General features: G+C 38.0%; 1 long non-coding RNA gene and 1 pseudogene across 1 annotated transcript; one reads left to right on the forward strand and one right to left on the reverse strand.

Annotated features, from left to right (window-relative positions):
• The first annotated feature begins 34,137 nt into the window (after window positions 1-34,137).
• LOC141493801 (uncharacterized) lies at window positions 34,138-35,188 on the forward strand. The gene is made up of 3 exons (XR_012470317.1): window positions 34,138-34,254; window positions 34,432-34,543; window positions 34,897-35,188. It is a non-coding gene; the product is annotated as an uncharacterized LOC141493801 (long non-coding RNA).
• A 7,694-nt stretch (window positions 35,189-42,882) lies between these two features.
• On the reverse strand, window positions 42,883-43,638 carry LOC141493802 (calcineurin B homologous protein 1-like; annotated as a pseudogene).
• Window positions 43,639-72,089: the final 28,451 nt, after the last annotated feature.

The following is a 72,089-nucleotide window of genomic DNA, read 5'->3' on the forward strand; positions in this document are numbered from 1 at the left end:
GAGCGAGCCAGGTAACTGCCTGGGAGAAATAATAGGTACAAAAAAGCAAAATGTTTACACGGTGACTTGCTGTAGTGTTTACAAATCAGCTAACTCACAAATTCTCTTCTATAGTGTTTTGTTTTGTAATTGAGAGCCAAGAACTTGGCACATCCCAGTCTGCCAGTCTTGTAGCTGGCAGAGAAATACAGCACTGGAGAAACAGACATTTAAAGCTGGTTAATTCTCTGAAAATGGAAGAGTCATCTGTCAAAGCAGCACACTCTCATTGCCAGTTTTATTAATTCACCACTCTGACGAACATGATGGGTGGCAGGGGAAAGGAATGGATCCCTTCTGCCAGAATTTTTATAGTGTAGTGAGACAATGCTTTGCTTTTTTTACCTTTGTGAGGTCTTTCCTCACTTAATTCCTAGATCTTTAGACTTCTTCCACAAGAATTTCAAGTTTTTTAAGATTTATTTACTAGACCTGGGGAACTGGTTAAATGATCTGAAGTTCTCTAGTACCAAAGGAACAGGAATGTCTAGCCCTCAACATGATATCCAGGCCCTTAGGCTATTTTGATACTGGGAAAAGGAGAACAATTTCCCATTTGAGGAGGCTTCTGTTAAACTAATGAAAGTTTAAGGATCAGAGGTATGAATGGCTAATTTTGCTTTCAAAGATGACAAGAATATGATAGCTAGTGGGTTTCTTTAACTAGGCCTACTCCTTGTCATATCTTAGCAATGCTCCTTTAGAAGGAACCCCTACTGAAGTACAAATACTGTCCAGAACCACTCAGTTTCTGCTTAAAGAATTTTAGGCACCTCATTCTGTTTTTAAATTGCTGCGTATTAGAAAGTTTTTTTATTTATACACTATATCAAAAATTTGTCTCCCTGTAACTTTCACCATTACTCAGAATCTGTTCTGAATAACATAAAACAGCTAATCTCACTTCTACAAACTAGTTTTTCAGACAGCTATCCATATCTTACAGTTTTCTCTTCTCTGGATTAGTATAACCTTGTTTCTTCAACTAATCATCAAATGGGGTCTGTCCAGTTTCATCATCCTTGTCAAATGTGACTCCTGGCTAAGGTCACAATACTGCAGGTAAAGCAAAGAATATGACCAGAGTTTAGTAGGACTCTTCTCCAATACTTTGTTTGTATTAGTACAACTTCACTTACTGTATCATGTTGCAGACTGAAATGAACTATTGGGTATTTACTATGGTCTGATCTGGGTGATATTTGCAGTTTAGATAAGGCAATGTCCCCACTTTTGTAGGGCCTGTGCCCTGGTGGTGGATATGTCATATATAATTATAATGCAAAGTATGTATTATGTGTACATAAGAGGTGTAAGGCTAAGTTCAAAGAGGGTACAAATTACTGATCCTGAGAATCAGGAAAAGTTTCTGAGTTGAATTTTAAAGAAAGGATTGGAGCTTATAGTTTATAGAAAATAAAAACCCAATTCTTTTTTTTTTTCTAGATCAACTGCTTTCTAGGTACAGCTCACCCTGGATATGACTTTACATTCCCTATTCCATCTTGTTAACTTTAAGTCTATTATTTTCCAATTCTGCCCAATTTTTTCTGGATTTTGATTCTATCATCCAACATATTAGCTATCCGGTTCAGCTTTCTGAACCACACACTTGCTAAGATGGTCTCTATATATTTGGTAATACCATTGATAAAAATGTTGAAGTGATTTTCTCCAAATACAAGTCTGTATGACCTCCTTGCCCTTCCTTGATAAATTCTAATCTTTCCCCATTGTTTCTAGGATCATATATAAGTTTTGCTTGCATGTAAAGTTCTTCACAGTGTAACACCATTCCTGTCTTTCTAGTCTTTATATGTGTGTGTGTGTGTGTGTGTGTGTGTGTGTGTATAAAACTTCCCTTCTTGAACTCAGTGATTGAACCATACTGACCAACTCACTGTTTGGCACCCAGGTCACATTCATCTCATCTAGATGCCATCTAGGCTAGAAAGGACTCTTCAGTTCCTTAAAGATACTAGTTGTTCAGCAATTGAATAAATGTTTTCCAGTCCAAATGACTGGGATAATGTGAGAGCAGTTAAACCCTTTCTAATTTTCTCAATAATTTGAATTTCAATTTCATTGTTACCCCCTGACAGTCTCTCATTTCTAGTCTAAATATTATTCCTTGATAGAAAAAAAAACAAAATAGAAGTGAGTAGGACTACCATTTCCTCAGCTGTCTTACCTTCCCATCTATTCTGGACAATGGTCCTCTCCCTGGATCTTCCTTTTGACCCCCATATAGCTTTTTAAAGACTTAATTTTTATTTTATTTTTTAACATTTGTCTACCTATTTCTTCCTCTCCTAGTCTCTTCCTCTTACCTATTTTCTAAAAATATCTTTTAAAAATTATTCATTCATAGATTTAGAGCTGGAAAATTTGTTAGACTATATAATCCATTCCTCTCCCCTTCCCCCTTTATTTTGTATTTGAGCAAAGATCCAGAAATATTAAATGATTTGCCCAAAGTCAAACAGAAGCAAAATTTGAGGCCAGATCCACTGACCTTAGAATCAGTGCTCTTTTCCACTATGCCATGATACCATAGTGTTGTCTATGCCATGATACCATAGTGTTGTTCTTGGTAACCTTAAATTCCTAAATGTGTTATTTCTTCATATTTTAAAAGAAATTGAATGTTTTATCTTAAGACTCAAACTAGAGGCAGGTAGGTGACAGTGATGGAGCACCAGCCCTATTGTCAGGAGGATCTGAGTTCAAATCCAGCCTCAGACCATACTCACCTACCTTAGACAAGTCACTTAACTCCATTGCCTTGCCAAAAAAAAAAAGACTCAAAGACTTTTTTATTCCTTCCATGGGTAAATAAAAAATACATAAACAGAGATGCATATATTTCTTACCAATGACCTAGAGAATGCTCATCCTCTAAAAATGTGGCCTAGAGCACTGACCAAGTTTGAATCCTTCAATCATATTTTCCAAAAAACTAGAAAAGTGTAAGTAAATATATGTATGCATGTATGCGTGTATGTATCAGTTTTCTATGTTTTTATACTTCTGTACCTATCACTTGCTGCATCTGTTCTTTGAAGGAAGAGGAAAGTTTGAGGGGGAACAGGACTTCTTTTTTCCTACTATTCAAGTCCAACCTCCCATCTCCCACTGCACCATTTTCTTTCCTAATCTCCACTGTTCAGAGGGATGAAAAGTCAAATTAAGTCCTATCTGAATAATGTATCTGACCCTCCCATCTCATACTATCCTGGCCTCAGCCCAGTTTTCAGTTTCCATTGGGAAGAGTGGTTTCCCTCTATTCAGTGATGAATATTAATCACACCTAGTCATCCTCTCCACATCCCAATGATTCTGAATTCCCTATAGATTATCTTCCAGAACCTATTTCCCTCATCACCCAATTTTTTATTCTCATTTTCCTTCAACTCTCCCATCCCATAATTTCAACTAAATACAATCTAACCCTTCCACTGCCCTCTAGAATGTGTTCCATAGGCAACAAATTCCCCTTCATGCTTAATCTTTTCCTTCCCTCTTTCCATCTACTAGTTCTTACTGAAACCTGCCTTCCCCAAGAGGAGAGTGGCCTTGGTCACATTTTGCAGTATTGTCTTATTCTCTTTGACTCACTGGTCAAAGTGGGTGGTTGGAATACTCCTTGTACTGGAATCTACTTACTTCAGATAAACTACTTCACCCCATCTCAGACACAAAGTCATGTCTGATCTTACCATCACCACAAATATACCATCTTCACTTTCAAAAATCCCTTTATCTAACCATAAACTATTGACTTTTCACCTCTCCCTTTGCCTTTTCTTACAAAATCCTGCTCTTTATCTATATGGGGGCAGGAGTGTAGAGGGGGTTTCCTTTTTCTGCTAGAGATCATTTGGATAGTTAGAACATCATTCATGGGCCATAAGAATTAAGAACTTAAAAATTAGCCTAAAAAAAATTAGCCTGCTATGTTTGGTAAAACTAATTTATCTCTAAAATGCTCTTAGATTTAATGAGTGCTGCCTGTGTGGTTGCCTTGCCAGCATCAGACCAAATCTGATCTGTATTATAATCTCCAATCTTTTGATCCTTTTTATTCTGTCCCTGGTCATCTCCTGTACTCTAGCCACTGTCTTTTGACCTTGTTGACTCTTTGGTGAACCAATTAAACTTTACATTGTCCACCTCTCTTGAATTCCTAAGCCCCTTATCACATCATTGATTATTCCCTACTAAATTTCAGCCTTGAATCATTGTCATCACTTATTGCCTTCACTCACTCCTACACACATGCTGCTGAATAAAGGAGAAAATCACAAATGTTCTGACTTGGTCCAGTATAAATTTGTGTTATTGGGCCCTAATGGCTGCTAGGCAGTCCTGCTTATAGTTCCCTTATCAACTCTATCCCATCTCCACAGTGGCTTTTCCGATCTTTTCATCCCTCATCAAGCTATTCATGATTTCTCTTCCTCCCATCCTCTCAGCTTAGAAAAAATCGTGGCTATTTGCCATGAGCTCCCACTTCCCCATTTTATGTCAACCATATGACTTCTGCCACTCTTCCTTCAATACTATTTCACATTAGGAAAAGGCAAAACTAAACCCTCTCCTTACTCTAGTGTTTTCATTCTGCCCTGTCTCCTCCGGTAGACTGGTCCTCTCTCATTCTCACTTTGTCATTTATTTTCTATCTCCTTGTCTACTTGCTCATTCCCTATTACCCACAAATATGCCCATGTCTCCCCTATCCACCAAAACCCTTTATCTTTCCATCCCTACTACCGTACATCTCTTTTCTCCTTTGTAGCTAAATTCCTTGAAAGCATCATCTACAAATGGTACTTCCACTTTCTCTGCTCTAATTTTTCTCACCTCTCTTCTTACTATATGCAAAGTACTTCAACTTCCGACCTTATCATTCCCCTGAAACTGCTCTCTCCAAACTTGTCATTCATTTCTTAGTTGTCAGTTCCCATGGCCTTTTCTCAATCTTCATTCTTCTTGATCTCTATAACTTTTGACACTTGATCACCCTTTCTTCTGTGATATACTGTCTTCTCTCCAGGTTTTTGGGATAACTCCTCTCTCTGCTTCTCTGATCTCTCCCTAAGCTCTGATCATGCCCTCTAATAAGATGTCCCTTAGGGTTCTGTGCTGGCTTCTCTTCTCCCTCTCTACTACTTTCACCTACAGATCTCATCAGCTCCCATGAATTTAATTAACACTTCTAGGATGGTTCTCAAATCTACTTCGCTCTCTCTTAACTCCTTGCTGACCTCCAGTTTCACATCTCCAACTACCTTTGAGATATCATTGGATGTACAATAGACATCCTAAACCAATTATGTCTAAAACAAAATTCATTCTTCCCTAAAACTCTCCCCTTTTCCTACCTTCCCTTTTATTTTTCAAGGCAACACTATACTCTCTGTCCCTCAGACTCACAGTCAAGGAGTCATCCTGGATTCCCATCTCTCACTTGTCATATCTAAACTGGCAAAGGTCTGTCACTTCTGCCTCTTCACCATCTCTCAGATATGCCCCCTTCTCTGCTCTGACATTGCCACCACTCTGGTGCAGGTCCACATCACTTCATGCCCACCTGCTGTGGGTCTACCCCCCTCAAGACTTTCACCATACCGATCCATCCTTCATTCATCAGAGTGATTTTTCTAAAGTGCAGGTATGACCATGTCATTGCCCTATTCTAGAAACTCCAGTGGCTAATCCTATAACCTCTAGGACCAGGTGCAAAGGTGTCATTCAAAACCCTTCATAACCCACCCACATTTTATCTTTCCAGTCTTCTAACCCCTGCTAAGTATTTTGATTCAGTGACATTGGCTTCTAGACTGTAATTCAAACACCACATTCCATTTCTTGATACTAGACCTTTTTTTCACTGTCTATCCCTCTTGTCTGAAATGCTCTCCTTCCTTAATTCCACCTACTGATATTCCTGGCTTCCTCTAAGTACCAACTAAAATCCTATCTTTCACAGAAGGTCTTTCCCAACTCCTCTTAACTCTAGTGCCTCTGGAAATTATTTTCTATTGCAAACATTTAATAGTGGGAACTTTATAAATGATAAATGTTTACTGATTGATTGATTGGTTCTAGTTGATGACCTGTGGGTTTAGAATACTCTCTTCAACCCCAGAACTGCATGTTCAATGGTCTTTATGAGATTTGAGAGGGGAGGGGTGTGGGAGAACCATCACCTGGTGGCCAACTTTCTGGCCTCTTCTCTAAATTTAGCTAAATTGGAACTCAGATTACACTATCCATGGGATAATACCCAGATCCTTCCTTGTTTTGTAATTTTCTGCTTTGCTCAAATATGCTTTGAGAGCCTAAAAGGATCTTCAAACTTTGATATGAAAAATTAAAAGAGGAAGGAAAATACACACCCACACACAAACTTCCCCCCTTATCCCCACAGAGTAAATTTTTTTACTTTTCCCCAAACAACAAAAATCTATTTTGTCTGCTTATTTCCTCTCATTAGAAAAAGAAAGAAAAGACAACCCTTGTCAAAAATATGCCTTGTCAAACAAAACAAATTTATGCATTTCCTCAGATGACTTCTCAAACTTTGTTAACATCTCTTTTGCCTTTCATCAAATGTATAGGTGTACAGAACTGGATGGATTTGAATTTACCTCCCTAAAAGGGAAACCTTGGGAAAGTTGGGAGGTAAATGGTGGGGGGGTGTGTGGGGGGGAGACTGACAATTCACAAACTTTAAGATCTGATTCTAAAAATCCACAAACTGTAAGATCATCAAAACATGCATAGAAGTAGAATAGCTACAATAAAGGCAATTTTCCCTTTCCAGTTTCTGTCAATTACTGAAGTTACCAGAAGTAAAACCAAATTTTAAGTAGTCTGCCTTCATTTTTATTCCAATAGTCCTTTTTCTTTTCAAAGACAAGCTGCATTTTAGAAAAACTAATATACTTACTATCCTTCCTGATCTATTTTTGAATTAGGGAAAGGGGTGAAACAAGTAATGCTAACAAGAAAGTTCAATTACAAAATGGAATATCTTTAAAACAAGAGAAATTGCTTCCTTGCAACTAATGAAGGACCAGTTAGAATGATGTAGCATTGCAGAGGAGAGCCCAGTAGCATTTGCTTGCACTTCTGAGGATAAGGGAGAATTTCATTTGGTGGTGACCATAGTAAAAAGAGAAGCAGCAGGTTACTTCTTTCTGGAACCACAGATCTGGAGTTATTTCATCACTTAGCAAGCTTTTCCCTGGAACCCTGTGCCCCTATCCCTCACCCAGCATCATTGATTCAATTCTATTCTCCTAGGAAGTCCCAGTTCATAGAATCCTAAAATTGTGAGGAAATGGTGATGACAGCTATCCCATCCCCCAATCTCCAAGTCAATATCCCAATTAAAGTGATGAAGCTTTCTGTTTTTGCTGTTTTGTCACCACCTAGTGCCTTCAGTCTCTATGTAATGGGCACAGTCCTTAACTATAGACTGAAAGAATCCAAAGGGAACATAGAGAATCTGTTGTCCATATTTTAATTGGTTGATGGAGAAAAATAGGGGAGGTATCCTCAACTTTCCCAATGTGAATCTTGAGTCCTTTTATATTGATCCCTATTGTACACTGTACTACTCAGATGAGGGAGCAAGAAACAAATTGAAATTATATCTTTAAGAAAAAGTCTGGTGTCTGAAACTCCCTCAGACCAAGTTGAGTTGAATAGAAAATGGTCATGTTTCAGCTTAATGAAGTGTTTCAAACCTTTATGATCTTTTGAAGAAAATTTGATTAGGCAAGGTCTCCCTAGACTTCAAAGATTTTCCCATGCAGAAAGACTTGACTTGCCTCACCTCTACCTTCTCCCACTTGATACCTTCTCCTTTGGAGGAGTTATGCTTGGTGTTGGTCGCCCACCTTGTGGAAAGGATAACTTGCTTTAAATATAACCCTGCCTCCCAAGGAAATGAATTCATTTACATAATTACTTTAATATGCAAATGAGAAAGTGAGGCAGGTCAGTTCCCATGGTCACCCGGGTCCCCTCTCAGCTCTGTTAGTTTCTTTGCTTTCAATATTTGGCTGAATTCCATCCAGTCCACGCAAATGCGCTATCAGAAGGTGAGCTGGAGGTACACCAGGCCAGGGGTGGCCAGTAGCCGCAGCTTCCTGCTTGCCAGTCTAGAGAGGTACCACTGCATCATTTCTAACTATGCTCCTAAGCATCCCAAGTAGAAAGGAACACAACTCTTTCACTTCCTTTGTGAAATATTTAAAAATAGAGATGGAGGATAGATTAGTGGTGGGCAGCTGTTTATTATTTGATGTCCCTGCAGCCAGAGAGATAAGGGGAAAAACACTGTCTGTTTTATATATAGCCTGAGGCTACAATCTGGCCAGAACCAGATTTGGAAGTGGGGGTGGGGCGGAGAGGAGAGGAGTTTGGTGCTCTGCAAAATTTTCCCTTTGCCTGGTATTTCCCTAGGCTAACGTTCACTCAAGTCCCAAAGGCATGACCAGAAAATCATTGAACAGATCATAAAAAATCAAGATGACGCCTCATTTGCAAGAGCAGACCAGTATACTACTTCAGCCGCCAGGGAGAGGGTACTCCCATCAACAACCTCCAATCCTTCAGTTGATTTTCTATCCTTTTTTTTATTCTTTGAATAACACCAGCCCAGCCATGCGACCCTAAAGTCAAAAGAGCTCCAACTCCTACTCAGTGCACCCAAGCTCCAAATTCATAATTATGAAAAAGTGGCTAAAAGCAGGAGGCGTTCTCCTTCAGTAGTAAAAGCATCAGCATGCTTAGAATGACATCACTGTCTAGACATGGTGAGGGAGGAGTGAAAACCCATCAAGTTATGATGATGTCTGGGAGGAATCTGACGTCACTGTAGTTGCTTTTAAAAATATAATCAATCTCTCTTTACAGGGGTGACTGAAAGGGATGCAGATCTATTTATCAATCACTTGTGGGATGAACTGTTTATTCCTTAGCAGTTTTCACTGTTCCCCCTCTCCTAGTCTCTAAACTATTTCAACACTTAGGATTTCATCACAGCCAAACCCAGACTCTGTTGTCTGGTACCCAATTAACACTCCTCTAAAATTAAGACTCTTTTTATAATACCTATTTCCTATCCTGCTCACTATCTAGTAACCATTTCCTACCTGTGTGACCTTAGGCAAGACACAATCTCCCTGAGCTTTTCTCATCTATAAAAGGAGGGGAGTTAAACTGGGTAGCTAGGTGATGCAGTGAATAGAGCACCAGCCCTGGAAATGGGAGGACCAGAGTTCAAATTTGACCTTAGACACTGCACACTTCACTAGCTGGTGAACTTGGGCAAGACACTTAACCCTGATTGCCTCAAATCCAGGGCCACTGGACCCAGTAATCCCAGTGATTTAACACAGCTCCCCACTCCCCACTCAAATGCCTTACCATGACATCACCTCCCTGATGTCATGGTCTTCTCTCATCTATGATTCTCTCACCTTTAGTTATTTTATCAGTCTTGTCTTTCATCCCATCTTTTTCTGTCATTTTTTTTAGTGACTTCAGCATCCATCTTGATGACCTTTCTAATTCCCTGGCCTCAATTACTCCATTTTTAAAATCCATTTCTGCACCACTGAAACCACTCCTTTGCATGTGGCTATGCTATATTGTAAACCTCATTACTGGAAATCATACCTTAGATATCTTGCCTGGGGATATGACACCTGGGAGATCAAAGGTTCTTGGGAAGGAATCTACATATACCTCTCAGGGTTAGCAATAGGATAGGTTTATTGCAAGGACAAATAGAACAATCACTCAGCAACTCGCACCAAAGTGATCGAAGAAGCCCTCCCTCAGGATTATGTGATTATGTAGTTACAACAGCTGCAAATGATCTGCCCTCTTGGTGCTTAGTTTTGAATACCTAGGGAGTCTAAGATGGAAAAGTGAGGGAGAGGTCCCCCAAGACCTTATTATTCCTATCCTATGGCAGGAGAAGGACCTGAGAGAGACAGACATTGATCCAATCTGATGCAAAGTACATGGAGAAGCAAGGATTGGGGGGGGGGGCACAAATCTTAACTCTAAGCAGGCCTTGGGAAAGCCATAAGGACTCATACCTATCACCATGAGAATACAGGACTATTGTCCTCCACATTTACTCATGTAGGAGATTTTTTTTTTTATAAATTTGTTTGGTTAACATGTTGAGTTTTAATTCTATGAGGATAATCATGACCCAGAAAAATAAGTGCTTCCACTTCTGTACATTGACCTTTGCAAGTGAAGAATAGGAAGTATTTCTTAAATTAGTATATTGATCCAAATCCAGAAACTTTGATTTATTAAGCATTAACATCTAATAATAATCACTAGCACTAATTTAGTGCTTCAAGGGTTGAAAATGTCTTTATAATGCTGAAAAGTAATTATTATTGTTATTCAATTTTACAGGCAAGGAAATGAGTGGACAGAAGTTAAGTGACTTGCCTAGGGTCACACATCTAATAAGTGTCTGTTTAGTGTCTTCATGAAGATAATAACACCTACCTCCCAGGGTTGTTGTGAAGAAAAAAATAAGATAGTGTTTATAAAATATTTTGCAAAGCTTAAAGGTGATATATAAATGCTAGCTATTTTCATTTGAGGAGGCCTGTATGACCTTGACAGAACTGCTTAGCCCATATAAAATGGTACCCTTTGAACAATATTGCCAATTTTAGTTTATAGATATATTTCACCTTTGTGTGGATCGTGAGGAGAGAAAAGAATGTTAGCATAAATAAATCTCTCCAAAAGGGAATCCTGCTTTTGTTGTTGGTACTAGAAACAACAAACTTTCTTAAATTTCAGGGTAAAGCAGGGTTTTCCTATATGCAATTGTTTTAAGGAATAGTAAAGGGATTTTCTTGAAAAGTTGTACTCACCAAGAGTAGGCAGGTCAAACCTTTCCACTCTTAGGGCCAAGCAATCGATCACCTTTTGGTACTTAACCAGTTATCCAAATTTACCATATCCTTAATTCTTAACAGGAGCTACCCTGATTTCTCTTCTAAAACCTTGCTCCATCAATCACTCATCCCTCTTGCAGTTTTTCTCTGCATTATCACCCTTGGTTCTCTTCTCCTTTGTGTTCCATCAATTTTTTCCATTCTCTGTGTGAATTACTTTCCAATATTAATTTCCCACCCTAATCTCATAAATTTAGACTTTTAATCTAGTTCCAACCTCAAATTTTAGAAAATTGAGGATAATAGAATGAGACTTGCTCAAGGTCAGACAAATCACCATTTGAGTGGTAGAGCCTCAAATCTAGGTCTTCTGTCCCAAGACTGGTGCTATTTCTTTTTTTTTTTTTTTAGTTTTAGTTTTTTGCAAGGCAATGGGGTTAAGTGGCTTGCCCAAGGCCACACAGCTATGTCATTATTAAGTGTCTGAGGTCACATTTGAACTCAGGTCCTCCTGACTCCAGGGCTGGTGCTCTATTCACTACACCACCTAGTCCCCTCTTTTTTTTTAAAGATTTTATTTATTTTGAGTTTTACAATTTTCCCCCTAATCTTACTTCCCTCTCCTCACCCCCCCCACAGAAGGCAATTTGCCAGTCTTTACATTGTTGCCATGCTATACATTGATCCAAATTGAATGTGATGAGAGAGAAATCATATCCGTAAGGAAGAAACATAAAGTATAAGAGATAGCAAGATCAGACAATAAGATAACAGTTTTTTTTCTAATTTAAAGGTAATAATCCCTAGTCTTTGTTCAAACTCCACATTTCTTTCTCTGAATACAGATAATATTCTTCATCGCAGACAGCCCTAAGTTGTGCCTGGTTGTTGCACTGATGGAATGAGCAAGTCCATCAAGGTTGATCATCACCCCCATGTTGCTGTTAGGGTGTGCAGTGTTTTTCTGGTTCTGCTTATTTCACTCAACATCAATTCATGCAAATCCCTCCAGGCTTCCCTGAATTCCCGTCCCTCCTGATTTCTAATAGAATAATAGTGTTCCATGATATACATATACCAGTTTGTTAAACCATCCCCCAATTGAAGGACATTCACTTGATTTCCAATTCTTTGCCACCACAAACAGGGCTGCTATGAATATTTTTGTACAAGTGATGTCTTTACCTTTTTCATCATCTCTTCAGGGTACAGACCCAGTAGTGGTATTGCTGGATTAAAGGGTATGTACATTTTTGTTGCCCTTTTGTGGTGCTCTTTCTTATTACTCTCATTAAACCTGCATTCTCAGCTCTCTGTTGGACATAAGCATTTCGAATTCACCATGTTGCAGTTAATGTTTCATTCTCTTCTGCAAACCAGCTCCTCCTACTGTCTCTTCAGTTCTTATTAATGAACTCATTCACCATTCTCCTATTCATTAACTACAATCTTTTGCCTCAGTCCACTCTTTATCTGCTCACTGCCATTTTCCTAGTTTAAGCTTCTCATCCCCTCTCATCTGAACTTTTGCAAAAACTTCTTTCTCTGAGGTCTCATCCCAAGGTCTGACTTTCTGACCTTCACCAGCTACATTCTGTCTTCGCCCTAAGTCATAGATCTGGTCACAGGATCATAGATTTGGAATTAAAAGGACTAAGGTAAGGTACAACCTCCCTTGATGTTTAACAAATGAGACTCAGAAAGGATGAGTGACTTGCCCAGTGTTACAAGGTAATATCTGAAATGAGATTAGAACATTAATCCAAGGACCTAGAAGCCAATATTCTTTCCACTTTGATATCAGCCTTCTTCCCATTCAGATTTTTTAATTCCTTAGTCCATGAATTCATTTTTAATATTTTGAGAACTTTTTCAATATAATCCATTCCTTTATAATCTAATACATTTTCTTTTTATGCATTTAAAGATATTATTATGAAAGGAAGTCTCTAGGCTTCATTAGACTTTCAAGGGATGCATCACACAAAACAAGGTTAAGAACCCTTTCCTTCAATATTTAAGCATTGCTAACTGAATTATACTTAGAATTCTAATCCCAAATCCAGGGTGGTCTATGGTCTATCTTCAATCTACTTTTCTACCATTATCTCTTACTATTTCCCCACACATACCCTCTACTGTAGCCAAGCTAGATGTTGCTCCATTCCCCATCATAGCTTCTCTTCACTTCATAATTATGCCTCCAGATCTTTATTCATACCATTCCCTCTGCTTAAAATGCCCTCCTTGGACCACCCTTAAAGGATTTGTTCATCTGAAGCCTCTTCTATGAAGTCTTCCTTGATTGCTCCAAGTGGAAGAGACATTTCTCTCCTTTAAAGTTCCATAGTTTTTTGTGCCCTTCATATTTTACTTATATTATGCCATCCCATATTGTTGCATCTCTCCTATTAAAGTACAAGCTCCTGGAGCACATCCCTTATTTTTCTTGAAAGGCAATGAGACACAGAAAAAAAGGACTGGATTTAGAATTAAAGTATCTGAGTTTAAATACTAGCACTTCACTTGCTATTCATGTGACCTTGGGCAAGTCACTTCTAATCTATGAACCTCAGTTTCCTTATCTATAAAATGAGGTAGAATAAAGTAGAATATAGAGGTAGAATAAAATAAAGAACCTTCCAGTTCAAAATCTATGATGTTGTGGGGTTTTTTTTATCTTCCAGGATATTGCATATTGTAGATATTCATTAATTTGTTGAATGGACTAATTAAAAATGAAAATTCCTTTCTCTTCTAAGTCCCTGTCTTAACCTCAATATTACCATAGTGATGAGAACAGGGGTGGCAGACAGGAAATTGTTGGCTATGGTCTAATGCTAGTTCTCTAGACTCAGTTCCACCAAACATACTCCTTTTCCTGTATTTCCTTTTCCACTCATCTAGAGCACCCTGAAATCCTCACTTAGTCACATTTGTCTCCCCCAACCTTCTGAGAGGAAGAGAATGGTACATAGTCTGGTTCTAAAGACAGATGCATCTCCCATAAGAATGATCCCTTTGTGGAATTGCTTTGAAGGACCAATGTTACTCCAAATTCCCCTCCCTACTCTTTTCTAGTTCAATCACTGCTGTGTTCCCTCTTCAGAAGAAAAGTAATTGTTGGCTAAGACCTTTCAGGCCCCATTCCTTGGCAATCTGTCACTGACACCTTCACTTTGAAGCTCAAGCTGCATGGGGTACAGAGAAGTACCACCTGTCTCAGCCTCCATCACTATCTCTGCTGTGTACCCTTTCCCCTAGCTAGAATCAGATGATTAAAAATAAACAATGGAAATAAAAAAGAGAAAATCAAAGTTTCCTGAAAGCACTCTCTAAGTGACACCATTTCAGAAAGAATTCTGAAGCTTTAGAGGCATCAAATATTTCAAATTGGACTCTTGAAACCATCTATGCCCAAGTTCATGGCAAAATAATCATAGAAACAGTGAGAGGTCATGCCTAATACTTCCCATCAAAAAATTATACTGTTGCCCTCAGATAAGGTCATGAATTCAGATTTTTATAGCTGCTTATGACTTTAGAAATCATCCATTTCCAACGTTCTAATTTTGCAAATGAGTAAACTGGGACTCAAAACAGTGAAATGACTTGAGCTACCTCAGTCAAATAAGTATCAAACTGGGACCCAAAGGACCTGACTCCAGAACCAGTCTATTCATTTCCCCAAACTGCCCACCATCTCACTAACATTGGCATTCTTTCCTGCTCTAGATGTTGTTATTTAAACTTTAACTCATGGCTCTCTTTAGTAAATCTCCTCTCAGCAGAGCCAGGATTTAACAGTCAAGTCCAAACTCTACTGCAACCACCACCACCATTTTATAGATGAGAGACTGTAAGACATATAAGGAAAATCTTCATAGTGAAGACACTGAAATGGTGACAGAAAGATATCCTGCAATACCTTTCCCTATAGATATCCAAAATCTTGTGAAGATAGTTATTAATCGTCTTGTCTGGTAGTGAAGAGTCAACGAGTGAAATTTCCATCTGTCAATATTGAGTTTCTAGTCCCTGTCCTAATAGAAGTTCATATTTACATGATGCTTCATAGCTGACAAAGTATTTATGTAGATAGTGCAAGTACTCATCCCTATTTTTAAATAGGGAAACTGAGTCTTTAGGAGGTTATTTGAATTATAACTTTGTGGCCTCAGACAAGTAAATGGCACAGATAGAACTCATACTTTGATATGGGTCTCATACTCCCCATTCTGGTTCCACTATATCCCACACTTCTCTATCTAGACTGTAATGAATAATGTATTATCCCTCCTAGAAAACAGACATCTACCATCATGTCCTTGTACTTTGCTCTTTGAGTTATGGGAGGGCGTATGTACCAGTGGAAAGGGCCCTGGATTTAAAGTAAAAGGATCTGAGTTTGAATCTTGGCTCTGCTACCTCCCATTTATATTGCTTTGGGTAAATCAACTAACCTTTTGAAGGCTCACTTGCCTGATGTGTAAAAAGGAAGACATTAGATTAGTTTGTTTCTAAAGACTCTTACAACTCCAAATCTATGATCCCATGAGGTACCCTGGTAGTAAGGGTGATTTTCTATAGAATAATCCAGTCTAACCAGTGTCACCTGTTTGCAAGATGGAGATTGCCCAGGATAAAAATTGTTATCTGTATCTATAGAACACAGAATTTTAATAATTACTTCTTTACAAAGAGTCTTTAAAGTTTACAAAGTGGTTTCACAAATTATCTCATTTGATAATCAAAATAATCAGATGAAGTAGGGTCATTATTGGGTAACTAGGTGGTACAGTGATTGCTAAGCCTAAAGTCAGGAAGACTCATCTTTCTGGGTTGAAATCTGGTCTCAGACACTTACTAGCTGTTTCTCTTAACCGTAAAATGAGCTAATGAAGGAAAAAGTAAATCCCTCCAGTCATTTTTCCCAGGAAAGCTTCATATGAGGTCATGAAGAATGGAACACAAGTAAACAACCAAATATATTTTGTATTAAATTTTTGTATTTTAATTTTAGCTTAATGATAAGAATTTAACATTCTTAACATTAAGTTAACTTTTTCCTTTTAGATAGTCAGAATTTTTTCCCTACATTGTATTGAAATCTGGTTCCCTAAAACTTCCATATCATAGATTTAGATTCATAAGGGACCTTAGTCATTTAATTCAACCCCCACTACAGATGAGTAAACTGAGGAGTAGAATGGTGGCGTAACCTCCTGAAAAGGTGAAACCATCTCAGAAAGAATTCTGAAACCCTAGAAGTATCAAATATGAGAACTGAATCTCAGAAATCATTTCTATCCAAAAATGACAGCAACAGGTTTAGTGAATCAAATAGAGATTATAGCAATCCTCTTCTAAACCCATTATCCTTTCCACAACACCAAGCTGCTGGGTCTTAATGTAGACCCTGTTGCCCTGCAAGAAAGTGGCATAAGTTCTTCCAGGTAATAATGCTCAAACTATTTGAAGGGAATGAGTACTGCATACACTCGGTATGTTTCTCTCACTTAAATGAAAAATTCTTGGTCCCTTCATCTTCCTGGTAACTGCCCTCTGACCAACCTGTCAGAGCTAAATACTAGCTTCTGACCAAATGATCTAGGTACCTCAGACCCTCCAGAGTGACCCCAAATCTCATTCATTGTCTCTGGGCCAACATCTAACTTGGTGTCCAGTCTCAACCCTGAGCCACCTTCAGGAGCTGTCTCTGGTACTCACTTTGCTCTGCATGCTCATTTCTTTAGCTGGCATTGTTTTTCCAACAAGCCTCATTTGGTTATCACGCCTGGTTTTCTAACTTCTCCCCTCCAGCTCCTCTGACTCCTCTCTTCTCACTAGTGTTTCCAGCACCTCCCAAATTAGTATCATCTGTGAGTTTCATTACCGAGCTGTTTACCCCTTTTCTCCTGGCTCATTAGTGGAGGTGGAAGTGTAAGAGGCACTCTGCTATGGGCTGGAGACAGAGACAGAGCCTGTAATGGCCTCGAGCTTAATGGAAACTATCAGACAAAGGCTATAGTTCTTCTTCAGAGACAGTAATGACCTTCTGCTCAATAAAAGTTGAGGGGGACTGACTTTAAAAAAAAAGAGAATTCTGGAGCATTTCCCAAAGGTGGACTAGAATAGCTCAGAGATAACCCCATACTAGACAAGTAAAGCTGAGGCAACTTCCCTAGGTCAGTTTCTTCCTCTTTTATTAAGGCAAAACTGGATTTGTGTCTTTGGGAAGAACTATGAGAGGGCCCTGGAAAGTAGTCTTGTGTTTGTATAAATGCACTCAAATAGTAACTATCCCTGTCACAAGAAGTCATGTCTCTTCTAGATATTGTCTAATTGGATTGTGAAAGGTTTAGTCTCAATTCTGCTTCTTCCTGGACTTTGAGTCAAAAATGAAAGCATTAATGAATATCTCAATTTATTAATAAATCATTGCTAAATAAGCATTTATTAATTGCCAAGTGTGGTCCAGGCAATGTGTTAAGCACTGGTTTGATTGGAGAGAGATCTGTAAAGTGCTTGGATCTCATAGACTCAAAAAGTAAATTCTTTTCCTGGTTTTGCCATTTATTAGTTGTGTCACCATAGGTAAAATCACTTAATATCTCAACCTCTCTTCTCATCTGGTAAAATGGGTGTGATGATAATAATGAAGTACATCATTCATTTCTTTCAGAGTTGTTATGAGGGTGAATCAATCAACAAGAATGTAAAGCATCTCCTATGTGTCAAACTCTATGTTAAGAGCTACAGAGGCAGAGATAAGGACAAACTAATCCATGCCTTGAAGATGGCATTCTGTTTGGGAAGAACTTATGGTAAACATATACCCCAAATACATATGAAGTAAATACAAGATAATGAGGCTAGAAGGGGAGGGATAGTTAACAGCAATAGGAGGGAATCCGAAAGACTCCATGTGGAAGATGGAATTTAAGCTCTGTTATGAAGAAAACTAGTATTCCAAGAGATAGAGGTAAGGAAGAGGTATATTACAATCATGGAAGAATAGCCAGTGCAAAGACATGGAGACATGGAGACTGTCATGGATGAGATCAGTTTAGATAGACCAAAGAGTGCATAGAGTTGTTGTTCATCCTTCATTCTCGAGGAGGACCAGGTGATGTCTGTTTATAAGCCTGGAAAAAAAAATACATTAGAGGCAAGTTGTGAAAGGCTTTAAATGCCAAATGGAGAAGTTTGTAGTTGATCCTAGAGGGAGTGAGAGAATTCACATGAAGCATGTGTCACTGTAAAATCCTATATAAATGTCAGTTGTGATGATTATTATGTTTTTGTCATTAATATTACAGGTGCACTGGTTTGGTAAGGAACTTGAAAAGCACAGAATGGCTAAGAATAAATAAACTTTGCTATAGGGAATCTAACCACGATCTTAAAATGAATATCTCCTCTTAGGTTCTCTGGTTGTCTGATGGACCTTGAAATGGGAGGCCAGCAGAGACTCTTAGGTCTTTTGTTACTAATTCACTTACAATCAACTGCCCCTTAATAGATCTTTTTCCATCATGGCATTCACATATGGGTTCTTGTCAATACCAGACAACAGATCCTAGGCAGTATTCATTTCAAAATCAGCTGGAGCTTGATGGGCCTCCTGGGTAAGCTGAGCTCTGTAAGAAAAGAGAATAAAATGGCGAGGGGGCAGGGTAAGATGGTGAATAAGGGAATGACAAAGGCAGGAGATACCAGGGGTGCAGAAAAACAAGGTAATGGAAATGGAAGAGAGAAGAAAAAAGATGGGAGTAGGAATAGTTCCTCCAGAGTCACCTCCATCAGAAAGCAGCCATCTTTCCATGATACATTGTCCTTCTACACCAACCCAGATATCTACTGAATCACTTTAATACAGGACCATATTGAGTAGAAAGCCAGTTGTATTCTTGGCCCTACAACTATTTGGGATTTCTTGGAGTCCTCATTCTATCCTCTATCAGCCTCAATAGAGACCCTTTTTGCTTAGACCTTTCCAATAGGCTCAACAACAGATCCTGGATTTGGAATCAGAGCTCAAGTTTGAATCCTGGATCTACCCATTATAACTTCTGTGACCCTAGGTAAATCACTTAAACTTTCTCTGGGCCTCAATTTTCTCTTCTTCTAAATGAAGTCATTGAATCAGATGACCTCTTAGTTCCCTAAATCTGGGGACATTGCTAACAGCTGGTATATGAGAGGATCCACACTACCCTTATCTCTGCTATCATCCTAACCTCAGCATTGGCTTACCAGGGAGTGGCAGGCATTTTCACAGGAGAATGGAACAAGATTTGGACTTGGAACTGGACTGTGACCTTAAGCCAGTTGTTCAATATCTTATTTTCCTCATCTATAAAATGAGTACTATACTTATGCTACTGATCTCATAGTTTTGCTAGGAGAGCACATTCCTTGATTGAATCTTGCCTTCAACACTGTGTGAACTTGGACAAAGCTGAAAGGGACCTTAGAATTCATGGAGCCCAACTTTTTCATTTTTCAAATGAAGAAATTGAAGTCCAGAGGTTGTGACTTATCCGATGTCACTTAGGTGGCTTTTAATTAGTGGCAGAGTCAGGATTTAAACTCACCTTCTCTCACTACAACTCTAGACCTCTTTCTATGGTATCCCATTGAGTGCCCTGAGTCTCAGTTTCCTCATTTAGAAAATGGAGATTATAATATCTGTAGTAACTGATTTCAGAGACGTATTATAAGGTTCAAAAGAAAGAATGCATATAAAATCCTTTGCTAATTTTAAGGGACCATACGCAACTACTGTTGTGTAGTAGTAGGAGGAGGAGGAGTAGTAGTAATAGTAGTAGTAGTAGTAGTAGTAGTAATAGTAGTAGTAGTAGTAGTAGTAGTAGTAAATGTTATTGGTTGGTTAGTTGATTGATTGCTACCTTTCATTCTTGAAGAGTAACAAAATGACATCACTGTGTTCATCTCTGTGGCTAAATAGACCAATATGAACTTGGAAAAGTCTATCACATGTCAGGCACAAATAGTCCATAAGAGAATTTGCACATCTCACATTTCTTTTGAGCTACTACAATTCTACTTCACTTAGAGAGCACAGTGTCTTCTTTGATGAGTACACCATGCTGGGTGGTGTTTTGCCATTGTCTCCCATGTCACTCAACTGATACCAAAGTTCTTCAGAGAAAACTTGAAAGAGACCTTGTGTCACTTCTTCTAACCACCAGGTGAGTGCTTTTCTTGTGTAAGTTCCCTGTAAAATATTTTTAGGCAAATGTATATATGTGACATTTGAACAAAGTGGCCAGCCTGTCAGAGTTGTGCTTTCTGTGGTAGAGTCTGAATATTTGGCAGTTCAACTTAAGAAAGGACCTCAGCTCTTATCTTTCCAGGTGATCTTTAGAATCTTCCTAAAACAATTAAATGGAAGCAATTTAGTTTCCTGGGATGATGCTGGAAGACTGTTCAGGTTTCACAGACATACAGTAATGAGGTCAGCACAAAGGCTCTGTGGACTTTCAGTTCTATTAGGCAGCCTAATACCTCTTCTCTTTCAAAAATTGAGATAGCCTGGCAATACTTAGGTCAACTACATCATCTATGTGTACATTCCTAGAAAATATACTAGCAAGATAAGTGAATTCAATATTTATCTATTCAATATTTCTCCATTTGTTGCAACTTATGATTCTATGTATGGATGGTGCTGACTGATAGAGAACTTGTGTCTTCTAGCTGTTAAATATTAGGTCAAAATTAACACAAGTAGCAGTAAATCAATCAATAAAGGGGTTACATGTATATATATATATATATATATATATATATATATATATATGCATCTATCTTTCTAGAAAGAGAGATAGATAGGGTGGCTAGGTGGCGTAGTGGATAAAGAACCGGCCCTGGAGTCAGGAGTACCTGGGTTCAAATCTGGTCTCAGACACTTAATAATGACCTAGCTGTATGGCCTTGGGCAAGCCACTTAACCCCATTTGCCTTGCAAAAACCTAAAAAGAAAAGCCCCTTTGAAAGAGAGATAGTGATATATGATAGATAGATAAAGATAGATAAATAGATAGGATATTAGTCTTAGTGAAGTTTTAAATTGTGTACTTTATTTTTATAAAGCATATATACTTTATTTTTTTAAGATGTAGAACAGTTTGCACCAAGACCTTTGGGAATCTGTTATATGCTATTATCAAATCAAATCAACAATATTTATTAAAAGCTTCCTATGTTCCAGGCATTATGTTAAATCCTTAGGATTACAAAAAGGTGAAAATATGGGGTGGCTATGTGGCACAGTGGATAGAGTACCAGCCCTGGAGTCAGGAGTATCTGAGTTCAAATCCAGCCTCAGACACTTGTGGCCTTGGGCAAGCCCTTAACCTCTTTGTCTTACAAAAACCTAAAAAAGAAAAAGGTGAAAATAGTGCCCCGCCCCCAGCCTTTAATTCCTCTTTCAAGTTAACACTGGAACAGACCTAATGGTTGCTAATAGTGACACTGCCACAAAATGGATACCTACCAACTGACCACTGTCTCCAGGCATCAGGAGAGTCAAGTTTTTCTTTGGGATTAGAACCAGACCTGGAAATGTTATATTTAGGAAAGGGTGGGCCAGGATTGTTTCTACAGGGTTTGGAACTGGTCATTGGATGACGTCTACTCATGAGATCATTATAGAACATGATGTTCTCTCTCCCAGAGATCTTGAGGCAGCCCTTGATTCCCATGGGGACTAAAACCTCTCACCATTCATGAGATTCTGATTCTTTTCCTCTCAGTAGATTGTAAATTCATCCAGATCAAGGCCTGTGTTGTTTTTGATGGTATCTATTATAGGATTGCCGAAGCTCAGATTTAGAGAAGCCTTCCTGTCTGACCTGTATACCATCACACCTGCACACCATCTAACAACAAACCATCCATCAAGCCTTCTCTTGAGGATCATCCACCAAGGCAACAACTTCTTCTCTAATTCAGAGATTCAAAATATCAAGCTGGAAGAATCCATCTAGCCCAGCCCCATCATTTTATAGACCTGCTTAGACTCACTCAAGGATTAAGTGATACTCAGGATAGTTCTAATCATCACAACATTTTCCCTTCACATTAGATTGAAATCTGCTCCCCTGAATCTTTCATTTGTCTTGATTCTGCCTTTGGAGACAAGTGGAACAAATCAATGTCTTCCACACTACAGTCCTTCAAATACTTGAATATGGTTCTCATGTTCCCCATTCTCCCTTTGCTTCTTCAGACTGAACATCCCCAAGTCTTTCAACTGATTTCCCTTCAGCATGATCTCAAGGACCTTCACCATTCAGGATATCCTTACTTGAATGCTACTCCACTACAAGTTTCCCTAACTTCCTAGCACAAAACCTTGATCATGCAAGGTATCATAAAAGTCGTAGTATAGTTTTGAACTTCACTTTGAAAAATAAAATATACACTTTATAAAAATTTATAAAAGTAAAGTACATGAGCCTAAGCTACATTTAGATTTTGGGAAATCATTATTTAGGTGTCAATAAATGTTTAATTGAATAGGATTAATTTTTTGAATGTAGTTTTTAATCCTCTCACCCAAAGGAGATAATACTGTGGGAATATGAAGGACTACTATGAATTCAAATCTGGTCTCAGATACTTACTTGCTATGTGACTCACAGGAAGTTATTTAATTTCAGCCTACCTCAATTTCCTCATCTATAAAATGGGGATAATAATAGTCCCTGCCCTTCAAGGTAATTGTGAGAATCAAATGAACTAATATTTGTAAAGTTCTTTGCAAATCTTAAAAGTGCTACATAAATGGAGCGGCTAGGTGGCGCAGTGGATTAAAGCACTGGCCCTGAAGTCAGGAATACCTGGGTTCAAATCCAGTCTCAGACACTTAATAATTACCTAGCTGTGTGGCCTTGGGCAAGCCACTTAACCCCGTTTGCCTTGAAAAAAAAGACACCTAAAAAAAGTGCTACATAAATGCTATTATCTATTCCTCCTACATAAAATTCAAATTTATCATGCCAATATTCAAAACCCTCCCCAATCAGAATCCAACACAAATTTCCAATTTCATTTCATTCTAATCCCTTTCATAGATTCTTCCCATTTTAATTTGCCCCTTTTGTTCACCTATCCCTCAACCTTAGCATTGGAACAGGCTCCCACTCATTTCTAACTCTTGGAAGAGAGGGCAGGAGGGAACAGAGGAGCTAAGTGTAGGCAGGATAACTTGGAAAACGGAGAGTTGGGAGGCTCTTATAGAGATCCTAAGGAGAAGTATTGAAACTCTAAACTAGAATGATGACCTTGTGAGTGCTGAGAAAGGGACAGTTAAGAAAAATATGCAATAGTAGACTGTTCTGAACTGTCCAATTGATTCTCTTTAGAAAGTAAAGAGAATGATTAGAGAGAGTCATCCCTAGATGATTGGAAGGGATGTTTGAGAATAAGATGTTTGAGAAGAGAGGTAGATTTGTGGGGAAAGTTAGAGAATTCAGATTTAGCTGTATTGAGTTTAAGGCTCTAGTTCAGGAGTGCTTAGCTTGGGATCCAAGAACTTGTTTTAAAATATTTAGATAATTTATTTAATGTTAAATAATTATTAAATAATAATAAAATTAAAATAATATAAATAATATAAAATAATTATATTAATGTCAAAATTAATATTGCTATAATATATAATTTATTGAATAAGTATTAATATTCTGAGTTTATAAAAGATTCTCAGATCTCTTTGTAATATTACACATTTTTATGTTATTTATCTATAAATATTATTCTGAGAAGAGGTCCAAATGATTCAACAAACTTCCAAAGGCGTCTATGACACTAAAAACATTAAAAACCCCTGGTCTAGTGGAATATCCAACAGTCAGTTGAAAAATATAGACTTGGAGTTCAGGTAAGAGATTGAAGCAGGTGACAAGAAGAAAAAGGATACCTAGTCCTGAGAAAGAGGGATATATTCTTTCACAAATGAGAGTAAGATGTGAAGCCATTGGTCTCATCAGGAGCTGGCAATGGGATGCATGTCAAAAGCAAATGAGAGACAAATGATGCAGTGAAGACATGTCTGGGTTAGCTTATAGACATGAATATTAATTCACTTTTGCTCTTATTACATATGTATACATATTACAATTATCCTTTCCACATTGTGACTTTCTCCTTAGAGGTTTTGATATACTGTGGATCAGTATTAGGAATTAAATGAGAATTTTTGAGGGAGTTTTGCAGAAGCCACAAATGATACACAAAAGTCAAGCAGATGACGTAGAAAATGTTTAGAAACCCAGAAGTGCCTGAAATATTTATAGAATATTGTAAAAAAAAATCAACATATTTTATCTTTTAAAATCATAATAATTCAGTTTTTCTCCCTTGGTACAAAGGGAGGGCCAAAAAATTTTACACATATTTTCCAGATTGTGGGGAAGCTGCACCCCCATGATGTGGAAGGAATAAACTGTACCCCTTCATGTAAGTTCCTTTTAGCCTGTTTCCTATTTGCAGTTTCCATCACCAGCCTTCTTTCCATTGCACAAATTGTTTCCTCACTGTCCTTAGAATCCTTAGTTTCCTTCAAAGGCCAGTTCTGGTATCTTCAGACCTGACCCTCCCAGGCCCCACCTGCTCATGGACCTTGAATTTTCTGTTTCATTTGCTTATGTATACAGATATTACTTCCCCTGAAGACAAGACTAATTTTTTTGTCTGGGACCCTAGAACATAGTAGGAACTTCATAAAAGCTTGCTGATCAAGTAATTGTTCGAGTGACCTTGAACAAGTGAATTAATCTTTCTCATTTCTCTCCCTCCTTGGACTTTCTTCTCCATCTGTAAAATGAAGGGGTGGAGTTTGATGACCTCTGAGGTCCTGTCCAGCTCTAGAGATACAGGATAATTGTATGAGAACTGCATGCTTACAGGGATGATTGATTACAAATACATCTATGGGGAATGGACCAGAACAAGTGTTGGCTGAGATTGAAGGGACAAGATGAAGGAAGGGAAGACTACTTTGTAAGCATGGTAATAGGATGAGGGATAGGAAGTGTCAGAGGACCTTCTAAAGTGGGTTATAGGTGAATATCTGTTAGATGCAAAGGAGAAAAGGAAATAGACTTTTTCAGGAATAAGCTGGAGGAACTCCAATGGACTTATAAGAGCAAATTGTTAAATATTCATTATGAGCATTTACACCTGGGAAATTAGTAGACATGCAAATCAGGGCTTGATTTTTTTGTTTGGTTGATTGCCTAGACTTAAGAAAATGATGAAGAAAATGTTACTAATGGAAATTAAATTTAAAAATGAAGCTCTCCCTCTCAGGGAGCTGATTGTTAAACACTAGCCGAGAGTCAAGGAATATCTAGTGTTTGTGTATGTTTAATGTTATAAAGGTATCTGTAAGAAATCACAGAACAAGGGCAGCTAGATGGTGCAGTGAATAGAGCACCAGTCTTGGAGTCAGGGGAGCCTGAGTTCAAATTTGGCCTCAAACACAATAATATTCACCTAGATGCATGACCTTGGGCAAGTCACTTAAGCCTCACTGCTTTGCAAAAAAAAAAAAAAAAAACCAAAGAAATCACAGAACCAAGTGAGGTTCTGAACTTTTCAAATGATTCTACCACAGTAGAAGGGGTAGAGATGGTTACAGTTAAGAGGGGATTAATAGAGGTCACTACAATTTAGCTCTTTTAATCAAGCATGAAAATTCAAAATGGAAATCTCCTTAAATCTTAAAGGGGCAAAGAAAAAGGAAAAAATAAGCTATTCTAACAAGAGTTTATTAGTCAATATTTACAATTAGTTCTTCCCCTCTCAAAAAAAATTCAAGTTTGACATACTTTAAATTTAATATGGGTTATTAGCATTTTCTCCAACACTTTTTCAGTGATTGCTGATCTCTGAGATACAAATACCAATACTGAAAATTTAACAATGGGCTTTAGCTGAGCTTACTAATTTGTGGTCATTCAATGTCATGCAGTAGAAGGAGGCTGAATTTTGGATGCAGATCTGGGTTTGAATCCTGATCCTATTATTTACTACCCATGTGACTTTAGACAATCTCTTCACTTCTCTTCTTCAGTTTCCTCTTCTGTAAAATTGCCTAGGTGACCTCTAAGGTTTCTTCCAGCTCTAAGTTCCACTGTATGATTCAGAAAAGGTATTTTTGCCAATGCAGCCTTTCTAACTGACACTCAAAATAATCAGAGATTTTAACATCACATTTGCCACAGAAACCAGTCCTTTAACTTGGGCATATCTGCCCCACCTTTGGCTGAAACAACAAGATATATTTTGACTTTTGTGAAACTTCCTATCAAATATAAGAGATGTGGTAAGAAAGCAAACAGTTTGTAGCAATAATAAAAAAGTGCTGACATTTATCTAGGGCTTGAGGGTTTATGAAGCACTTTCCATACATTATCCTGTTTGTTTTTCATGAGATCCTGGGATATGGGCACTCCCTTTCACAGTGCAGAAGAGCAACACTTCTTTGCCTCCCCATCCTATGGAATCCATGCCTGGGTCCCTTCCAGGAATCCATCATAGGCAATCTTCACAAATTGAGGTCATTTTCTCTCTAGGTCTTAATACAATTTCATGGATATTAGTTCAATACCTGATCCATATCTGGAGGTAGGTGTGCAGTTCTCCACAGCATCTCTCAACTCTGTCCCCTTCTCTCCATTCAATTCAGTTGAAGCCCTCATCTGATTGATTTTCTTCTTCCTGATTGATCAGCTCTCTCCCCCCCCCTTCCAATTCATCCTCCACAAGGCTGAATGAGTGACATTCTGAAAGTCTGACTCTGACCCTGTCACTATCCCTACCCATTCTATCCCCCAAGAAATTTCAATGGCTTCCTTTTACTTTTAGGATTAAATATAATCTCCCAAAGGCATTTAAAACTCCCCAAACTGGGTTTCTTCCATCTTTCTAATCTTCTTTCACATCACACTCATCCATGTATTCTAGGGCCCAAGGTATACTGTCCTCTTCACCATGACTACCTCACATCTAGGGACATCTCTAGATGTCCTGATTCATATATGACCACTGGACACAGATTATCCAGAGGAGAAAATGAAACTGATGCCTTAGCACAGCACCCCCTCACTCAAATCCACTTCACTTTATGTCTCCCTCCTGATATCATGATCTTTCTTGAGAATGAAGGACAAACATCATCATCACTGGTTTACTGGTTGTTCCTCATGTTCTGCTCCACCTCCCACCTTTATGCCTTTGTACTAACTGTCCTTCTTTTCTCTTTCCTCCTCCTCTCCCCTCTCACTGGCTATTATTATTTTTACTGGAAGATGAGAAATTGATGTAATTATTTTATAAGTAACATAATAATAACTATTTTATTAATAGTTAATGATAAAAAATTAATAATATGAGTAACAATAAAAATTATACAAATATAAGTAAGCAATTCATCTGAAAAGATATGAAACTTAAAAAATCTAAATAGTTCTTTATTTTTTCCAATTACATGTTCACATAGTTTTCAACATTTATTTTTGTCAAATTTTTTTCTCTCCCTCCTTTTCCCTCTCCCCTCTCCAAGAGAGCAAGAAATCTAAACTAGGTTACACATGCACAATCGTGTTAAACATTTTTTCATATTAATAATTTTATAAAATTATAAAAAGAACAAAAGGGAAAACCACAAGAAAGAAAAAACAAAAAACAAATTAATGAAAATAGTATGCTTGATCTGCATTCAATTTTTTCTCTTGATGTGGATGGAATTTTCCAGCACAAGTCTTATGGAACTGTCTTTGATCACTATATTGCTAAGAAGTTCCAAATCTGTCATAGTTGATTTCACACAATTCTGCTATTACTGTGTACAGTGTTCTGCTGGTTCTGCTCACTTCACTCAGCACCAGTTCATCTAAGTCTTTCCCAGTTTATCTGAAATCTGCCTGTTCATCATTTCTCATAGAACATATTCCATTATATTCATATACCACAACTTGTTCAGTCATTCCCCAATTTCTGGGCATTGCCTCAGTTTTTAATTCTGCTACCACAAAGAGAGCTGCTATAAATATTTTTGTTTATGTGCGTCTTTCCCCATTTTTACGATCTCTTTGCACCGCTGCCTCTTAAACATCCTTGCTTCCTTCAAGTTTTAGCTCAAATGCCACATTTTTTTTGCAGGAGTCCTTTCCAGGTCCTCAACCTGTTCATGCTTTCCCTTCCATCTACTCTGTACGTATATCTTAATTGTACCTATTTATATACCTCTCTATTCCTAACAGGAATGAAGGCTCCTTTATGGGAAGAGACTATTTTTACTTTTTCTTTGCACCCTCAGCTGGTAGCACAGAGATAGAGCCCTGGACTTGGAGTCAGGAAGACTTGAGTTCAAATCTAGTCTCAGACACTTACTAATAAATTGTGCTTTCCTGGGTAGATCATTTAAACTCTGCCTCAGTTTTCTCATCTAAAAAAAGATGATAATAGTGTCTATCTCCTGGATTGGGGTTGGCGGTTATGAGGCTTAAACCAGATAAAAATGTAAAGTGCAGTATAAGTGCTGGCTATCATTATTGTTATGATTACCAAGATTCCTGACACAGAATAAATACTTAATGAATGCTTAGTTATTGTTTTTTTTTCAGATGAGAAGCTGAGACTCATATAGAAAAAGTGACTGAGCCAAGGAGAACTGGTTATAGAATCTAGGTCTTATAGCTCCAAATCCTGCCTTCTGCCTACTGCAGTAGGGGGTGCCAAATTCAAATAGAAATAGGGTCACTCATCCACTTGGAAGGATTCCAGATGGTTACTTAATTTAGTTGCAAAATTATTTTAAAAAATATTCATCTTTAGATTATATAATAAAGCTATTTGTTAACTTAGTTTTTTTAATATAAAATTATCTATGTTTTACTATATTTTTATTTTGTAAACTGTTCCAAATTGCATTTGGTTAAGGTTTTGAACTAGGAACACTTTAGACTTCATGAGTCCCAAGGACCTTGCTTTTGACACCTCTGCCTTAAGCCATTTTGTATCCTGTAGGATTCGGTCTAGAGGGAGGATCTAGAAAACAATGATGACAATAGTAATAACTAGCATTTATAAAGCACTATGTGACAAACATATTTCATGTCATTTGATCATTTGAAACCTTTGAGGTAGATGCCATTATTACCTTTATTTCATAGTTGAACAAACTGAAGCAAGTAGAGGTTAAGTGACTTGCCCAGAATCAGATCTAATAAGTATCTGTTTGGAAGTATGATCTTTTTGACTTTGAACCCAGCATTTCATTGGCTACACCACTTATTATAACAAATATTGTCAGTATTTATACAGCAATTTAAAATTTTCAAAGCTCTTTATATGTATTGTAACATAGAATCTTCATAAAACCCCTTTGAGAGGTAAAGTTTTTACCATTTCTATTTTGCAAATAAAGAAGCAGAGGCTGAGAACAGTTCATGAGTTACCCATGACCACACAGGTAATAGGTATTGAAATCAGAATTTGAACCCAGGTCTCTCCTCACTCTAAGTTCAGTGTTCTTTCCTCTATTTCACATAGCCTGGTAGTGCTTGATGGGAAAATAAATAAGTTCTGTATTAAACAATATAAACATGGAGATTATAAGAACTTTCTCCCTTCGTTTTTTATTATTTTTTTAGAAAGATTTTATTTGTTTTGAGTTTTACAATTTTCCCTCCATTCTTGCTTCCCTCCACCAACCCCCAAAGAAGGCATTCTGTTAGTCTCTACATTGTTTCCATGGTATACATTGATCTCAGTTGAATGTGATGACAGAGAAATCATATCCTTAAGGAAGAAAAATAAAGTATGAGATAGCAGAATTACATAATAAGATAATGAGTTTTTTTCCTAATTTGAAAGTAATAGACTTCAGTCTTTGTTCAAAATCCACAATTCTTTCTCTAGATACAGATGATATTCTCCATTGCAGATAGTCCAAAATTGTCCTTGGTTGTTGCACTGATGGAATGAGCAAGTCAATTAAAGGTTGGTCATCACCCTCATGTTGCTGTTAGGGTGTACGCTGTTCTTCTGGTTCTGCTCATCTCACTCAGCATCAGTTTATGCAAATTCGTCCAAGCTTCCCTGAATTCTCATCCCTCCTGGTTTCTAATAGAACAATAGTGTTCCATGATATACATATACCACAGTTTGTTAAACCATTCCCCCAATTGAAGGACATTCATTTAATTTCCAATTCTTTGCCACCATAAACAAGGCTGCTATGAATATTTTTGTACAAGTGATGTTTTTACCCTTTTTCATAATCTCTTCAGGGTATATGATAATAGCAATTTGTTTTTCTTTCTTTTTTTTAATCAAATTGACCAGAGGTTTATTAATTTTATTGTTTTTTTTTATGAAACCAGCTCTTGATTTTATTTATTAGTTCAATAATTTTCTTGCTTTCGATTTTATTAATTTCTCCTTTGCCCCTAGCCAAAGACTCCACAGCTAAAGTTGGATCCATCATTCACCACACACCAAAGTCTACCCACGGTATAGACCTTCTTGGTAGGTGTCCTTCTCCTTACTTCTCTTTCTGGGTTTTGTTGATCGAAATTCTGTTAAGAGGTTCCTTTCCATGCAGGCTTTAGACTTCTGGCCAAAATGGCAGAAAGAAGAAAGGCACTGTGATAAGTGTTCCTGTTTACCCATAAGAGAAATCTCTTAACAGAAGGGGCCAGACTCAGTTGTAGAGACTTCAGTGAGTGGTGAGTCTTTTAGTCTTTGGCCAGGGGGAGAGGAGCTGAATTCCAGCACAGAGTGTCAGAGTGCCTGGAGAACAACCAGCTGGGCCTAGGACCTCTGCTTCAGCAGAGACCTTTGCCCACAACAAACAATAAACAATAAACAACCCCCCCCCCCAGCCCCAGGGCAACAGAGTTTACTCAATGGAAAGATATTAACTCCCTGGTCCAGGTCCCAGCCCAGTGTTCAAGGTCAATTTAGACCCTGCTGCTGAGGACCTCAACCACTCCAGAGAAAGCAACCAGTGCCCCCTATTGGCTGGCCTTTGGAATTACTAAGACAAGTGAACAAAGCCTCTAGGATCTTCAAAAGCAAACCTCTGAGAGCCAGCTTCCCCATGCGTCACCCCAACACAAGATAATAGAAAGATGAAAAAAGGCCAAAGAAAAGGCAGACCCAAGGAGAAATACTTAGAAGAAATAGGTTCTAACCCAGAGAGATCTAGCACTGCTGAGGACATGATGAATTGGTGTCCAACCCAGAAAGACTTCCTTGAAGAAATCAGGAAGGAGATTAAAAATCAATTGAAAAAAATTGGGCAAAGAAACTCAAGAGAAAATTAACACATTGCAAGAGAAAATTAACATCTTGCAACAAGAAAATAAATCCTTGGAAAATACAATTGGACAAATACAAAATGAGAACTCTCAGATCTTCAATTGGGAAAATGCAAAAAAAAATGATTCTCTCAAAACTATACTTGGACAAATGGAAAACTTCTTCAAAAATAGAATTGACCAACTGGAAAAGGAGTTGAAAAAGATAAATGGAGAAAAATCTTCTTTAAAAAAATGGCACCAGTGGAAATTAATGACTTTATGAGACAACAAGATTGTGTTAAACAAAACCAAAAGATTGAATAAGCAGAACCAGAAAAACATTGTACACCCCAACAGCAACATGGGGGTGATGATCAAACTTGGTGGACTTGAGTGCAACAACCAAGGACAATTTTGGTCTGTCTGCAATGGAGAATACCATTTGTATCTAGAGAAAGAATTGTGGACTTTAAACAAAGACCGAAGTATATTACCTTCAAATTAGAAAAAAACCGTTATCTTATTATGTAATTTTACTAATTCATACTTTATTTTTCTTCCTTAAGGATATGATTTCTCTGTCATCACATTCAACTGAGATAAATATATAATATGGAAACAATGTAAAGACTAACAGAATGCCTTCTGTGAGGTGTGGGGGGGAGGGAAGCAAGAATGGGGGAAAAATTGTAAAACTCAAAATGAATAAAAATCTTTCTAATTAAAAAAAGTGATTTCTTTCATATTGTTTCTGAGGAGAAAGAAGAGCACATAACACAGTGTCTGTCTTCTCTCTGCCATCTTGCCTGGAAGTCTCTCCCTTTGTTTTTTATACTATTTTTTAGATGATTCATGCTAAAACAAATATGCATTTTCTGTTTATAGGTGACAATACTTTTATGGTTCACTTTTGGATATATTATCCTTTGGTAATCAATACATCTCTTTGGAGTGGTTCTGAGGGATTTAAGCTCACCTCAACTTTAAATACCCAATGGAACTTTAGCAAGTTTGCACAGGATCTTGGGGTTCCAGAGAATATAGTCTGAAAAAAAAACCTGCTTAATCCAAAGGAGTGACATTAATTTTAGAAATTAATTCCAGGGCTTTAGTGAGGAGGATCAGACCAGGTCATTGGGAGTTATTTTGAGACAGATCACCATAACTGGCTTCCTGGGAGAAAAGTCCTTTTAAATGCTCTTCAGAAATTCATCTGTCCCCTAGGGGAATTTGACTTTTTTTAGAAATGATCCCATGCTATGTGTATGGCTAGTCATCTAGTAGGGGAAAGTGAGAGGAAACTGCTCCCAGAAAGGGAGCTAGGGGTTGAGGAAGTGCGAGAGGAGGTCATAGGTTAGGATGGGGGAGGACAGGGAGGAAAAAATAGCAGATGCCAGGGCTAGAGTAGACAAGAGCAGTGACTAAAATTAAATCTAACTGCATAACTGCACAGTGCCTTGGGGAAGAGAGAGAAGGGAAAGAGATGAAGCATATCCCAGATGAAGAGTTTGAAGGGACTCTAGAATTCATCTAGTTCCTCCCCTGTCTCCCCTTCCCTCTCTCCCATGTATAAATTCCTTCTGCCACATCAGTGGAAAGCCATCACTGCCTTTCCTTGGGCACCTCTGGGGATAGAAGACTCACTCCCTCTGAAGGCAGTCTATTCCATGGTTGGATTGTGACTGAGAGGTTCATCCTTACATTGTGTTGAAATCTCCCTTCCTGAAACTTCTATTCATTGGTGAAACCTCTAGCATAGCATAAAGTAAATCTAATCCTTCTGGAGAGAGGGAGGAAAACAATGGAAAACTAATTGATCTACAACCTGTAATAGGGTAAGAGCAAACTGTCCATCTCTAGTATAATCTGTATCTGTCACATGCTTTGAGATATGGCTACTCATTTTGGACTGATCTCAAATGGTAGATAGTGTGTGAGTTCCTTGAAGGCAAGAACTGTTATTTGTCTCAGTAGGTGCTTTAGGGGAATGGGAACTAAGGGTTTGTATAGCCCACAACTACCTGTCAGGTTTTGAGTTATGTACTTTACAAATAGAATCTTGTTGAATTGATTAAATGTACTATAAGGCAGCTAACCAAGAGGGACCCCAGATTATAACTACAATCTTAAATGAGAGTTGTTATTCCAGAATATGAAATGGAAGATCCATCTTGGCTAGGGGAGCCCTCCCCCACCTGCAAATATTTTGTGGTTCACTTTTGCTCTACTTGCTTATTCATTATACTTAGATATTGACTGCACCAAAACATATCAACCAAGTCTAATAGTCCTTCAGTAGCCAATTTCCATTCAAATGCTAAGTATACAGCAATTGGGGCAACCTTCACTTTTTAGATAGGGTCTAATAATGGGGTTCAAAGTATTTTATGCCTTTACTTTCACTCAAAACTGTAACTTGTAAGCCCCTACGTGTGTGTATGTGTTGGTAATCAGTTAGAGGATGCAATTAGCTCAAGGTAAAAGGATTTAATGAAATAGCTTGTAAAAAAAAAGTCACAAGAGAATAATACTCCCACATCCACAGAAACCTGGAGTACACTTATCCACAATTAAGACAGAGTAGAAGGTATATTGTGGATCTAGGTGTATGGATAGTCATAGGTGTGAAAGAGCAAAGTCAATACCTTTGTTGCTCTGTGACCATCAATGTCTTCTCGTGATGTCACAATGAACTCAATAGACCTGCTCCTTCACAGTTTATTGTTTCTCTGTTCTTCTGGCAGTTCTGGGGTAAAGTTGCTTGAGGGTCATCTCACCTCCAGTCTCCTTGTAAAGTGGCTAGAACATCTTTGTCTTAAGAGCAGGTTGATAGCTCTTTTTGTTTGTTTGTTTGTTTTTAGATTTTTTCAAGGCAATGGGGTTAAGTGACTTGCCCAAAGCCACATGACTAGGTAATTATTAAGTGTCTGAGGTCAGATTTGAACCCAGGTACTCCTGACTCCAAGGCCAGTGCTCTATGCACTTTGACACCTAGCCATCCCCATAACTCTTTAGAGCCACCTTACTCTTCTTACAAAAGCCTAGTACATGTCCCTAGACTAAGATAGTCTTTTCTTTCTGACTCTTAGTTCTAGAAGGAGACCCTTCATTCCAGAAAACCATCTGCATCAGGATTAAACATTGCCAGGATCTTTCCTGTTTCAGCACAGAGATGAATTTGAACCAGAATAAAAGTGAAAGGTAGGTTGAGGAGGCAAAATTCTTGAGTTCTCAATCCACAGCTATCTGCTTTATCAGACCTCAGTAATGTATGTCTCAGCATATGCTTTTGTTCCATATTTTGAAACGAACAGGAAAATTTCACAGTTAAATACAACAAATGTGGTTGTGTTGAACAATAACTAGTGTGGACCTCCTTCCTTTGTCCAAGTCAATCACAGCCCTACCTCCTCAGGTGCAGAGTATGTAAGTCCCTGGTGCTAACTAACTAATCTTTCCATGGCATTGCAACTTCCTTGAGGTCAATGGAAAGGATCTATCCAAACCTGAAGAGAGTGTTACCTCTTACTGGATTAATCTCTTTACTTTACAAGGAGACTGGAGGTGAGATGACCCTCAAGCAACTTTACCCCAGAACTGCCAGAAGAACAGAGAAACAAACTGTGAAGGAGCAGGTCTATTGAGTTCATTGTGACATCAAGAGAAGACATTGATGGTCACAGAGTAACAAAGGTATTGACTTTGCTCTTTCACACCTATGACTATCCATACACCTAGATCCACAATATACCTTCTACTCTGTCTTAATTGTGGATAAGTGTACTCCAGGTTTCTGTGGATGTGGGAGTATTATTCTCTTGTGACTTTTTTTTACAAGCTATTTCATTAAATCCTTTTACCTTGAGCTAATTGCATCCTCTGATTACCAACACATACACACACGTAGGGGCTTACAAGTTACAGTTTTGAGTGAAAGTAAAGGCATAAAATACTTTGAACCTCCTCAGGTGCAGAGTATGCAAGTCCCTGGGGCTAACTAACTAATCTTTCAGTGGCATTGCAACTTCCTTGAGGTCAATGGAAAGGATTTATCCAAACCTGATGAGAGTGTTACCTCTTACTGGATTAATCTCGAAAGTCTCATGCACATTCCTATAGGTAGAGCATATCTGGGGGGGGGATCTACAACCCAACAGGTGCAAACAGGCAATCTCACTAATTATCACCATCTGGATAAATAAATAGACTTTTTATTTTTTTTTTGAAAAAAGAATGTGACAGAAATTATTTTCCTTTTCTTTGTTGTGTTTTTATTTCTGGTGATTTAAATATTGTATTTGGATTGGGTTAAATACAGACGTGCTCTGACTACAAACATTATGGGTGGTAAAACTGGCATGATGGGATTTATGGGTGAAGACTGCTGCTTCCAGGTAGGAATAATGTGCTTGTTAGTTATGTAGTAGCATTTTATTACTTCAGAGAACAGTTAATTCCCCCTCTCTTCCTATTTAATAAAAGGAAAAACAGAGCAAAAGAAGTTTGATGACTTGCCTAAGGTCATGCAGCCCTCAGAGAGGGAATTGAAGGGAGAACTCAATGTTTCCTACTTTAGCCATAACAAGTCCAAACTGACTGTGGTCTACTTAAGGGTGAATGCTTGGATTGTTGGCTTCCAGTTCTCCTCTGTATGAAGACTAGTGGAAGACTATTGAGAGATAACTTGGGACAGCCTACAGAATCTTCCCCAGATGACTTGAGTTTCTGAGGCAAGCTTCCTTAATACCTTTTCCCTCCCCCTCCAACCCATCCTCCTAGTGAATAAATTATTGTATTTACACCTTTAGCTCATTTCTCAGATAATCTCAATTCTTCTCCGAGTCCCAGGAGCCTTTGTTTTTGTTCTCTGAATTTGAACAACCACCTGATATTTTGAAGACATTACTCTAGAGCAGGAACTAATTCTGTCTTCAAGTCCTATAGATATTCCCTCCTGTGTTCCCTTCTTATTTTGATCTGAGAATGTTGAAAACTCTGGGATTTATGTGGTCAAATGTGGTCAAAAGAGCAGTTTGGAGAAGTAGTAGAGAACATGATCTCAGGGGTGATTTGTCCACCAGGAACTTATGGGGAAGCACACAGCCATTCACAGCTCAGAATCAGAAAGGACCCTATAGAGACCAAGATCTTGTCTAATCTGTATCTGATAAAGAATTCTATATTTGAGATACGAAACAAATGGACCTGTAGCTTCCATTTGAAGAGTTCTAATATTAAAGAATTCCCTTCTCATTTAACCTAGTCCATTTTATTGCCAGGGAGTTTTTAAGAAAAAATTTTTTTAATACTGAACCAAAATCTATTTTATGCAAGTTTCACCTCTTGTTTTAGATTCTGATCTGTGGAGTTAAAACTAAACAAATCTAATGTCTTTCACATATGATAGGACTTCAAATCACTACTACTAATAAATGCAAATCAAAACAATCCTGTGGTTTCATTCATACCCTGTAAATTGACACAAGTTAGTCAATGTGATGATCCTAGAATTGAGAAGCAAATAGTCAGATGCAGGATTTTAGGAATAGTATTTTTTCTCTCAGATTTTATTTGTTTTTTTTTTGATTAGCTTTTATTTTATTTTTTCCAATTACATGCAAAGTTTTCAACATTCATCTTTTTGCAAGCTTTTGAGTTCCACATTGTTCTACTACTCTCCCTTCCCTCCCCCTCCCCATGGCAATGAATAATCTGATGTAGGTTGTACATGTACAATCTTGTTTAACATATTTATATTTTATATATTATATATATTATTTATATATTATTCATATATTTATAACATATTTATATATTAGTCATGTCATGAAAGAAGAATTAGAACTAAGGGAAAAAATGAGAGAGAAAAGAAGTTTTAAAAAAGGAGCACAATATACTTCTTTTGACATTCAGATTCCATAGTATTTTCCGCTGCTGGATGAAGATGATACTTTTATAACAGATCTCTCAGGATAGTCCTTGATCACTGAACTACTGAGAGAACACAGTTCATCAGAGTTGATTATCTCACAATTTGCTGTTATTGTGTTCTGGTTCTGCTCACTTCACTCAGCATCAGTTCATACAAATCTATCTAGGCTTTCCTAAAGTCACACTTTCTAACAGAACAATTATATTCCATAACATTCATATATCATAAATCAAAATTAAAAACATTCATATATCATAAGTTGTTCAGTCATTGCCCAATTGATGGGTATTCATTCAATTTCCCTTTCTTTGCCACTACAAAAAGAGCTGAGGAGGGGAGGTGTGGGAGTTCTCAGTGAGTAGCTTTTTAAATATTTCAAGGAGATACAAGGTAGAATTCTCAGATGAGAAAAGAGAATAAGAAGGAACCATGGAAGTTTGTAGAAAAGTTTGAAAAGATTTGAAAGGGATACTCTGGTGAGTAGGATGAGGAAGTTAATCAGGGAGATATAATATGATTGCCTTTTCCTCAATAGATAAGTGATCAAAGGATATTATCAAACAGTTCTCATAAAGGACTTAAAAAGTTCTAACTACAAGATTTTTTCCATGTGAAAAAATGCTTCAAATCACTACTACTAATAATAAATGCAAATCAAAACAATCTTAGGGTTTCATTCACACCCTTTAAATTGGAAGAAATGACAAAAATTGTCTATAGTCAATGTTGGAAGAGTTATAGAAAGTTAGGCATACTAATATATTTTGGTAGAGTGTGAATTGGTACAACCATATTGAAAAACAATTTGGAATTATGCAAATAGAATGATTAAAATGTTCACACCCTTTGAACCAGAAACCTCATTACTGAGTTTATACTCCAAGGAAGATATAGGTAAGCAGAACATCTCCATTCACTCCCAAATATTTATAATAGCATTTTTGTGTGATAGTCATGAATTAGAAACAAAGTATATCTCCATCAATTGGGAAATGGCTAAACAAACTATGGTAGTGAATGTAATGAAATATTACTGTGCAATAAGAAATATATATGATAGGCATTATATTAAGCACTGTGGATACAAAGAAAAATAGAAAACACAGCCTCTATTCCCTAGGTACTTACAGGATAATGGGAAAATAACATGCAAACAAGCTACATTCAAGCTATGTTCAATATAAAATGAGAGGCAGTCCCAGAGGTAAGGATCCCCAGAGGTTGGGGAAGGGAAGTAGGGGACCTAGAGAGGCAAGAAGTAGGAAAGTGGGATTTTATTTTTTCTGCAAGAAGCAGAAAGTGGGATTTGAGTTTGAAAGGAAGCCAAGGTAGCCAGAAAACAGAGGCTTGGAGAAAGAATATTCCAGGCATGTAGGACAATCAGTGAACAACTAGAGATGAGGGTCAGGAAGTCATATATGAGGAACACCAAGGTCAGTGTCACTGGATCCAGAGTGGAAAGGTAGGAAGGGACCAGGATAAAAGGACTGATGATGAAGCATATAATCCACCTCTAGAGAAAGAACTGAATATAGACTCAGATATGTTTTCTTTCTTTGTTTCTATCTTCCTTCCTTCCTTCCTTCCTTCCTTCTTCCTTCCTTCCTTCCTTCCTTCCTTCCTTCCTTCCTTCCTTCCTTCCTTCCTTCCTTCCTTCCTTCCTTCCTTCCTTCCTTCCTTCCTTCCTTCCAATCTTCCTTTCTTGCTTTTTTATCTTTTTGTACAAAATGATTCATATGAAACCATTTACATGATTGCACATGTATAATCTATTTTAGATTGCCTTTCATTTCAGGAAGGGTTGTGGGGAGGAAGGGAAGGAGAAATAGAATTTGGAACTCAAAATTTAAAAAAAAGTTTAAAAATGATTTTAACGTGAAATTGGGGAAAATAAAATTATATATATATATAAATTATAAATAAATATAAATATATATTATAAATAATACACATACTTATATAATCATACAAATATAACGTATATGCCCACATACAATGTAGTCACACACACACACACACACACACACACACACACATATATATATATAACTATATACATACACACAAATATATTTATAAAATGAATTAAAAGCCAAACAGGATTTTATATTTGATTCTGGAAGTATTAGGGAGCAAATGGGGAGTTGGAGTTGGAGTAGGGTGAGAAGAGATAATGTAACTCCAACCACCCCAGGTTATTGTGAAGCTAAAATGAGATCTTCTATGTAAAACACTTTCCATATTTTAAAGTACTAGGCAAATGTCAGTTAATATTATTAATGTGGTCTGACATTACTTTAACTCTTTTGGCTTCCATATCACACATATTGAGTTTATATTTAATTCAAACTTCCCAGGTTTTTCTTTAATGTGAACTGATATTATACCAGGTCACCCCTATCCTATGGTTGTGAAATTTGTTTTTTTCCATCTAAAGGCAGGGTATCCCTTCCATTCATTTCTTGAGATAGTATACCCAGTGTAATACAATACATTATACTTCTCAGTGACTTAAGGGCTAGTTTTGGAGGGATGGAGTCTGGATTTGAATCCAGTTCCTCCCACTTATTATTTGTGTGACCCTTCAACAAGCCTCTTCATTCCTCAGTTTCTTCATACCTAAGGTGTTGAATTGTGTGCTTTTTAAGGACCTTTCCAGTATCAAGTCTGTGATCCTTGTTAAAATTTCATCTTTTAATTTGGGCCCATCCTCTCCAGCTATCAAGGTCTTTTAGAATCTTGACTCTGTCATGTATTAGAAATCTCTCCCAGCTTCATGTCATCTGCAAATTTTATAAGCATGCCTTCTATAACTTCCATCTCAGTCCCTGATTAAAATTTGAACAGGACAGGACCAAGGACAGAGCCTTTCTATAGCTAGCTGTAGCCTTGCTTCATTTCAGCACTAGACATCCTGCATCCTGCATCAGTGCAACTGAGAGGGCAAGAGCTAGCTGTGATAACAATGACAGCCCAATATATGGGTTTGGGTTTCAGATGAGAAAGGAGTCCAGGATCACTGCCTGTGCAATGATGAGGTCCCCAAAGGAGAATGCACTGGAAACCAAGGAGACCTGAGATTCAATTCTATTAGCTGTGTGACCTTGGGCAAGTTACTTCCAGCCTCAATGTCCTCCTCATTAAAATGAGAACTATAAGAGCATCTATCTTGCAGGAGTATTATAAGGATCAAATGTGAGGATGCATGGAAAGCATTTTGCAAATCTTACAATGCTTTATAAGTAGAAACTATTATTTTGGCCCATACTTAGGATTTCAATGATAGAGAGAAGTCCTTATGGAGAAACTCCTTCTACTAATGCATATTGGCAACATTCTCTGCAATTTATTATCTTAGAGAGTTGTCATTAATTTTAAGGCTGTTTATTGAACAAGAGTGTTCAACAGAGGTTGAGAAGGTTTTGGACATAGACCCCTTGAAGGGTCTTTCCAGTGCTGACTGTTATTTTGGGCCCATCTGTCCAGGGTCACTCAGAATCATCTTTGTTCCTCAGATTTCTGAAGTAGATAGCATTATGCATCTGCTTCTGAAGAGAGATGATACTCTTCCCCAAAATGTGGGGAAGCTTGGTGGTATGGTTGTCAGAAACCATGTAAGTATTGCTGCTCAGTCTGGATTCTTAAGCTACTGAATATTCCTTGGTCTTGATCATCAGTTATTCAAAGTAAGATGAAACTGGGTTAATGAGCTGAATATAAAGGATTTTTTTGTTTTGTTTTAACCACAAGTATTTTTGTTGGATAGAAAAATATAATTTTAATGGAACAGTAAGGCACAACCATGGATTAAAACAATGTACTTTATAGTCCAAGTGGAAAAATGCATTTTTCCCCCCTTAGGAACCTTGAATATGCAAGTCATGAAGCTACTAACAAACCTCTCTAACAGATCACATCAGACAATGCTTCCCTTTTATACAATTCCTATATTACATCCTCTGAGAAGTAATCTGGATCATTCCCTCATGGTAATTTGCATCTACACTGCCCCCACCTGACCACCTCCTTATCCCACACCATTTTTTCAGCTGGTATTCTGATTGAGAACAGGTCAGCAAGGTACCTTCCCTAAGAATCCCATGCATATTTTGATCAGTTTTCTAATGAAAATAAGCAAGTGAGGAGCCAGGAAAAAAACTGGTACAGGGCAGATACAGAAATGAATCAACTCATGTAATAGTTCATATGGCACACTCTGGTTCAGGGAAATGTCAGTTAAGCTGACATTGGCAGTGAAGTGACACTGGCTTTTGCAAGGGCATACAAATCCACTTCAGGATGTGTGATCAGTTCCAAACCCCTTGTTTCCGAAGAATCAGCTGTAGTATATATGAGGAGCTAGGAAGTTAGTTAATCAAGAGGCCATTTAATAATACCTTCGTCTCTTTGGACCTATAACATGAGCTGGCTGTGGATTTCAACACAATCATTTGCAACTATCCATTTTAAAGAGAATTTATGTGCAAAACATCAAGGTACTGAGGAAAATCTTAAAATCTCTTAATCTGGAATAATTTAGGCACTTCCTTAAAACTAGTTTGATTATCTGGATACCCAAAGTATAAGATAACTTCAGTTTAGTAAAACTGAAGTATAAACCCTGCTGCAGGTGTTAAAACCAAGGATCTTTGAAGACACTAAGCCTTCCTCTTTTGTTAAGGTATCATGAGAAATCTCATAGACATATTGCAATGGGTGCAAAAGTATTATCTGCCAAGAAATCGAGTATAATTCCCAGTGGATAGTCAGTTTTTTGTAGGGTAAATACTGTACTAACAAGAATGATAATCACGCAGGTCACAGACCAGAGATGAGGAGATCCAAGTGAACAAACGCAGAGGGCTTGACCTCCACCTCTGTCCTTAGCCACTCAATTTTAGGTAGGCTGTCTCCATCCTGTGGAGACAAGGATGTTCCTGTTCTTCAAGGAAGAGTGGTGGGTACCCCAAAACTCAGGGGGAGACATTATCCCGGAGTCCCAGGTAAGAATGGAAGGTAATTAAAAACCATCAACCCACTCACCAACTTTATAATCCCTGACAAATCAGAGACGTGAGAGTGTGTTCAGCATAGCTTGGGGGGAGGAAGAGCAAGGGAGGATGAGGCTCAATATAGGAATGTTGATACTGAAGGATTGACTATGCTGTTATGTTTGTGCTGGTGGAGACATTAAAAACAGTTGAGGAAGCATGCTCAAATCTGTATGGCTCCAGTTGCCATCAGGAACGGCGTTTTGCTGACTCTTGGGAGATGGGGGATGGGTGGGAGTGCTTCCCTCCCTCTCTTTCTCAGATTGATGGATTTATAGCTGACAGCAGCACAAAAAGGAAAGGCAATATTGATAAATGGAGAACTGTGGAGGGAGGAACGAGAGAGCAGGAGAACTCAGTTGTAACATTCATTCCTTAGTGCCTTGCTTCTAACAAGACTGGCAGGTGTGTACTGGCATAAACAGGGTAGGATTTGTCATGCAACAACAGCAGCACTTGGGAAGAGAAAGGGCTCCGAAGAGAGAGAAGACAAGACTCAAATTAAAACTAAATATAAGACAGTCCTAAAATACAAGGAAAAATATGATCCCAATCTCTTAATGAAGAAACCAGATGCTTATCTTCTACTCTACATCCACCTTCTCCAAAACCTTGACAAACTCTATAAAGGATATGGCACTGTTCCCATCCTGGTCAGGTTTTTGGATCATTCTATCTGCCAGGCTGCCTAGCTGCTCATCTGAAATATTCTCTCCCACCATCATGTGTAGTACCTGTAACAATTTATCTTGGGAAATCTTGTCATCATAATCAAAATGCAAAATGTAGTTTATTGCTCCGGCTGTTAGGTGGGTTCTGGTCCATTTAAATCTCTACTTTTCTCATTATCTTCCACTGACTGGAAGAGAGCCAGAGTTCTCATGAATCTATGGAAGTTTTCCTGGTCCTCTCCCTCAAAGAAGAAGATATTGATGATCCAATCATCCAGGAGATGGCAAGTTCTAGAATCTGCTAGAATTCTTCCTTCCTGAGAGTGTCATTCTCTCCTTTGTCCAGGCTGGTAAACTGATAGGTGTAGACATAGGTAGAGATGGGTGGTTTGATTGTGGGACTAACTGATCTCTTTTTTTTTTTTTTTAGGTTTTTGTAAGGCATATGGGGTTAAGTGGCTTGCCCAAGGCCACACAGCTAGGTAATTCTTAAGTGTCTGAGACTGGATTTGAACCCAGGTACTCCTGACTCCAGGGCCAGTGCTTTATCCACTGCGCCACCTAGCCGCCCCACTGATCTCTTTTTTAAAAAATTTCCTTAAGTATTTCATCCTGCAATAATGTGGAGGCCTGAGAACCCATCACAGAGAAGGACAAACTCCTCCCCAGGCAGAGGCAATGGGAGCAGAGAAGAGAAGAAGGGAGAATGAAGGAAGGGATAGGTACCAGGAAGAGACTGAATATATAGTTGGTTTTTTAATACAGTTTCTAGTAGCATGGACCAGTTTAAATAATGATAGCCTTTAAAGTAATACAAAGTAAAATATTCTAATAGCACAAATTATAGACAAAGCACAATGTTGGAATCATAATTCTCTAAGGGGTCTCTCAAACAATGGCATGCTCTTCTCACTAGCTTATGAATAAGTCAGAGGAGAAAGTCATGTCAGTCCAATTACGGAAAAATATCACCCAATAAACTTAAGGCAGGATAGCATCTTATCAGGAACAAATGGAGAATGCAAGTATGTACAGTAAGAGCAGGAGCTCCAAGAAGGGTCAAGTTGATAGTCCATTTTAAATTATGAAAATAGAGACAAGTTGGCCTAAAGTAAGTTTTATGGTTATAGAGATCTGTAACATTCAACATATCTGGATGCCTCTACTTACTATTTGGATAATTACTTGGGTAATTGTTGTCTTTCTTGTCAACAAGCATTTACTGTTGTTCTTGGTTGGTCTTTCATTTTATTTTATTTTTTGCAAGGCAAATGGGGTTAAGTGGCTTGCCCAAGGCCACACAGCTAGATAATTATTAAGTGTCTGAGACTGGATTTGAACCCAGGTACTCCTGACTCCAAGGCCGGTGCTTTATCCACTGTGCCACCTAGCCACCCCTTGGTCTTTCATTTTCAAAGACCTATTAAGCACAAGTTGATGTAGACCCATGTCTATTAGAATTCACTAAGGCTGAGTTGCACACAGTCAACACCATTCCTTCTTCCAGAATCTTTGAAGTCGCATGAGAGGACAAAAGTCAAAATGTTTGGCAATGGTTTGGGATAAAATGAATGACCTTTGTGCCTTCAATGTTTCTCTAAGCTCCAAGTGCTCCACAGGACCTGCTTCAGCAGCCTTCATAGCAGTTGGAACAAATTATTCTCATCTGCCCATTCTGCCTTGGAAAGTCTTCACAAACTTGGGGAGACATTCTCCTAATTTACTGACAAACCCAAAGCCCTTTGGTTACCCTCAACCTGGTTTAACCAAAATGATTTTACCTGAGTGTGGCCATTGGGCATGCTACTTCTTACATCACAGATGAGAGCTGGGTGGCAGGTGAACACTAAAGGTGGATGAGCGGTCCTAAAAATGGTTCCCATAAGCCCTCACACCAGAGGTGCTAATATTCCTTGAACACTCTATAGATCCACAAAAATATTTTTTATCACTTACTATCACTTACTCTATTATTATCACTTATAGGCACTGGGAATAAAAAAAAAGGGCAAATAACATCCTTCAAAGAACTTACATTTTAAACATTATATATTCATCAAAGCATGTTGTCATTCAGTATTTTTTTAAGCATTATTTGCAAGCCCTTCCTGACAAGTCTTTACCAACTGCTTTATAGAAACCCAAGATTTCCTGCTAGGGAGTCAATGACTATGAGTCAGTAGTCTTAAAGAGTCATACATCCCAATATATGCTTGTAGAGGGCAGGAACTTAATCATGTAATTCTCAGTCACTCCCATGAGACTCAGCACATAGGTTGTTGTAGGGGTTCAAAGAACACTTGTTGACTTGATTGGAGAAGTTAGAACAAGGTGTACTTAAAACAATGTCTGGTCCATTATAAGCGTCTAATAAATGTATATTGACTATTAGTCATGAGCAGAAATTAAAGAAAAGATGATAGCTCAATATAATGTAAAACTTCTTAACAATTAGAACTGTCTGAATGTAAAATGGATTTCCTGAAGGGGTAGTGAGTCTTCTAGGAGTCTTCTAGGAGAGTCTGAAGAGCCACTTTATGGACCTCTTTTGTGAACAGCCTGACCATGTCACTACCCTGCTCAATAGCATTCAGTGACTCCCTATTGCCTACTAGCCTAAACTTCAAACTTTTCAGGATGCAAGTTAAAACTTTCTACAAACTGGTTCAATCTACCTTTCCTACCTTTTTCTCTAAATCCGATACTCCATTTCTCATCTCAGTGCATTTACATGTCATCCCCCAGGTCTGGAAGGTACTTTCCCCTTTTTTCTATCTATCTTAAGAATTCTTCCTAATCATTATTATGGAAATGTTTTTCATGACTACACATTTTTAACCTATATCAAATTACTTTCTTTCTCAATGATGGAGGATGGAGTGGGAAGAATTCATAACTCAAAGTTTTAAAAATGAATGTTAAAACTTTTTATATGTAATCTGCATATAATAAAATAATATAACAAACTAAACAAAAAGAATTCTTCCTTATCTTCCTTCTAGACTCAGCTCAGGGGTCACTGCCTCTAGGAAGGCTTCTTTGATCACTCAATTATTAATAATTTCAGTAAAGACTTTCTTTTATGTTTTTGTAACTCCCATACCTAGCACAGTGCCTTGGTTTGTAGTAGGTGATTATTTAACATTTGCTGAATTGAATGTAGATGGAGGGATATTTTTTGAGGGGGGGTGTTGGTTGGATTAGATGATTTCTGAGAGCTTTTCTAATTCTGAGATTTTAGGGGCAACTCTATTTATCAACGATAAATTCAAGATCTAAATTCCATATCATAGTAGACATAACAATCATATCATCCCTATCAACGACAAATGACATTTATATAGCCCTTTATCTATGCTAAATCATTGGCTCCTCACAGCAGTCTGTAAGGTAAGTTCTATTATCTATACCCATTTTACAGATGAGAAAAAGGAGGTTGAGAGATTAACTTTCTAGGGTCTTATAACTAGTAAATGTCCAAGACAGGATTCAAGCTCATCTCTAACTGATTTCTTCTCTGGTACCTAAGTATTATGAAATCTAGATGCTGCCATATAATTATAATACCATAATGAATCCTTGACATAATTTCTTATTCACTGTGAATGTTTTATTTCTGTAAGGAAAAAAGTTTCATTGATGCTTTAGTTTTCATTTTTACAATAATAATTTCCCAATATACTCTCCCCATACCTATCCTCTGGTGAATCTTACCTAATGAAAAAAAAAACAGTTAAGCATAACCAACCAATGCAGCTATCATGACTGCAGGGCTGGTGCTCTATTCCCCCCGGCCCCCCATGCAGCTATCATAGTTGACAGCACAAACAACATTCATTTTCACCTATTTCTCTGTTTAAAGGGCAGAGGTGCAATTCTTCATCTTGTCTCAGATGTTGTGATTAGTTACCATAATTTTGTAGTGTTGGTTTCATTTTCTTGTTTTTTCTATGTATAGTGTCTTCTTGGTTTTGTTTACTTTTAAATTAACTCATTTTGTTTTGACATAGCAGACAAACTTAAACAAACATATCATCAACAAAGTGTATTCTCTCCTCCCCTTCCCCCCAAACCTCAACAGTTAAGTAGAACAGTAGAAAAGAGCGATTATGTCTGTAACTTTATGCTTCTGTAACTTACCATTTGTTAAAAGAAGGGAGGCTACGAGTTTGAGGACCAATGTTAGATGTTGTACCTGAGTTTTGTTGACTTTTCATATTGTTTTCCTTTATAATGTGGTAATCAGTATTTCAAGTATCTAAGTGGTAGAATGGATGGAGTGTTGGGTCTTCAGTCAGGGAGATTCATCTTCCTAAGTTCAAATCTGACCTCAGATACTTGCTAGCTGTGTGACCCTAGGCAAATCACTTAACTCCATTTACCTCAGATTCTTCATCAGTAAAATGAGTTAGAAAAGAAAATAACAAGGCATTCTAGTATCTGCCAAGAAAACCCCAACTAGTGTCTTGAAAAGTTGGCCATGACTGAATAGACTGACCAACAACAAAATCAGCTTGTCATGTCCATTCTTTTAGCTCTTTTTTTTAATTTTAATTTTTTTTTAACAAGGCAAGTGGCTTGCCCAGGGCCACACAGCTAGGTAATAATTAAGCGTCTGAGACCGGATTTGAACTCAGGTACTTCTGACTCCAGGACCAATGCTCTATCCACTGTGCCACCTAGCCACCCCCTTTTGCTCTTTTTTATCCTGTATTACTTTATACAAGTCTTTCCATATTTCTTTGAATTTTTCATATTCATAAATCCTCCATATTCATAAGGGTAAGGATTTATGTCCCTTCTGAGGAAAGGACTTTAGACTATCTAATCTAGTACTCTAATTTTTAAAAATTCTTTTTGATTGTCAATGCAATAATCGACAGGAGAAGGGATCAATTTTATGTACAAAAAGTGAATTACTTAATGAAACTATAGAATTTATATGTGTATATACACACATATGTAATTATATGGCACTATCATTTTACAGGCAAAGAAAGTGAAAGTCAGAGAGATGACTTGCCCAAGGTTCCATGGGTACAGGTGGCACAGGTGGCAAAGGTGGCACAGGCCCTCTGAATCCAAATCTCACCCTTTTTCTACAGTGCGATATAGTACACTCTGGACGCTTATGACTTGATTAAGGTCACACAGTAGCTCCCAGCTGTGTTGAGATCAGTGTGTTTTCTAATTTAGAATATCCCCAATGAGTGTCAGTATCTAGTTTGAAGAATTTCTCTGTGTAGCTAGTTGGCACAGCCCTGTGAACTCAGGAGTGTATAATAAATGTAATTTGAGCATTATGCTGAGAGCTGTGTCCCATTTACCATTTATTCACTTAGTTAGAGTACAATGCTAATGAAATTGAGATCTGCAATTCAGGTTTTTGTTCAGGCCAGTTATATTCCTAGAGAGAAAAGCTCTGATCCACAGATAGACTGCATTCATGGCCAGTTTTCCAATAAATTGATGCCACTAGTTATAAGGTGGGGTAAGGTGAGAGTCATCAAGAGAGTGTGGCTGGCTCAGCCAGTCAATTCCCTCTCCTAGAAAGTCACTCCAAATACAGGATTCTTAGATCAGATCTAATCAAAGCATCATTTTAGTGGACAGAAGCAAACAGAGGATTATGGAACTTTCCTTCTCCATCAGTAGCTCTGCTGGGTCTTGACTTGGTGTTTTCCCCCAGGAAAGCTGATCATTTGAACTCTCCTCACCATGCTAAGTGACTCGATTTTTGATGTTCAACACTTGGTTAACACCCTCCATCGCTGCTCCCCTCTGATTGGAGAAGCAGAGGGTGGAGCAGTAAACTCCTTCCAAAACTCTTTTATAGAGGGCTATGAACATTCAGGACATTTTAGGTAATTTTCAGTTTTCCTATGGCAGTTTGGCTTGGTTTCAGTTCCAAGTACATACCCCTATAGCTTTCTTTTGTGCATTATCTCTTCTCTTCACCCCCACCCCAACTCCTCAGCTCCCCCCCCCCTCCCATGAGTGTTTATTGAATGCTCAATATAGAAGTGGTCCATACTGGATACCATTCCTGGCATATACTCTGACCATGAAACCATGGGCTAGAGCTGAACACAAATACTATTTGGCTGAGCTCAGAGGAAAGCCCTGGTTGCCTACTTACCATTACAGCTGAAAAGAGTGAAAAATCTTCTGGGAGGAGTTATCTTTTCCATGCTGATTCTCTTCCCAAAGACCTCTGTCTCCTCCTCCTCTCCTGATAAGAAAAATTCCTGTTTCTATGGTGCACTTAAAGATCACAGGAGTAATGGATCTTTGAGGCTAACTAGTCCAATCCATCTTGTTACTGATGAGAAAAGAGAAACTCTGAGAGTTTGTGACTTGTCTAAGGTATTACAGGGAACAATGAATGTACACAGATCTTCTGACTTCAAATCCAGTACACTTTCTACTTACTATTAGTGAAAAGAGCACTGGTCCTAGAATCAAGGAAGACCTGAGTTTTAATCTGGTCTTAGATACTTACTAGCTCTATGAAACCAGGCAAATCACTTAACCTCTGCCTGCCTCAGTTTCCTCAACTGTAAAATGAGAATAATAAATAGCACTTATTTCACAGGGTTGTCATAATGATCAAATAAGGTAGTATTTGTAAAGTGTTTTATCAATTTTAAAACCTGTGGAAATGTGATGGTATTGGTGATGATGATGATGATGATGTGCTTCAAGCAACTTCCCAAGTGTGGTTCTCTGGAAGAGGGCTGAACTTGGAGTCATAAGCCCTGAGTTCATAAGACTCAGGGTTTAACCAGTGTCTGGAATATAGTAAATTTATTTGATCTAATGATTAAATTAGAACCCCAGCTTTGGCACTTACTACCTGTGTAGTAAGTGGGTCTCAGTTTCCTTATTTGCAAAAAAGGTTGGACTCAGAGACCTCTGAGGTTTTTTTCAGGCTTAGATTTCCCAAGTCATAGACACCTTTGTATGTATGTATGTATGTATGTATGCATGATATCATGGGTTTTTAGTATATATTTCCCACAATGGCCCATTGGGGTTGGTATAGTGAATTATATCAAGCCCATTTTGCAATGAATAAACTAAGACTCTAATAAGTTAAGTTTTTGGCTTTCATTCACACAACTGCTTTATTTCAGGACTGAGAGTCACACACAGATCTCCTGATTCTGATACTTCCCCCTTGGTACATTGAAGCGTTAGATATGATGCCCTTCTCTGCCCTTTGGGGGTTAGCTAGGTGGCCCAGTGGATAGAGTTAGGAAGACCTGAGTTCACACCTGCCCTCAGATACTTACTCACTATATGGCCCTGGGCAAGTCACTTAACATCTGTTTGCCTTTGCCACTGGAGAAAGAAATGGCAAACCATTCCAGTACCCGTGCCAAGAAAATCCTGTGGTCCTTGGGGTCTGGAAGATTAGACAAGTTTGAAACACCCCTGTCCCTAGATAATCTCCTTTTATAGAACTCTCTACTGTGCTGTGTTTTTCCACAAAATCTACCTCATTTAGCACCGGTCATGGCTAAGTTTGAGCCAAATTGAAGAAGTCTGAGAAAAGTGGTTTTAATACTTATAGCACAAGAGATGATTGGAAAGAAGCAAGATCTGACACTAATTGGGCCCATAACCTTGAGCAAGTCCAGATTCTGTATGACTAAGGACATTCTAGGCCCCAGGGAGACTTTTAACACTATCTCCTGAACCTTTCTGTCTGCCTTCCCCAACCTCCCACAATGGGGCAGGCATCTCTGTCTCTTTCTCATCCTTTTCTCTGTCCTTGAATCAGAAAAGAATCAGCAAGGTAGGAGCAGGGAAATACTACCCCAAATGGTAACAACTATTTTTGGATTATGTTTTCTTCTCCATCCTTTCCCCCAGCTACAGTTCAAGGCTTGGAGTCAAGGAGAGTTCAAATTCCGTCACATATATTTCCTTAACCTCAGTTTTCTTATCAGTAGAAATGGGTATAATAATAATAGCACCTTCTTCATGGGTTATTTGGAAGATCAAATAATATATATATATATATATATATATATGCTTTATAAACCTTAAAAACTATATTAATACCAGTTATTATTATAGATCATATATGTCTATCATTATTACATCATTGCTTCTTGGTTTCTGCATTTATATGGAGAGAAAATAATATTCATTATATCCTGCTTCACATCTGCTAGGAAAGGAGTATAAAAATAAGAATAACAAGGAAATACCCAACTCCTACCCCAGAGTTCTCTGGCCCCAGATCAGAGGCAGCCCCCTCATCCTTGCTGCTCACCCCTACCACCTCACTTAGAACATATTTCTTAGTCATTTCCTTGTACCCAATGAATGCACTGGTTGGGATCCATTCATTATCAGCCGGATTGCAGGCAGCTGATGTTGATTTGATAGAATCCAATTTAGCATCACACTCTGGGCTCTGTTCCATAAGCGTTTGGGTTTAGCATGTTGAGGCAGTTTGATTCTGTCTTGATGGCCTTTTAAGCGTCTGAGAAAATTGCTGGCATGGCAGTTTGGGGGCAGGAGACTGGAGGGTGGGGGTGGTGAGAAAGAAGGGGACATCTTGGGCCTGTGTCTAGAAAAGGCTGCTGTCAGAGGGCTCTTGGGGAAATCTGGAATTTAAATGACTACAAATAGTCAAACATACCAGGTGATACAAGGGCCAGGTGTCTGCCATCTACCTCCACTGTACTGCAATGACCATCTTTCTTCTCTATATGCCATCCAGGAAAGGACCCTCTTCTCAATCATGTGAATATGTCTAGTATTTACTGAGCCTGATATTATCATTTTTTTGGAGAGAGGAAAATTGAGGGAGAGGAGATAGAACATTACACATAAACAAAAATTTTTAAACATTATTTTCAGTTTTGAATTGAAAATTCTCTCCCACCTTTCCTTTGCTCCTTCCCTCCTTGACAAGGCAAGCAATTTGATATAGATTGTATGTGAACATTGCATATATTTTCATACTTTTCCCTAATATATTGAAGGAATTTGCTGATTTTTTCTTTATCTTCTTATTTTAGTTTTCTTTAAATCATTTTTATATGGAATAGATTCCTGGGAGAGGAAGGGAGATAGAAATTTGCAGAACTTCTGGTGATGTAAAAAACAAAAGATGTTAATATTTTTTTAGGTGAATGCTACTCTCCATGCTGAAATTTATCTAATAACACTCCAAAAAATGAAAACTGCTCAAGGGTAGGGTTGATTCTCTTGTTATATCTCTAGAGTCTAGATTATCACCTAGAACATAAGAAGCAAACATCACATGTTTCATTGAATAGAATTTTTTAAAAAAAGAAAATTGAATGCTGTGAAATTAGGACCAAACAATACCAAGGAAGAAATATATAAGAAGACACCTTTCCCTTATTGTTCTTTGTAGAGGTGGGGGACTATGGGTGTGAAACAGTGCTTAAATTTCAGACATTTTGTTTCAGTCTATTGGTGTTTTTCCTACCGTATCCCTTTGTTTTTATTCTTTGTTATAAGACATGCTTCTGAGTTGGAGATTGGAGTGTGGTTAGGAAGGATATAATGAAAAAACTGATCAATAAACATTTGTTAGCCACCTGCTAAGTTCTAGAAATATAAAAAAGAGGCAAATAGCAGCCCCTGACCTCAAGGAGCTTACAATTTAATGATTGTACTATAGATGAAAGTATAAGTCATTGAAGAATAAAAGATATCAATGAAATTGTGGTTGTTTTAAAAATTAAAATACTCTCTGGAAAAGTCTAATCCTAGCTACTGGGGAAAAACCAGATTTCCAGTCTCTCATTCCATTTCCCTTTGCTTTGACACCTTTGTCCCATATCATTCCCATAGACAGGGTTGTAGCACTTTTGTCTGTCATTTATCACCATTGTCATTATCACCTAGCTTGCAACCAATCTATAATCCTCGGTTTGTGGTATATCATCCTTTTCCCTCCCTGTTCCCTCAACCACTCCCAATACCATTTTACAAGACCAAGCTGCCAGCCAGGAGGGAGATCTGGGAAGAGCTCTTCCCCTATGAATCTGCTTTATGCTTTCTGAAGAATTCCTTACCATCATGAAACAGGCTTTCTTTTCCTTTCTCCTTTTGCTCTCAGTCTACTCAGGGGCTGCAGAGAATCACCAGTTTGGAAACCTTTCCCTCCTGAATGTCTCTTGTTCTCTCTCTCTGTGTCTTTAATCGTTCCCCTCCCCTAACTGCTGCTCAGGGCTTCCCAACCATCCCATCCTCATCCCCAGTCCCAGAAGTTTGTCCTCAAATTGACCACACAATTTGGATTCATCACATTAAGTGACTGAAGACTGTCCAGAAGTTTCTTCTTCTCTGTTCATGAGGACAGGCTGCCCTGGGACTGGCAGCTACATCCAGGGTTTTCTGGGCTCGGTGTTGTTGGTTACAGCCTAGTAGACTTTCAGAAGTCATCTGAAATTCTTGCTCAAGAACTTTGGAAGTTGAGTCCAAGCTCCTATCCCCTCCCCAACTAGACACTTCCCTTCAGAGCCCCTTCAGAGAGGCTTTATTCTTACATCAGCTCTTCAGAGTTCTCAGGACCCAGGTCAGGATTTCTAAAACCTGTTTCCCTTCCACCCCAAAGCATCTTGGTAAAGTAGAAAGAATCTGAAGTCCTGGACTGGAGGCTTGTCTCTACCATATGCTGAGCCAAGCACTGAACAGTCTTGAGCTTGTTTCCTCATCTGTAAAATGGGATAATTGATGCCTGCCCTGCTCCTCTCACAGGGTGATTTTGAGGATAACCTGCAAACCTTTTTATAGAAATGGGAAGCAGCATTCACTCTAATGGGATGATGGCTTTAGTGGCTAAGGAGCTTACTGTGAAACTCTGCCACTTACTACCAGGGCGAGCAATTTATTGAGCAATTTATTTAACTCTTTAGTTTCCTCAATTGTAAAGTGATGGAACTATATGACTTCTGATATCCCTTCCATCTCCAAGTTCCATCTTTGTACTATAATCTTAATGGGTAGAGAGCTGTTCTCAGATTCAGAAAGATCTGGATTCAAATCCTACTTCTGATGCTTCCTGGCTATGAGGGCAGCTAGGTGGTGCAGAGGATAGAGTACTAGTCTTAGAGTCAGGAGGATGGGAGTTGAATCCAGCCTCAGTCACTTGACACTCATTAGCTGGGTAACCTTGGGCAAGTCACTTAACCCTGATTGCCTCATATCCAGGGCTATCTCCAGTTGCCCTGGTTCCTATCTGACCACTGGACCCAGATGGCTCCAGACGAGATGGTAAGACTGGTGACTTAGTACAACACCAATTAATTCAAATTTAATTCATATATATATGTCATGGCATCACCTCCCTGATGTTGTGGTCTTCCTCAAGAATGAAGGACAAACATTAACATTAAGTGCCAGAGGTTCTATGCTAAGCATTGGAATACAAAGAAAAGCAAAAACCTAGCCCCACAGTGAACATTCAAACAACTATGTACAAGTAAGATATATAAAAGAGAAAATTAGAAATAATCAACAGAGAAAAGGCATAGTATTAAGATAGATTAAAAAATGCTCCTTGATAGAATCCAATTAACATTAAGCAGCTACAGTATATCAGGCACAGTGTGAAATGCTAGGGACACAATTATTTTTTAACTTTTTAAAAAATTTTTACAATTTTCCCCCCTAATCTTACTTCCCCTCCCCCACCCCCACAAAAGACAGTCTGATAGTCTTTATATTGTTTCTATGCTATATATTGATCAAAATTGAATGTATTGAGAGAGAAATCATATTCTTAAGGAAAAATAAAATAAAAGAGATAGCAAAATATAAGATAACTTTTTTTTAAAAATTAAAGGTAATAGTCTTCGGTCTTTGTTTAAACTCCACAATTCTTTCTCTGGATACAGATGGTATTCTCCATCGCAGATTCCCTAAAATTGTGCCTAATTGTTTCACTGATGAAATAAACAAGTCCATTAAGGTTGATCATCAACCCCAAGTTACTGTTATGGTCTACAATGTTCTAGTTCTGCTCATCTCACTCAGCATCAGTTCATGCAAATCCTTCCAGGCTTCTCTGAACTCCCATCCCTCCTGGTTTCTAATAGAATAATAATGTTCCATAATGTACAAATACCACAATTTGTTCAGCCATTCCCCAATTGATGGACATTCACTCAATTTCCAATTCTTTGTAGGGACACAATTATTAAAAAGAAAGACAGTCCCTACCCTCCATGAGCTTACAGTCTAAAGGGGGAGAAGGAGCAGGAAAAGATGGGGAGAGAGATGGGCTACCAAGAGTTTTGCAGTACATAGGGCATCTTGTTCTATGAAGTTGAAAACTGGCAGGACCCTAAATGTAAGGTGAAGAGGTCTAAGAATCTACTTTCTGCCCTCTAGCCAGGAAGGCATTGGGAGGAATTGAATATTCCATCCTCCAGTCCTCCAAACAGAGAAAGGGGGGGAAGGTTGAGAGAGGATTAATTTTTCCTGATATTTGAAAGAATCCAGGGATGCCAGAAGGTGGAAATGAGGAGAGAAAGAATTGCAGACATAAGGAGGAATGGAGGCAGACAGGGAAAATGTACATAGAGCAGGAGCTGGAGCTATCTGCTCTACCTCCTCCTCTCCCATACTTCTCTCATGTCATAAGTGGCTGCTCTAGTGCCCATGCCCATTGGTGGAGGAGTTTTTTTCCACAGGGATGTCCCCCCCCCCAAAAAAAAACCCATTATCTTTGATTTCTTAGAAAATTCACAAAGAGAGAAAAGCTTAAAAGATGTCAGAGGTGAGATAGGAGAGAGGAAAGATCTTAGGAACTGTGAATTACAGATTATATACATACATACACATACACACTAATTGATGTTAATAATGATATATGGCCAGAATGACTACAAATGTGGATCAGATGCTGATAAAGATCTCTCTGGAGAGACCTGAGGTTCATAGGATATTTCAGAGGAAGTAAATACACCATGATCATCTTACTAAACCAGCTGCTGCCTCTCAGTCTCAGCTCTAGAGAAGACTTATGGTCTTAGTGAGACTCTTCTCTATCATTAGAGTTATCACAACAAAATGGATCCTGAGCTTGGCAGATTTCCATCTAGACCATCATTATCCTGTACTCTGATCACAACCATGCTGGAAAGAAAACTAACTAAGGAGAGTCTGAAGATCTGATTCTGGTCTCTTGCTAGACTGGCAACAACTTACAAAGAGTCAGCCATGTGTTCTGTGCCTTAGTTGACACCCAGATGAGTGAAATATAGTCCCTAATGCCTTTTAAAAAATTTTAATTTGTTTTAATGAAGAAAAAAATCCATTTTCTTTCCCTCCCACTTCCTCTTTAAAAAAATTGAAAAACAAAATCCTCATAACAAATATGTATACTAATATGCAAATAAGACAAAATTCTGAATTCATCAAGTTAAAAAAAAGATCTTGTTCTGACTTCTGAATCCTCACCTCTCTCTTAAGAGGGGACAGGATGCTTTATTATCAGATTTTTGGTTATGGTTGATCATTGTGTTCATTAGAACTCTGAGGTCTCTGACTTTTTTGACCTTCCAGGAGAAGGAGATAAAATGCCGATATTTATATTTAAGTTTTGGCTTCTTGGAAGAAAGGTACAATGATAAAACCATAGGTTTGGTGGGGAAACTATGGTGCTTAGCTCTGTTTTAAGCAGATTAATTCCCCTTTTCTGGGTCTTCATTTCCTTATCTTTATCAATCAATCAATTAGTCAATAATCATTTATAAATTACTATGTACCAGGCTCAGTGGATACAAAGAAGGGTAAAGACAATTTCCTTCCTCAAGGTGCTCACTTCTAATAGGGGAGATAATTTGCAAACAACTCTGTCCTTAGAAGTTCTAGACAGTGGAAATGGGAAATGATCCCAGAGCATTGGTTGTAGCACTAGGGGTGAAGGGAGAGGGAGTGCCCCAAAAAGCTATCTTGAAGAAGGTGGGACTTGAGCTGAAGTATTTTTTGTTGTGGTTTTGTTGTGTTTGTTTGTTTGTGGCAAGGCAATGGGCTAAGTGACTTGCCCAGAGTCACATATCTAAATAATTATTAAGTGTCTGAGGTGTGATTTGAACTCAGGTCCTCCTGACTCCAGGGCCAGTGCTCTATCCCCTCTACCACTTAGCTTCCCCTTTGAGCTACGTCTTGAAGAAACTAAAGAAACCATGAAGGAAAGCATCCCAGACAGGAGACACATAGTGAAAAGACATTGATTTGAGAAATGGAGTTTTATGTGTAAGGAACAGGCAAGAACAAGACTGATGGGCCATAGAACATATTATTGTTGTTGCTAGTTTGTTTTCAGTAGTATCTGGCTCTTTGTGACCATGTTTGGGGTTTTCTTGGCAAAGATACTGGATTGATTTGCCATTTCCTTTTCCAGTTCCCTTTTACTAATTGAAGAAACTGAGGCAAATAGGATTAAGTGACTTGCCTAGAGTCACAAAGCAGGCAGTGTTTGAGGATGGATTCTAACTCAGACCTGGCTCCATATCCACTGCACCAATACAGAATGCATAGAGGGAATATAAAATAAAATAAGACAGGAAAGATAGGAAGGAGCCAGGTTGCAAAAGGTTTAATTGTCCAACAGAGGATTTTAAAATGAAGGCTGGACTAGATGATCTGTAAAGTCCTTCAAGTTCATAGCTGAGCTGGGGAAAGCTATTATCATTTTCTATGGCTCAAAACAAAGAGGGATTTGAGAATCCAATGACCAAAGCAAGCCAGGTCCAATCTGGCCATGGTTATCTGTACTCAGCTCGGCTGGGAGTGGGTCCACGTAACTGGGCTGCACTAGATGCTAACTCTTCTTGGCTTTTCTTCAAGAAATTTTCCTTTGGGACCCTACACTCTTAATGGAAGCTACATTAGCTAATCCATGATTCAATTAGTTCAGAATGTGCTGGGCCTGGGGGAGAAAAGGTAAGGCATTGGTTGGAGGTGGGGTGGGGTGGGGTGATGGGGTGCAGATTGCTGATTTTTCTGTTTGCAGGAATAGGTTTCCCAAGACAATGGAAAGGCAATTTGAAATCCCAATCTCCCCATGCCTTTCTCCATCCAAAGACCTAAGGGATCTCAATCCACCAATTCTTTTCCTTGTAAGAGAGACTTCTGGGTTATACCAACACCCTTTAGCTCATTTCTGGCAGTGAGGAGGAGAAGGAAAGGGGTGGAGAAGGGAGTAGGAGGGATGAGGGAGAGGAAAGGGATGTGAAAGAAAAGACAGGGTCCAGGAGGGCTCTAGATGAGACCTGAGGCCAAACCACAAGGAATCACATAACTGGTTGTTTTCACATCTTCTCACATGGTAAATGCTATTCCTGTCTTTTGCAGTGTGCTCCTACTCATCCCTTGTGTTAGCTCTGACTCAGTACTGTGGCATTAAAAGGGGAGGGGAGAGGAGGAGGGAAAGTTTGCCTTGTTCATCTGGACACTTGTCTTATATAGTTAGCAGTTCCATCTTTTAGTCTGATCTCCCCAGGGAGATTGAGAGCAATTTGAGATCAGGAATCAATCTCTTAAATCTTATGAGTCCATCTCAGCCCATAGACCCTAGGTTGGCTGTTCCCTAAATCCTTTTTTGAATCGAACAAAACTAAATAAAATATATAAAAGGCAGAGGTATAGAGGTGGAGAAGCACACATATGGAACTGGAAAAAATCTTAGAGACAGCTGGTCTAATACCAAATGAATTTGCAGATGAGGAAATAGAAGATGAGAAGTTCAAGGTCACCTAGGTGGTAGATAGCAGAATCATGATTAAAATCCAAGTGCTGGGATTCTAGTGTTCTTTCTATTAGTGGAGGAGGAAATAAAGAAAAAGGAGGAGGAGAAGAAAGAAAAGAATAAGGAGAAATCAAAAATCGGAAAATAGGAAGAGGAGAAAATGAACAGTGGAAAATAATTCCCAGTGGGAGGCAGGAAACCTAAGTTCAAAATGTAATCCTTTCATTAACCTAGGTGACCTCAGATAGCCTAGGAGGAGAAGGGAGACTTGGGAAGAACTATTGATGTTCTCATAAGTCAAGGCAGTTCAAAGGCATATTCTGCAGGTTGGGGGTGGGTCGGGGAGTTCTTTTTCCTCTCTGCAGAAGAAGTGATTGGCTTTATCTTTCTGATCCTCCATTCCCACAATTCTAAGAAGGTGCCTTTCCCTAGGGAGCATCAATTTATGAAAAAGAATTTAGCTGAGACCAGGCAGGACACAACCACATTTAGAGGGAGAGAGAGAGGGAAGAAGTCAGAAATATCATAGAAATAATAGAATGGGGTAACTTGGAAGGGATATGTAGAGTCAGTCAATCAACATTTATTAAGTGCCTATCATGAACCAGATATGTTGCTAAGAGCTGGGCTTACAAAGGATAAAAGACAGTCCATATTCTCAAGGAGCTCAACCGTATGAAAACAAGTTATATGCAGGATAAACTGGAACTAGTCCACAGAGGGAAGACTCTAGAATTAGGGGGATCAGGAAGAGCTTCCTGTTGAAGATGAGCTTTTATCTGGGACTTGAAAGAAGTAAGGGAAACCAGGAGGCAGAGATAAGCAATGGAATTCTGGGGATGCAGGACAACCAGAAAAAATGCCTGAGACAGGAGATAGAGTGTCTTTTTCTATGGAAAGTTTGCTATTTGAAGTCAGAAGACCTGGGTTAAAGACTCTGTTATTTATTGTCTGTATGATTTTTTGGGGGGTAGGTCAGACTTGGTTTTCTTATCTGTACAATGATGGAATCGGGCTAGAATCTCTAAAGCTATGATCCAGTGTTCCAGGTTTACCTCCCCATTTACAAAATGAGGAAGGAGAGGGCAGGGGGAAGTGACTTGGCCAGCATCACTTATCAACCCAGTGGCAGAGTGAGAGATTCTCTTATATAGCACTTTTTTAGTACACATTCAATCTGAGGATGAAATAAGACACTCAATCATTGAAACCTTAAAAAGGGGGAGTTTTCTTTGTCCTAGCACAGTAAGAATATTCAATTCAATGAATCTTTATGAGGCCCCTAATATGGGCCAAGCATCTGTATTCTCACTGGGGGAAAACAAAAAAAGGCAAAAGAGTGTCCCTGCCCTCAAGGAGTTTATAACTTAATCGAGGAAATAATGAAGCAAGCCATATACAGGATAAATAGGAAATAATAAAGAAAAGGCAATGGAATTAAGAGGGGTTGGGGAGGGCTTTTTAATTGGGATATAAAGAAAGCCAGAAAGGTCAATAATTGGAGCAAAAGAGGGGAAACATTCCAAGCATGGGGGATAACCTGAGGAAATGCCCAGACCTGAGTTGCAAGAAGGATATAGCAGTAGCTAGCTTTTCTGGTTGCAGCACTTTGCTCATCTTCATCTTTAAGTCATGTGGTCCCAAGCAAAAGAGCCCACAAAGTCTGAGGCCCAGATTCCAAGTGTCTGGGATTGTGTTTATACCTCTAGGCCTAGATGACCAGGAACCTGCTTCAGGGCAGTTGGGACTAATCAGGTTCCAGGGACAGCTGCTTTAACTGTTTTAGGTAAAGCTTGCCCCAAGTTGTGGGTGAGAGAAAAAACTGGTGTCCAGTCTTATCACACACACCCAAGAGTCTTATTATCACCAAGGAGACAAGATAGAGAAATAGGTTAATTAATTGCAAAAAAGAAATACTGAAAAACATTGGCAACAATGCTGTTCAGTTTTCAGAGAAAAAAATGAATTTGAGTATTGGCTGAGGACTGGGGTCAGTGGAGGATGGAGAAAGAAAATTGTGAATGAGGAAGGAATGGGGAATGACTCCACAGAGCAAGATGAAGTAAGTGAAGTATGAAATCAACCCTCCTTGGTTGTATTTGCCAAGACTTGAAACATATTGTTCCCTAATGTCTCTAGGTCTCAAGAAGGAAATAGCTTCTTATACACAGTGATGACCACACTGGGAGAGAGCCTCTGGGGATGAAGAGACTCAACCAGAAGGCAGCTTGGCTTCCAGAGCCCAAGGGGTTAAGCCCATGACAAGTAGATGAACTGAGACCTTAACCATTGGTGCAGCACAACTCAAGCTGAGGCAAAACTGCAGTCTTCACATCTCTTTATTTTGCTGAACTGATTGAGCTGGGAGACTGGACCCAGCTCAGGTGTACCTCTAGTTCCTTTTTAATAATAGTAACTCACATACCTAAAGCACCTTAAAGTTTACAAAGGACTTCACAATCACCCTTTGAGGTCCATTGTTCAAAGTATCATTAACCACTTTGGAATGAAGAGGAGAAAAGTTTGGAAGTGGGAAATGATGTGCCCAGGATCATATGGCTAGTCTATACTGGACTCCAATGGGAATTGGAGAGGAGAAAAGAAAAACACCATGGTCCCATGTCTTAGAGTGATCCTACATATAAAGCTTCTCGAAGGTAGGCATAAATTGGAAAAACTGCCAAAGGCCTGGGGTTTAATTGATTGTAGGATTTGGTCCAAAATATATTTGAGGGTGAAGGACTAGGTAGAAGGATGGCAGACCCAGGAGGAGTCTCTTCTCCACTAGCAAGACCAGGGAGTGTTTGGAACCCCATATGATTCAAGGCTGACTCGACTCTGACAAGACAGCAGCTGGGAGGCTGTATCAGAAGTCTCAATTACCAACAAAAGAGTGATTGAAGAAAAGTAGCCAAAGGAGAAATCAGTGCCCCATGTTCCTGTTCTTTCAACGTTGACCCTCTGGGAGGCTATGAGTGGAATGACACTAGGACCAATTTCTAGTTCCTGCACAGGGAGTGTTAACTAGATCCTTTTAGGAGTTATAGATTGAAAAATGAAGGTAAAGACCTGAAATGTGTTCCTGGAACTCCTGGGTTTGGAATGAACCAAACTAGTTAGAGACATTTTTGATTTTGTTTCTTTTGCTTTTATTTCATAGTCAAGCCATGCTTTGCCAGCTCCATTATGCTTTGGTTATGTGATTAGGGTCTATTGAAACTCAGCATCAAGGGAAATGGGCAGTGTCCCAGTGGGACTAGGACAATAGATGACTGAATTTGGAATAATAGGAGCTAATCCATGATTCAATTAGTTCATTACACTAGGGGTATTGTCTTGCAGATTTATCCAGTGATTTGCAGAAGGCCAGAGCTAGGAGATAGAGAAAACTGACTCTGAGACCCATAAAGAAATTTGAGTATTCCACAAAGCATCCTGTGCTTTTGGGTGGAATGTAACCCATCAAGAGCAAATGTGAAATCTAGTGGAACTGGTCCTTATAATTGATCCACGACAGAAAAGGGGCTTACAGCACTCTCTTGTAGTTAAACTTGTAAGAATCAGAGCCAAGACTCAAGACTCCTGATTATGCTTTCAGTACCTCTCATTATTGTCCCTGGGGTCTATATTCAAATTACAATAGAAGGGAAGAGAACACCTGCTTTTCTAGGTGATCTGTTCACATATATACACTATAGTTGTATTTCTAATTCTATTTTCATGCTATGAAATCACCTGATGAATGGTTTTTGACCTAATCCCCTACCTCTTTGTCCTTCTGCTCAATGTCATGGCATATAGCAGACAATAAATGCCTGTTTAGTTGATTACCTGCAAGACTCTCTTTTTCACCCAAGCCTTTAATTCAGTAAGCATCTGTATAACTCTGTACTAGGGATTGGGAAAGAGATAGAAGTTTTTTTTTTTTTTTTAGGTTTTTGCAAGGCAAATGGGGTCAAGTGACTTGCCCAAGGCCACACAGCTAGGTAATTATTAAGTGTCTGAGACTGGATTTGAGAGATAGAAGCTTAAATAAAATATCCAGAGCAGGGTTTCTGACTTTCTAGAACCTAAAATCTGGGTGGGTGGGGGGCATGTAACACATTCAGATAACCAAAGCGCATCATGATTGGTACATTAGAGAAGAATATACAAATAACCATTTGACATTTGAGGTGGGAAAGTTCACTACCAATTCAGTGTGTTGGTTGGGGAAGACTTGGAGGCTATATTTAAGTTTGTCTGGGGAATGAAAAGTGCAAGCCCAAAAGAATTTATATTCACAATGGCTATACCAATGTAAATTAAAACAGCAATTAAAGCTCACTGGATACCATGGACAATGTAGGACAATGTTAGTACCAAAGTATCCTTCCTTTCTATTAATGATTAATAAACTCCAAAAATGAAAAGGGACATTATCTTTAAGTCCTAATTACTGTTCTAGTGGTTTTATTTTCAGTTAATATATGTCATGGAGCATTTCCTTAAGTGTTTTTTGAGAATACATTGTGTTTTACATACTGGACACTTGTGGCCAAATCACATGCTTTGGACTCTCTCTTTTAAAAATATTTATTTTATTGTTACCTCTCCTCTTCTTTCCAAATCCTACAGTAGAGAAGGCTAACATAACAAAAATTTATATGTGAAGCCACAAATTCATATATCATCTATATATTAGTTCTTTCTCTGGGGTTGGATAGCATCTTCCTTTGTAAGTCCTCTGTAGTTGATTTGAATAGTCATATTATTCAGAATTGCTTAGTACAGTTACTCTTCAAATAATATTGCTGTTACTAGATACAATGCTCATTTCACTCTTCATTATTTTATATTTTTCTAAAACAACCAGATCATCATTTCTTACAGCACAGTACTATTCCATCACAATCATATACCACAACTTATTCTGCCATTCCCCAGTTGATGAACATCTTCTCAATTTCCAGTTCACTGACTCTACAGAGAGCTACTATAAATATTTTAGAACATATAGGTTCTTTTTCTTTTTCCCTGATCATCTTGGGAAATGTGGTATTGCTGAGTCAAAGGGTATCTACATAGTTTTATAATTCTTTGGGCATAACTCCAGATTGTTCTCCAAAATAGTTGGATAAGTTCACAGTTCTACCAACAGTATATTAGAATTCCAATTTTTTTCACATCTTCTCCAACATTTATTATTTTCCCATTCTATCATTTTAGCTAATTTGATTGGTGTGAGATGGTATCTCAAAGTTGTTTTAATTTGCATTTCTTGAATCAATAATGATTTAGAGTATTTTTTCATATGCCCATAAAGAATTTTGATTTCTTTCAAAAACTGCCTGTTTATATCTTTAACCATTTATCAATTGTAGAATGATTCATATTCTCAAAAAATAATTCACTTCTTTCTATATATTTTAGATATAAGGCCTTTATCCAAGAAAATATGTAAAAATAATCCCCCCATTCTCTACTTTCCTTCTAACCTTGGCTACAGTGATACAACCCTTTTGAAATTAAATATAATCAAAATTATCCACCTTATATCCCATAATGCTCTCTATCTCATTTACTCAGAAATTCTTCTATTCATAAATCTGGTAGGTTGTATGTTTCATCTTCTTCTTTACTTATGATATCTTATGGTATACATTTTGAACTTACCTTGGTAACTTATTGTAACATATTGGTTTATACCTAGTATTTGCCAGATTACTTTCCAGGATCCCCAATAATGTTTTTAACCAAATAGTGAGTTCTTATCCCAAAAGCTTAAATCTTCATGTTTATCAAACCACAATCACTTATTGCTATGTATTATATATTTATTCTATTCTACTGATCCACCATTCTATTTCTTAGTACCAAATAATTTTGACAATTCCAGTTTAAGATCTGGAACTATAAGACTTCATTTTTCATTAATATCATTAGTATTCTTGACCTTTTCTTCTTCCAAATGAAATTATTTTTATAATTTTTTCTAGCTCAATAAAATAAGTTTTGATAGTTTAAATGGATTGACACTGAATAAGTAGATTAGAATTGTGTTTTAGAATTGTCATTTTGGGGGCAGCTAGGTAGCATAGTGGATAAAGCACTGGCCTTGGAGTCAGGAGTACCTGGGTTCAAATCTGGTCTCAGACATTTAATAATTACCTAGCTGTGTGGCCTTGGGCAAGCCACTTAACCCCGTTTGCCTTGCAAAAAAAAATAAAAGTTAAAAAAAAAGAATTGTCATTTTTATTACATTGACTCAGTCCATCCATGAACAATGAATATTCTCAGATTTGTAAAATCTGGATTTATTTATATAAAAAGTGGGTGAAGTCAAGATGGTGGAAGAAAGGCAGGGACTTGCCCAAGCTCACGTCCAAACCACACCAAATACCTTTAAATGACTCTAACCAAATTCTAGAGTTGCAGAACCCATAAAAAAGACTGAGTGAAACAATTTTCCAGGCCAAGACAACTTGGAAGATCTATGGGAAGGGTCCACAGCACCAGGGTTAGAAAGGACCTGCAGTGCAGCCCAGGTCTTGCCAGAACTAACTGATCCCAATCATTCAGGAATAGACTTCAGAGTAACTGGATCAGTGGCAGCAGTGGTGGTTTCCAGACCTCTCAACCAAGGGATTGCCAAGGACATCTTGGAAAGTCAGCAGGAAAGCTCTAAGGTACAGTCCAGCCCAGGCTTCAGCAGCACAGACTCATCCCCAGCAGACCAGGCACAGGCCTCAGGAGTCCCTGAATTAGCAGCAGCAGCTTCATCCGAACTCTTGACTCAGAGACAGTAAGTGGGGTTGAAAGGAGATTACAGGGGTCTCTTTGCTATTATTGAAGCAAGATTCTATTGCTTTGCCTATCCTCAGATCTGGTTTGCATTCCTGGGTAGCAGTCTCAGAGCAAGGGGGGGGGGGTGGCATTTCCATAAGAGAGAAGACAGCCACAACAGAGTGGGGACTCTCTTACAATATGAGGGCAGGGGGAGTGCTTGTGATAACCCATAAAATTGAACATACTCATTCAGGGGAAGAGATGAATACCAATGAAATAAGAAACTTTAAAACTTTCCTGATGAAATGACCAGAACTGAACAATTTGATCTTCAAATACAAGACCCAAGAGATGCAGAAAAAGGTAAACAGGAAAGGCAAACCATAAGGGACTTAATGATATTGAACTGCATTTATTCCTGTATGGGAAGTTGATACTGATAACTCATATAAACTTTCTCATTTATTAGGGCAGTTAGAAGGAGCATATATAGTCAAGGCACAGGAGAGAGTTGAATTTGAAGGGATAATATATTAAAAAGATGAAGTTAGTGAAAAGAGAGGAATGTACTGGGAGAAAGGGAAAGGGAGAGGTAGAATGGGGTAATACCAGAAAAAAAGAGGCAAAAAAGTGTTTATAATGAAGTGAAAGAGAGGGGAAGAAGGAATACTATATATACTCAGTTGGGTATAGAAATCTATCTAACCCTAAAGGAAAGTAGGAAAGGGGGGATGGGAGAAAGGGAGTGTGGGGAATAGGTGATAGAAGGGAAGGAAGATTGTAGGAGGGGGTACTCAAATACAAAACACTTTTGAGGAGAGACAGGGTGAAGGGAGAGTGAGAATAGAATAAATGGGGGTGGGAGAAAGGATGGAGTGAAATAAGTTAGCAATAATAACTGTGGGGGAAAAACAACATTGAAATTAGTTTCTCTGAAAAAGACCTCATTCCTCAAACATACAGAAATGAGTCAAATTTATAAAAAAAAATAACAATCATTCCCTATAATTGGATAAATGATCAAGAGATATAAACAGTTTTTAGATAATATAAACAATGATCAAGAGACATAAACAGTGATCAAGAGATATAAACAGTTTTTAGTTATTAATGAAATCTATTCATTTAAAAATGTTATAGGTCATTATTGATAGGAGAAATGTAGGTTTGGAGCAATTCTGAGATACTATCTTGGATTGGCTAATAGGAAAGAAAGAGAGAATGACAAATGTTGTAAGAGATGTAGGGAAATCAAAACATTAATGCATTGTTGGTGAAATAGTGAAATGATTCAACAATTCTGTAGAGCAATTGGAACTATACCCGAAGGACTATAACCAAGTTTATCCTTTGATTTAGCAGTGCCACTGATGGGTCTGTATTTGAGAAGAGAGGAAAACTGGAAAGAAAAGAATGTTTATGTAGAGGGATATTTATAGCAGCTCTTTTCTGGTAGTGGGGAGCTGGAGCCTGAGGGGATGCTCATCCGGTTGATGAATGAATGAACAAACTGTGGTATGTGATTAAGATGAAATACTGTTCTATTATGGGAACTAATGAAAAGGATTATCTCGGTTAAAAAATTTACATGAGCAGATGCAATGGGAAATGTATATATACAAAGTAATGATAACTCTCGGTTATTTTATTATATATTCTATAGTAATTTCAAATAACTATCCTTTACTATCTGTTCTTGTAGGAATTTGTTAGTGATATATTAAAAATACTGATGAGTCATATGGATTTATTTTATATCCTGCCGCTTTGCTAAAATTATTTATTGATTCAACTAATTTTTAAGTTGAATTTCAAGGATTTTCCAAGTATACCATCACATTGTCGACAAAAAGAGTGATAGTTTTATTTCCTCATTGGCCATTATGATTCCTTCAGTTTCTTTTTCTTCTTTCATTGTTGTTGCTAGAATTTCTAATATAATATTGAGCAATATTGGTGATAATAGGCATCCTTGTTTCACTCCTGATCTTATTGGAAAGACTTCTGAATTTTATATTTCGTCAAAAGCTTTTTTTGCATCTATTGAAATCATATGAATTTTTGTTGCTTTTGTTATTGAATAATCAATTATATTAATAGTTTTCCTTCTATTGAGTCAATTCAGCATTCCTGGTACAAATCCTACATGTACATTATTTGTGATATGCAGTTGTGATCTCCTAGCTAGCATTTTATTTGGGATTTATGCATTGAAATTCATTAGTAAATTGGTCTATATTTTTCTTTCTCTGTTTTTGCTCTTCTGGGTATAGGAATCAGCACCATATTTGTTTCATAAAAGGAGTTTACTAGCATTCCTTTGCCTATTATTCTAAATAATTTAATATTTAAATTAATTGATCTTTAAATGTTTGGGAGATTTAATTTGTAAATCCATCTAGTCCTGATGATGTTTTCTTAGGAAGCTCATCAGTGCTCTATCCACTGCACCACCTAGCTGCCCCCCCACTCACATTCTTTAAGATAATGTTATTTAGTCTCCAATTAATTTTTAATCTGTTTCCATAGTCTCTTTTAAATGCATCATGATCTGAAAAGGATACATGTAGTACTTCTGCATTTGTGCTCTTGCCTATAAAATTTTAAGCCCAAATGTAAGGTTATTTTTTTGTAAATGTGCCATGTATTGTTGTTTTGTCATTTCAGTCATGTTTGAACTCTTTATGACTCTTTTGGGTTTTCTCGGCAAAGGTAATAGAGGGGTTTGTTTATTTCTCCAATTCATTTTACAGATGAGGAAACTGAGATAAACAGGGTTAAGTGACTTACCAAGGGTCATAATAATAATAATAATAACAACGTTAATGTTTGTCCTTCATTTTTGAAGAAGACCACAACATCAGGGAGGTGATGATGCCATGACAAACACATGAATTGGATTTGAGTGAGGGGATGCTGTGCTGAGCCACCAGTCTCATTTTATCTTCCAGAGCCATCAGGATCCAGTGGCCAGATATAAATTAAGATGACTGGAAATGGCCCTGGATGAGAGGCAATCAGGGTTAAGCAACTAGCCCAAGGTCACACAGCTAGTAAGTAGCAAGTGTCTGGGTCTGGATTCAAACTCCTTTCCTCCTGACCCCAAGGATAGTGCTCTATCCACTGTGCCACCCAACTGCCCTCCCAGCTAGTAAATGTCTGAGATGAGATTTGAACTCAAGAAGATGATTCTTCCTGATTCCAGGCCAGGGGCTCAATATGCTGTGCCATCTAACTTCCCTAAAGTTATCTTGTACCATTGAGAAAAAGATATATTTCTATTTTCAATCAATTCTCTCCAGAAGTCTATCATATGGAGCTTATCTAAGATTCTATTCATTTCCTTGACTTCGTACTTATTTAGTTTTCTGAGAGGTGAAGGCTGAAATCCCTCACTATTATAGTTTTGCTATTTCCTTTGGTGTAAGCACACATATACTTATATATGTATACTTAGTATTAATATTACAACATAATGAAGTTTCCCTACTCATCTCTTTTAATTAATTTGAAGTTTAACTTTGAGATCATATTTGCTATTTCTCTCTTTTTTTAACATCAGCTAAAGCATAATAATTCTATCCTGGTCCTTTATTATTACTCTGTATTTATCTCTCATTTTAAAACATTTTTCTTATAAATAATATATTGTCAGTTTCTGATTTTTGATCAAGTTTGCTATCTGTATCTGGTTTATAAGTGAGTTCATTCCATTCTTATTCAAAGTTATAATGACTAGTTATATTATTTCCCTTCATTCTATCCCCCCCCCACTGTTTTTCCTTTTCTCTCTGCTTCATCTCTCCTCAAAAGCCTAATTTACTTCCGATCATTCCCTTCTTAATCTAAACCCTTTCTAATCCCTTCATTATCCTATCCTTTTACCCTCCTATTTCTCTATAAGTCATCTTTTTTTTTTTTAGGTTTTTGCAACCAATGGGGTTAAGTGGCTTGCCCAAGGCCACACAGCTAGGTAATTATTAAGAGTCTGAGACTGGATTTGAACCCAGGTACTCCTGACTCCAGGGCCAGTGCGCCACCTAGCTGCCACTCTATAAGAGATCTTTATAAGAGATTTCAAGTCATTCCCTATTTAACCTAGTTCTGATGAGAATAAGTTCTATGCGACCTACCCTCCTCTGTAACAGTTCTTTCATCCATGCCTTTTTTTTGTAAGAGATAATTTGCTCTACTTTACTCCCTACCCATTTTTATTTTTTAGGATCACTGCATTATAATTAATTCAACCCAAGTCCTCTATGTATACTCTTTTGACTACTTCATGAACTACTCTAATAATGGTAACATTTTTAAGTTACAAATAGCATCTTATATAAAAAATAAACAATTTAATCTTATTAAATCACTAAGGTTACTCCTTCATGTTTATCTTTTTATGTTTCTCCTAATTTCTGTATTTGTAAGTCAAATTTTTCTGTTCAGTTCTGTTTTTTGCTCAGGAATGCCTGAAAGTCCTTTAATAAATTGAATTTCAATTTTTTCTTTGTTGCAGGATTACATTCAGCTTTGCTGGCTTGGTTATTCTTGGCTATAAACTCAATTCTTTGGAATGTCGTATTTCATGTCCTTCAATCTTTTAATATAGTATCTGCTAAATCTTGTGTTATGATGATTATAATTCTACAATATTGAAATTATTTCTTTCTGTTTGTTTGTAATTTCTCCTTGACCTGGAAGCTTTGAAACTTAGCTATAATATTCCTGTGAGTTTTCATTTCAGGATCTCTTTCAGGTGGTGATCAGTGGATTTTTTCAATACCTCTTTTAGCCTCTAAGTTCTAAAACTTCAGGAAAATTTTCCTTAATAATTCCTCCAAGATGGTATCTAGATTCATTTTTCAATCATGTCTTTCAAATAGCCAAATAGTTCAAATAGTCCAATAGTCAAATAGTCTCTCTTCAATCTGTTTTTCTAATATCTCTCTTCAATCTGTTTTTCTAATAAAATATGTCATCTATATTTTCATTCTTTGGATTTTTTATTATTTTTTTATTATTTCTTGGTGTGAAGTTATTAACTTTTCCTTGCTCAAGTCTAATTTTTTAAGAATTTCTTTTCTAGGGGCAGCTAGGTGGTGTAGTGGATAAAGCATCAGCCCTGGAGTCAGGAGTACCTGGGTTCAAATCTGGCTTCAGACACTTAATAATTACCTAGCTGTGTGGCCTTGGGCAAGCCACTTAACCCCGTTTGCCTTGCAAAAACCTAAAAAAAAAATTTTTTTTCTTTTCTTTGGTAAACTTTTGTTCCTTTTTTTCCCAATTGACTCTTTTCATAATTTTTAAAAATTTTCTTGCATGGCTCATTTCTTTCCCCAAATTTTCCTCAGCCTCTCATATTTGATTTTTTAAAATCATTTTAAGCTCTTTCAAGAACTCTTTTTGGGCTTAGATCCATTGGATCTTTTTCTTCGAAGTTTTACAAGTAGCTTGTCTTCTGCATTTGAACCCTGATCTTCTTTTTCAGCATAGTAACTATCTATGGTCCAGTTCTTTCTTGGTTGCTTAGTCATTTCTCATTTAAATGGCCTAATATCTTATGTTAGGGTCAGGTCCTGCTCCCAGAGTGTGGAGGATAATGTCTCAGGCTTTCAGTTCTTCATGCTGGAGGCAAGTATCTGGAGGCCTTTGACCTCTTCATTTTCCAGTGAGCTCTGAATCAAGACCAGGTGTAGTCACTGCTCCTCTAACTCACATCTTGGTCTAGGAGTGATTTCAGGTACTCCTCTCTGCCCCTGAGCTGTGACCAGAGCCCCCATCACCTGCCACAGCAATGCAGCACAATACAACACAAACCCAAATGTGAGGGTCAGCTGGCAGATCCTCTGCCTTGGAAATGAAACCAGGGACTCTGCTCTCCTTCCTCTGCCATCACATTCATCAACTTTTTCTTTAATTAAAGATTTTATTTATTTTGAGTTTCACAATTTTTCCCCCATCTTACTTCCCTCCCCCCACCAAAAGCAATTTGTCAGTCTTTGCTTTGTTTCCATGTTGTACATTGATCCAAATTGAGTGACATTCATCAACTTGTGCTCCTCCTCTGCAGCCAGAGCCTGGTCAATGCATCTAGGAGCCACATGAAGTGCCAGAAGAGGTCCATCCCCAAACTTTCCTTCATCAGCTGCTAGATCTCAACACCATCAGTGGCACAAAAGTCTCCAAAGCTGTTGCTACCACCAACTGCCCCCAACTTACTGTCTGTTGAAGCAGTGCTCCAACCAGACCACCATCCTGATAGGTCAAATCTTTCATAATATCCTCCTAAGTTGTCTTAGGTTGGATGACTACTTTACCCAGAAGCTTGATTATTTCAGTCATTCCAAAATTCACTTTAGGGTGAATTTGGAAGAGTCATGCAATTGCCTTCCTTATTCTACCATCTTTTACCAATTCCATGTGGTCTCTTTCAGGACATGTTTGACAAAAGATTCCTGGTCAGTCCCTTGCTTCTTTATGATGAGGATAAGGGAGGGAACAGACTCTGCCAAAGATTGACTACTGAGTCAAGAGCAATTGCTCACTGTAAGTTCTTCATTTCTGCTCTTGCTCTCTT

The sequence above is a fragment of the Macrotis lagotis genome, chromosome 7 (genome assembly GCF_037893015.1).
Source record: "Macrotis lagotis isolate mMagLag1 chromosome 7, bilby.v1.9.chrom.fasta, whole genome shotgun sequence".
Taxonomy (NCBI): Eukaryota; Metazoa; Chordata; class Mammalia; order Peramelemorphia; family Peramelidae; genus Macrotis; species Macrotis lagotis.